The 72,089-nt window shown below is 37.4% G+C and overlaps 2 long non-coding RNA genes across 2 annotated transcripts; one reads left to right on the forward strand and one right to left on the reverse strand.

Annotated features, from left to right (window-relative positions):
* Positions 1 to 13,569: 13,569 nt before the first annotated feature.
* LOC129529454 (uncharacterized) lies at positions 13,570 to 16,871 on the reverse strand. Its single transcript, XR_008674959.2, has 2 exons — positions 16,788 to 16,871; positions 13,570 to 13,915 (listed from the first exon to the last, which is right to left on the reverse strand). It is a non-coding gene; the product is annotated as an uncharacterized lncRNA (long non-coding RNA).
* Positions 16,845 to 24,272, forward strand: LOC101138263 (uncharacterized). The gene is made up of 2 exons (XR_173634.4): positions 16,845 to 17,054; positions 24,007 to 24,272. It is a non-coding gene; the product is annotated as an uncharacterized lncRNA (long non-coding RNA).
* The last annotated feature ends 47,817 nt before the right edge of the window (positions 24,273 to 72,089 follow it).

The following is a 72,089-nucleotide window of genomic DNA, read 5'->3' on the forward strand; positions in this document are numbered from 1 at the left end:
TAGCATGTACTCTTAGGCATTTCAGTATTTTGGGTTGCTACTGTAAATAGCATATCTTCTCTTATTCTATCCATAAGCTATTAATTTATTTGTATTAATTTCTTCTCATTAATTACCAAATTTTTTCATTGTAATGTTTTTTCAACTAATTCCCTTGGGAATTCCAGGTAAAACCTCACATTATCTACAAATAATATTAATTTTATTCCCTCCTTTTCACGTATCTGCTTTGGCTCATACTTAAATAATGTAAAATAATATAAGTGATAATGGACATCCTTAACATTTTTTTTCCCTTTAAAAGGAATGTCTCTATTGTGTGCCATTAAGCTTGATTCTGGCTTTTCTACTGAGCCCTATGATATTAAGGAAAATTCATCTATTCCTATTTTATTAAATACATAGATATTAATAACTGCTTTTTTAGACTATAATTTAGATCCCTTAGCATTGTGGCAGATCTAAAACATGGTCACAAATTATTTGACAAATTATTTGTCCCCTAGAGAAGTAAGATCTTTGCCACCTCTCCTGAATCTCTGCCAGCCTGTGACTACTTCAACCAAGAGAGCACAGGTACAGTGATGCTATGTGATTCTGAGGCTAGGTCTGGTCTGAATGTTTTTGTCCCCTTTAAATTTATATGTTAAAATCCTAGCCCCCAAAGTGATGATATTAGGAGATGGGGCCTCTGGAAGATAATTAGGTCATGAGGACAGAGCCCTCAGGAATGGAACTAGTAACCTTTTAAAAGAGGCCCTAGAAAGCTAGCTAGCCCCTTCCACCATATGAGAACACAGTAGGAAAGTGCCATCTCAGAAACAGAAAGTAGGCCCTCATCCGACATCAAATCTGCCAGCACCTTGATCTGGGACTTCCCAGCCTTCAGAACTGTAAGAAGTCAATTTCTGTTGTTTATGGCCAGCCAGTTTACGTATTGTGTTATAGTAACCTGAATATACCAAGACTGAAATTTGGCATTGAGAAAATGGATATGGGGCACTGCAACAAGTAACTAAAATATAGAAGTGGCTTGGGAGGCCATGGAGGGCGGATCATGAGGTCAAGAGATCGAGACAATCCTGGCCAACATTGTGAAACCCCGTCTCTACTAAAAATACAAAAATTAGCCTGATGTGGTGGCGCATGCCAGTAGTCCCAGCTACTCAGGAGGCTGAGGCAGGAGAATCACTTGAACCCCGGAGGCGGAGGTTGCAGTGAGGCAGGATCATGCCACTGCACTCCAGCCTGGGCAACAGAGTAAGACTGTATCAAAAAAAAAAAAAAAAAAAAAGAAGTGGCTTTGAAACTGGGTAAAGGGTAGAGGCTGGAAACATTTTGAGGTGCATGCAAGAAAACGCCTCATTGCCATGAACAGACTATTAGTGGCAATTCTATGAGGGCCCAGAAAGCAACGAGGAGAGCTGTAGAGAAAGCCTCAGTCTTCTTAGGGAACACTTGAGTAACCCTGAACAGAATGTTGCTGGAAACATAAACGGTAAGATCCTTCTGATAAGGTCTCAGCTGGAAATGAGGAACATGTTTTTGGACAATGAAGGAAAGGTCACCCTTGTTATAAAGTGGTAAAGAACTTGACTGAATTGTGTTCATGTCCTAGTGTTTTCTGAAGGTAGAACTTGTGAGACTAATCTCCTTATCAGATGATTGTTTGGTCACACCTTTGGTGTTCTCGCTCACCATTCTATCTTATTCTTTACAATATGATAGGCTGAGAATACTTCAAATCTTTAGCTTTTTGCTTCCCTTTTGATTAATGTTAGGATGGCAGTCTTATGTGTAGTCTTTTGACCCCCACTTGGCCACACAAGAATGGGTATGGAAACTGAAACACTTCCTAACCAAGAGGTAAAGGGCTCACACAGCCTTTGTCAGGCTCATCACATTGTGTGGAAACATATTTTCCTGTTTCATACTCAGTAAGTATTCTTTTGTTCTGTTTCAGCATGTGTGTCCATGGTATGCAGGCCTATCCTCAGCTTTCACTATTTCAGGCTCCACAGAGGAGAGGTCTGTCCTCTGTGGCATAAGAGGGTGTGTTTAGGCAAATGGCCCTGCACTGGCTGCCAGAAGAGACTCACTGACCCTGGGGTATCAATGCACACTATTGAAGCTGACCTTGCTCTATATCTTGTCTATGTAAGTAAAGCATTGCTACATCCAGTGCTTGACTGCACTGTGCTTTCCTTAGCAATTCCTATAGCAAGATGCAAGGGGCAGAAGTGTTTACAGTCCTCCTCTAGGATGCACAGTGTTCTAACATGTACAGTGTTCTTCTCCCCTGGAATTGATAACCCGTACGCAGTGTTCTGTACAGAGTGTTCTGCCCAGTGATTGACAATTCCATCTTTAAATCATTTCTCTCATCTAAAATTTTACTAGAAACAGTCAAGAAGAACCAGGCTATTCCTTCAGCATTTTGATTAAATATTTTCTCAGCCAAATATTCAATCTTCCAGTGCCTTGATCTTGGACTTCCCAGTCTCTAGAACTATAAGTAATAAGTTTCTTTCCTTTATAAACTACTCCATTTATGGCATTTTGTTATAGCCACACAAATCAACTAAGACTGTGTATTTGTCTGTTCTCACGCTGATAGAAAAAACTGCCCAAGACTGGGTAACTTATGAAGGAAAGAGGTTTAATTGACTCACAGTTCCACATGGCTGGGGAGGCCTCAGGAAACTTATAATCATGGTGGAAGGCACTACTTCACAGGGCATCAGGAGAGAGAATGAGTGCCAGCTGGGGAAATGCCAGATGCTTATAAAACCATCAGATCTTGGCAGGGCACGGTGGCTTACGCCTGCAATCCCAGCGCTTTGGGAGGCTGACGTGGGCAGATCATGAAGTCAGGAGATCAAGACCATCTTGGCCAACATGGTGAAACCCCATCTCTACCAAAAATACAAAAATTAGCCAGGCGTGGTTGCGGGTGCCCATAATCCCAGCTACTCGGGAGGCTGAGGCATGAGAATTGCTTGAACCCAGGAGGTGGAGATTGCAGTGAGCCAAGATGGTGCCACTGCACTCCAGCCTGGGCGACAGAGAGAGACTTCGTCTCAAAAAAAAAAAAAAAGAAAAAATCAGATCTCATGAGACTCACTGACTATCAAGAGAACAGCATGGGGGAAACTGCCCTCATGATCTGATTATCTCCACCTGTCCCTGCCCTTGATAAGTGGGGGTTATGGGGATTAAAATTCAAGATGAGATTTTGGGTGGGGACACAGCCAAACCATATCCAACAATTATAAAAGGCCATGAAGCTTCCTCCTTGTTCCCTGTGGACATTTGCTGTTGGATTGCCAATGTAAGAAGTCTGGCTGGGCACAGCAGCTCACGCCTGTAATCCCAGCACTTTGGGAGAGCAAGGTGGGTGGATCACTTGAGGCCAGCAGTTCAAGACCAGCTTGCCAACATGGCAAAACCCAATCTCTACTAAAAATACAGAAGCTGGGCATGATGGCACATACCTGTAATCCTAGCTACTTAGGTGGCTGAAGCAGAAGAACCGCTTGAGCCCAGGAGGCAGAGGTTGCAGTGAGCCAAGATCCACGCCACTGCACTCCAACCTGGGTGACAGCGTGAGACTCTGTCTCAAAACATAAAAATTAAAAAAAAAAAAAGTCTGACAATCCTGAAGCCAACATGCTGTGAGGAAGCCCAAGCCACATGAAGAAATCGTGCTCAGGGGCTCTGGTTGACACTCCCAGACGAACCAAGGCTTCAGTCGTCCTAGCCCGTGCACCAGCCATGTGAGTGAAGCATCTACAAGATGTTTCTAGTCCTCATCTATTTGTATCTTCCCAAAAGAGGTCTCAGATATTGTGCAGCAGAGACAAGTCATCTCTGCTATACCCTGCCTGAATTCCCACAGAATCTGATAATTTGATAAAATGGTTGTTATTTGCCACTAAGTTTACAACAGTTAGTTTTGAAGCAATTGAAAATCAGAACACATGTAATAAAATGCTTTATTCGTCTCATTTAATGATTTTTGACCTGAATTCTACTTTGTCTGATATTTAGATTGCAATCCTTAATTTCTTTTGTTTGAATTTGCCTCGTTTGCCTTTTACAACTTTCCTAAATCATTTTGTTTTAAGTCTTTCTTTGGAATATGGCTGTTAGGTGTTTGTTTAGAATCTAATCTGAAGGTCTTTCTCATGTAATAGTTGAGTCGGGCTCATTCATAATTTTTAATGTGATGGATATATTTTGTTTCAGTTCACTTGCATTATTTTATATTTTTTCTTAAGTTTAGTTTGGTCAACTTTGAGAAGGAAAAAAAGAGAGGGAGGGATGGTGTGTCTTTTTGTGTGTACAGTCATTCTGCTCTTTGAGGAAGTTTGTATTTTTATTCTATTGGTTGCATTTATAGTTTTAACTTTTTAAAAAATCCTCAGGTTTTTAAAATTTTTAGATAACATCTATTGGTTTCTTACTCTCTCTCTCCTCTCTTTCCTCATCATCTCTCTCTTTCCCCTATACCACTCAATGACGTATTATCTTTGTCCTTTGAAATAAGCATTTCACTTTTATTACTTCACTTATCAGTAAAATAGTTTGATTGTCAGCTTTGCCAATGAGGACTCGGCAAACTTAATCTACCTCCCAACTTCTTTGTCTTTTTCTTTTTTTCATTGTAGTTAGTTGTTCATGTAGGAATGTCATTCCTTGTCGTTTATATAAGATTTGTATTCTGTTCTGTTACCTTAACTTCCACAGTTGTCTTCGTCTTGGCTGTACTTTCAAATACAGTTAGCTTCATGGTCATAAAAGAATAAAGTTGGATTCGTATCTTATATCACATGGAAAAAATAACTTAAAACAGATCAAAGACCTGAGTGTGAGAGCTGAAACAATAAAACTCTTAGTTAAAAACACAGGGGGAAAGTATCATGACGTTGGCTTGGCAATGATTTTTTGTACGTGGCATCAAAAGCACAAACAACAAAAGACAAAATAGATAAATTGGACTACATTAAAATTAAAAATTTCTGGGCATGAAAGAGAACGATCAACAGAGTGAAAAGATAGCCCACAGAATAGGAGAAAATATTTGCAAATCATATATGTGATAAGAGGCTAATATCCAGAATATATAAAGAACTCCTACAACTCAACAACAGCAGAAAAAAAGAAACCCAAATTTAAAATTGGCAAAGGATTTGAATAGACATTTCTTCTAAAAAGATATATAAATAGCCAATACACACATGAAAAGATATTCAACATCACTAATCATTAGGGAAATGCAAATCAAAACCACAATGAGATACCCCCTGGCACCCATTAAGATGGCTACTATCAAAAAAATAAATAAATAAATAAAAAACAAAAAATAACAAGGGCTAGCATAGCAAGAATGTAGAGAAATTGGAATCCTTCTGCATTTGTTGGTGGAAATGCAAAGTTTTGCAATTGCTGTGGAAAAAAAGCCAGTATGGTGATTCCTAAAAAAATTAAAAATAGAACTACCATATGATCCAGCAATTCCACTTCTGGGTATATGCTTGAGTCTTCAAGACATATTTGTACATCCATGTTTATAGCAGCATTACTCACAGCAGTTGAAAGGTAGAAGGAACCCAAGTGCCCATCGGTGGATAAATGGATAAGCAAAATTGTGGCATATACATACAATCGAATATCATTCAGCCTTAAAAAGGAAAGACATTCTGACACATGCTACAACATGGATAAATCTTGAGAACATTATGCTAAGTAAAATAACCAAGTCACAAGATGATTCTACTTATACGATGTACCTAGAGTAGTTAAATGTATAGCGGCTGAAAGTAGAATGGTGGTTTCCAGGGGATAGAGAAAGGGGGATGAGGAATTACTGTTTAATATAATCGAGTTTTAATTTTGAAAGATGAAGAGCCCAGGAGATTGGTTGCACAACTACATAAACATACTTAACACTACTGACCTGTACACTTAAAGATGATTAAGATCATAAATTTTTTGTTATGTGTTGCTATGGTTTGACTGTGTCCCACAAAGTTCATATGTTGGGAACTTAATTCCCAGTGCAACAGCATTGAGAAGTGGGATATTTAAGAGATGAGTAGGTCATGATGGCTCCACCCTCATGAATAAATCATTGTTCTTATCACCGGAGTGGGTTCATGATCACAGGGGTGTGTTATGAAAGTGAGTTTGGCTTCATCTTAGGGAGAGGAACTCACAAGTGTTCTCTCTCTACGTGATACCTTCTGCCATGTGAAGATGCAGCAAGAAGGCCCTAATCAGGTGCAGCCCCTCAGTCTCGGACTGCCCAGCTTCCAGACAGTGAACCAAATAAATTTCTGTTCATTATCAATTACCCAGTCTGCGGTATTCTGCTATAGCAAAACAAAATAGACTAAAACATGTATATTTTACAATTAAAAATAAAATTTAAAAAGAGGAAAAAACATATACACTTAAAGAAACTCAAAGACGTAATCAGTTGCAACGTATGGCCTTTATTTGTAGATCTATTTAAACAAATTAACTATTTTTTATTATTTTTAAAAATTATTTAAAAAATTTTTTTAATTGTGAGGCAATCACAGAAATACAACCACTAACTGGCTATTTTATGGTATTAAAGAATTGCTATCATTTATTTTTAGGTGTGATAATGGTATTGGCATTGTGTTTTAAAAAATATTTTTCTGTAATAGAAATACATACTAAAATGGTTATGGAAGAAATAAAACGAGGTATTATTATCCACTGGAGGATGGGGAGAGAATGACGAGATACAGATGAATCAAGATTGGCCATGCAAACTGTTGAAGCTGTATAATGGGTACTTGAGATTTTATTATACTGTTTTCTCTACTTTTGTATATTTTCATTTTTCTCCTGATAAAAATTCCAGTTCCAGAAAGAAAAATAAAAAGCTCACTGCCAGTTCTTTTGCCACAGTTATACTTGATGGCAGAACTTCTCCCTTGAGTTGCTTATTCACAAAAGGATCCTAGCAACAGAGTTCCCTGAAATCTTCTGTGCACATGGGTGGATATAACATCCTTGACTCACACTTTCTTTCTCTGAGAATTTGAAAGGTACCACTTTTCCACCCTCTAGTGTTGAATATGGCCATGGATATGAAGATGAATTCAGCTGATTGTTTTCCCTTTCCAAGTTACTTCATCCTTTTACTGCCCAAAGAATTCTTCCTTCATTTCTTAGAGTTCAATAATTTCACTAGGGTATTTCTTGTTGATGATGATCTGGGTCACTTTTCCCTGGGACACACAGTGCCTTTTCAGTGTGTAGAGTCACATACTTTATTATCAGAAGTTTTTCCTGAATCATATCTTTAAACATTTGGGTTTTGTTTCATTGATTGTGTTTCTCATCTACAACTTCAATTGCATGTATCTGGGATCTCCTTTTCTTTTCTCTTATGTTCATTATTTCCATCACTGTGTTTTTATCACATCTCTCTTCTTCATGCTTCTTTCAGTTGTGTCATCATTCTGGAATTACATATTTCCTGAATTTCAGCACATGTTTCATATTTTTCATCGACTACTCACTTCTCCTCTGTGTTCTTGTGTTTCTGCTTTGGGGTCTTCCTTCAAAAGTAATTGCTCAATTATGACCATTCTTGCAGGAGTAAGATGGTATTGCATTGTGGTTTTGATTTGCATTTCCTCCATCATTAGTGATGCTCAGCATTTTTTATAATAGATGTTGGCATGGATGCAGTGAAAAGGGAACATTTCTACACTGCTGGTGGGAATGTAAAGTAGCACAAGCACTATGGAAAACAGTGTGGAGATTTTTTAAAGAACTAAACAGTAGATCTACCATTTGATCCAGCAATCCCACTACTGGGTATCTACCCAGAGGAAAATAAGTCATTCTACAAAAAAGATACTTGCACATGTATGTTTATAGCAGCACAGTTTGCAATTGCAAAAATATGGAACCAGCCCAAATGCCATATATACATATATATATATATATATATATGATGGAATACTACTTAGCCATAAAAAGAAATGAATTAATGACATTCACAGTAACCTGGATGGAACTGGAGACCAGTATTCTAAGTAAAGTAACTCAGGAATGGAAAACCAAGCATCATATGTTCTCACTCCTAAATGGGAGCTAAGCTATGAGGATGCAAAGGCAAAAGAATGATACAATGGACTTTGGGGACTTGGGGGAAAGCGTAGGAGAGGGTTGAGGGATAAAAGACTACAAATTGGGTTCAGGGTATACTGCACGGGTGATGCGTACACCAAAATCTCACAAGTCACCACTAAAGAATATACTAATGCAACCAAATACCACCTGTTCCCCAAAAACCTATGGAAATAAAAAATTAAAAATAAATAAACAATGATGTCTCTAAAGTCTTATAAAGCACAGCACAGAGTGGATGATCAATAAATGAATACACTTTTTAAAAAGGAATTGCTCAAGGTAATTGTCTCATTGCATATGTTTTTATTTTAATTCATGGCAAATAGTTAGGACACAATTTTCATCCATTTATGAATGTCCTCCATCTGCTGGTGATTTCGCCACTCTTTTCCACCATTTTTCACATAGGATCTTTTTATCAATGCCCTTTTTTAAAAGCTTTTCACCACTGAATGAGTTACATTTTCCCAAACAAACTATTTTCAAGAAGTTTTTACTGGGGAGGGGCCAGGTGGCCTTTCAGGCTTCATTCCCCTTCCTGTTGCCGCAGAAATAAACTGCTTCCTTCAAATACAGCTCATCTTTGGTTTCTTTGCTGAGCCCTCTCCTGTATTTCTCAGAGCCAAACCAGGATAGGAACACTTTTGCACCGACCCTGCAAACCTCAATTCCAGAACAACTATGTTAACGTTAGCACTTCAGGTGAGTCCTGCCCCTTCAGGATGAGTATTTTTGCTGGCACTTCCTCCAATTGCCACCCCTGGGCTCTCTTGCTGTTGCCTCCTTCTGTTTCCTCCTTGGCGGCCACCGCACAATTTCAGTGTCTCCTGGCAGCCTTTACAGATGTTGCACAGTCTATGGTTTATATTTGCCTTTGAGCTTTTCGTTTTCAGTTTGTTTTTTGGTTTTTCTTTTGCATAATTTCTAGGACAGGAATGGGGAAATGCTGCCATGCATGGCCTGGTTTATATCAGAAGTCTGACATTTTTAGCAATATACTCTTGAGAAGCTTTCTGTTTCCCATTTTATCATGGTTGACTTTAGTTTTGTTACTCTGATTTTAATGAATTTACCCTCTGTAAAAATAGTTCGCTTTTTTCTCATATTATGTGTGTATAAAATTTGCTTTGTCCATTGGAGGCTTTCTTAGCAAGAGTAAAGCATCTCATCTGGGAAAGCATAAAAATAATGTAAAGGGAATGATAAGCCCAGATGCAATAGAATTCTTCCACTCAGTCAATCCTGAAACGGGGGCAGGATTATTGCAAACCAACTTATGATGCCTTACCAGCTGCTGAATTGGATCTCGCTTTAACTCTGCAAGATGACAGGATGAACTTGTTTTCTTTCATGTAATGAAACCAGGATCTTTCATGGTCAGTAAGACTAGGGAAGCATCTGGATTCATTGACTGCAACAGACCTTAATAGTGTGTAACTCGCTGGGGGAAAATTGTGTGTATCATATTGTCATTTTGCATCTGTTACTCTGATTAGGATCACTGTAATACATTCAAATTCATTAATGGCGGCTACTTCGGATCCCTAAATAATTAATGGCATCATAGGTGTCTCTCTAAGCAACAACCGGATGGCACTGTGTATTAGGCAGCACTGTGAGCTCAGAATAAACAGCTCTGACACAGCGACATCTGTTTTGTCAGGCACCTCCTCTTGCACCAGCTTTCCTTAGCTGAGCTTGGGAAAATGGGCAGAAGCAAGAGTAGAAATCAAAGGAGAGAATCAAGTAGACTCTGTGCAGTGGTTTAATGTGAAATGCAGGATGCCAGGTCCCAACTTATCCCATGAATTAGAATCCCTGGATGGTGCAACCTGGGAATCAGCCTTTTAATAGACACCCCAACGATTCTTATGTGCCCTATAGTCTGAGAAGCTCTGGATAGAGACCTCTCTCCCAAAGGAAAAAAAGACAGCAAGATAGGGAAAATGTTATGTTGTGGATCCTAGCCCACTGAGGTACTATAATATAGTGTGTGAATTTTTCTTACCCTATATGCTTAGTATGGTTCTAAAGCTTGAAGGAAAGAATTTCTCCTACTTCTGAAATATAAATAAAACATCCCCATGCCCACACAATTTTGTTGATTTCTGCATGTACTCTGAGGATGAGCAGATGTCCCCATGTGAAGCAAAAATGTTAATATTCTGAGACTTCTCCCAGAGTAACTTAAAGAAATAAAAAGCCAATTTATTAGACTATGATTAAAAATGCACACACAATTAACTGTGGAAGTGCTTGTTTCCCAATATCCTGCGGACAACAATTTTTGGCAGATTTTTCAACTTATCTGCATTTCATCAAAGTAGGAGATTATACAAATAAATGGCAGTGGCATATCCTAGGGCACTAAAGAGGTCATGAAAAGATCTATAATCCACACAAATTGCAAGTGTTAATAAAGATAATGTCCTAGTCAGGAACTGTGAAGTTAATGTGTATTTGTAAATATCTAAAGAGTAGATGGAGAGAAGAGAAAGAGAGGGAGAAAAGAAAGCAGAAACTGAAGGTTGTAGAGGGGACCAGGAGAAAAGATGGAAGAACTCTGATGCAATTTACATCCCAGAAATCGCTCTGCTGTGGTTGCAGAAAGCCAGCCCGGGTTGTCTTTCTTCCTGGCTGCTCCACAGAATGCCCTCCAGAAAATAGCCATAAATGAGCTCAGTAGCCTCTCACTACCACAATTAGAAAATCAAACTATCAGCAGCATTTCAAAGTAAATGAAGGGAACCAGAGGATGAGTGCAAATTCCAGGTGTCTAAGTTTGTACTCACACAGTAAAATAATGCCATGGACACAGTGGGGCTAATACAGGGCAAGCAAGAGACATCACTTGCCAATGAAAGTGGGTATTAAAAGAGGAACAAATTTTAGCACAATGTTATTAATAGCCACCATTTGTCATGGCTTACTAGGTGTCAGCATTTATTTATTTAAATTTAATCCTCACTGCAGTCTTTACAGATTGCACTCAATTTACTAACGAGAAAACTGCAATTGTAATAAGGATGCTCATCTAGTGAGCAGCGGAGCCAGGATATGACTCCTGCATGTCTAACTCTGACTTCCATGCTTTTAACCACAATTTTACTGTGGAAGATAACGTATCTCTTCAGTGATACAGGGTTGCCCTCCTGGTAAGATATGCAGGAGAGTCTGCATCTATGAGTGTACACTCAGTTTGGCTAAATGAGAGATGCCAAAACATACAGGACAACTAATCTGGCTTTGGACTTATGGGCAGCACACTCTTTGGATGAGGGCTGAGACCAGAAGTCAAGAATTTCTGGTTCCATTAAACCATAAGTTACATGTAGACAATAAATATTCATTAAATACATGATTTAATTTTGCTTTTGTCTATCTGTGTTCCCAGTGTTAAACATAATATTGCCTGGTACATAGTAAGTGACCCCAAAAATCCATGATTAATGAGTCAATAAATACATGAACTAGTGAATAAATCAATCAGTGTACAGAGAAATGTGCATTCCCATATTCATCTGTAGGAAATTATTGCACAGAGAGCAATACACCAACCCTAGATCATCAATCTTTTCTTGCCATACGTGGGTCCCAAAATTTTTTCACAAGTAAAGGGAATATGGCATTGTCATAGTTACTTGTATAACAGAATGTGTGCTAACAGCAGTAATGAACAAAGCCCGGGCCATGAGCAGTCCCAGGCTGATGACTCATACACCACCAGAGCCTTTTGTCCCCAGCCATTATTTTCTAGCATTTTCTTGCACTGCCCTTTTGCTACAAGAATCAATCTGGACTTAATCATTTGCTCTTTGACCTGAAGCATACAGATTTATAGCACACTTTTTAGGGCTATGGGATCTTTGTTCTGGATTTTCTATAGTTTAAAGATCAATTTTGACTAATCAGAGCTAATTAGAGATCAACAAACCCTTCCAATCTCTATCCAGGGCCTGGGCAAGTGTTAAAAACCTACATGATTTCTAAGTCAAAAGTCATTCCACAGGCAAATATAGGAAGAAACCATGTTTGGCAAATATAATTTCTAGTCGTGCAGCTTTCAATTGACAAATGCTTTAATGATGGAAAAAACAAAGGACAGAAACTAGACCTCCTAGGTTTCCAAAATGTTGTTATCACTATTAGATGTGTGACCTTAAACAAATCACTAAGCCACACTAAGTCTCAGTTTGCCCAACTGAGTAATGAATTGTTGAACTCTCTGTTAGGTGTATAAACACACACATGTCATTTTATTACAGTCCATCTTATTCCATAAGTTTGCCTTGTTTATCAACAAGCTTGTGAATTACTTGAGGGTGTGTCTTAAACTTTCTTTTTTTGTCTCTTCCATTGCTTCTAGAACGCTGTTAAATACAAAAAGCTGATCAGCAGTGAACTAGATTGAAGTAAATCAAGGTTCCTTGTGTTTCCCTACCAAGAATATGAAAACCTTCCCAAATTTATGTAAAGAAAACTCTTCAGGAATCAGAACAATATGCTGCATTTCTATAGGGTTTTTCTTTTTTGTTTTATTTCTCAGATATGTGTGATCCCTTAAATACTGTGTGTGTGCATGTATTTAAAACAATCTGTGCTTCTTTCACTCTTGGTTAAAAATTTTATTGGTTTTGTACATAAAATTCCCAAAGTAAAATTTTCATTGAAAATGGAAAATACTCAATTTCTGTTTGCACTAAGTGGCTGACAATTAACAAATGAGTCACATGTATTCCCTTCCTGTAACTAATGCACTGCAAGCCGAATTCATCAATTACGGCAAGGACACAATATTCACTTTACCAAACATCCAAGTTTCTTAGCTGTTGACCTTTTTGTGTATGTGTTTGCTTTCTCATTCTCTTTCTATGTGTTCTATTCATAAATTGTGTCCAGCAAATTGTGGCAAAGGTGTCTCCCTTCTCTATTGCCACTTTGCAATCTATACTTAACTGCAGGGTAACAACAATGGAAGCCATCACTAACAGAGCCAACTGTAGCCCTCTAAATCTGCAACTACAGCTTGGGAAAAATCTTGTATCAGGGTGTTACATGCTAGATTTACTGTGAATGTTGTAGTCTGAGATGAAAATTATTTGTACAGCTGGAATATAACATTTGCATAAGTTACAATTAAAAGGGAAAATATAATTACAAATTTTCAACTTAATTTGAATGGTTTTTAAAATGCTCATTTGGCATAGGCAACAGCTTGCAGGCAAACAGAACACACTCTCAGAGTTGCATCCCTTTGTCTGGGTAGCAGTAGTGAGCTCATTTTGAAGTGCTTGCTTTAACCCCTGAATCCCAACAGCAACCAGCATTGAGAACCTAAAGTACAAGGCAATGTTTGTTTTCAAAATAGGATTACAACATACACAGTGATTCATAAATATTTGCATCTTTTAATTGTTTCTAAAAATGAAGTGGCAAGTGGCATCGCACAGGAATGTTATTTCTCCCGTGGAGCGAATGAGCAGTGGAATTTTAACTAGTTTCATTCCCTTTCAGTTCTCAGATCTGAGATCTTCGGTCACATCTCCTGTACAATGTTTTCCTCATATCACAGTCTCTTTAATGGCTCCAGTTTCTGATTTTTTTTCCTCCTTAATTACATCTCCTTTTCTTGTAGCTACTTCATGCTGAAGGCATGTCATTCTTCTCAGAGACAGTCTTGGCTAGGTGTCCGTGGACCGAGTCCATTTGTTCATTTGTTTTTAGGATTTCTTTTCTAAGACGCAAAGGAATCCTTTTATTATCCTCAAACACAAAAATTGAAATTTTCATAAAATACTTTGTACAGCATGTTTACTTGAAACCCTGCTTCCCCAAAGTCATGATATCTGTGATTATCATGTAACATGCATTGTGTTGCATCAATGGGTTTTGCAAAAGAGAGGAAAAACAGAAAATTATTCCATTCTGTCTTTCCCAGTAAAAAAGCATCCAAAAAGACATATAAATAAAATAATTACTATGACTGTGAATTACACAATGAACTGTGCCTTTCTATTTTCCCGATCTTTCTTTTCACAGCTATCTCCAAATAATGAGATACCAGAAGATACTCTTGTAAAAAAAAATAAATTATAAAAACTGATCCTTTGTTCTAGTTACCCTGGAATCTGAAAAGGAAACTCCATGCCAAAGAGAAAAACATAAAGTAATAATACAACCCAATTTTATATTTTTCCTGAGAAACTACAAAGGTACTCAGTTAATCGAGAGTATTATTAAGTAGTGTGATTTTTTTAAATCGCAGAAATCTTTCTTATTTTAGGAAGAACAAATACATAGCAATGAGAAGACCACCACACCACCTTCAGGAAAATGCTCCTTACAATGACTTGCTGAAACCAAGGACAAAACCACATCGTGCCCTTGTGGATAATCATCTTTTGGGCAATGGACTTAGAATAACTTCATCACTCTTAACTGGAATGTAAATGTAATACATACATATAATAAGTGCATATAAATGTAATTTATCTTGAAAAGAATTCCAAGGTTTTAATAAATATTATGCTGGGTTCTACAGCTTCTTTCCTAGTCCCTCAGCTTTCCCATTTCTTTCCTGTTTGATGCATAGTGGACAATTGTATCAGCCCCTAGGTTTGTATGCAAAGTCATAAGCCAGTAGCAGGCCATTTCCTCGAATGATATTTCCCAAATGGTGAAGATTTGTCACTGGCGAGATCATTTTAGTTGCCCATACCCCAGTATTTATCTGTTTTTTAAAAAATATAACACACTTGTGATTTCACCAATTTTATCAAATAATAAGAATTTATCCAAGAATAAGGCTAAAGTATTCCATTTTAAATTGATAGAAAGAAAATATTGAGAAAAAAACCCAGACGGTATGCAGATAGAACAAAGGTCAAGAAAGAGGTATGTAGATGACTAAAGTTTAGGAAACTGTCCTAGAAAAATCACTTCTCCATCAAGAGCTGAGTTCTTAAGGAAAAAAAAAAAAAGAAAGAAAGGAAAAAAAGTACTCAAAAAATTTTTGGAAAAAAATTAAAGCCCCAGAAAAGAACCAAATATTTCTCATTTTTACTTTTCCCTTTGATTCATGAAAAACATTTTTCAAAAAGACCAAAAGCACCACAGCACAAGGACTTCCCTTGAACGCAAAGAGCAGATCTGGAGAAGGTACTCTAGGGAAGATGTAGACATTTTTTGACAAGGCTCCTCCCAAGAAGCCAAGATGTCAAGGAACGCCTCAGGCGAGTTGAGATGGCGAGGGTTGCCGCTAGCAGCTCCACAGGTCACACTAGGGCAGGACTGGAGTGATGCTGAGCACCAGGCGAGGATCGCCCACAAATGAGGGACACAACCAAGGGTGCGGGGGTGCGGGAACAGCCAGCCACTCTGTCTCCCAAGCTCCCGCCACTCCACATCTCAGGTTCCCTCTGCCTTCCCTTCCCTTCACTCCCTCCCTTCCTTTCTTTTCTCCTCAACTGTGTTTCACCAACTGAACTGATTATAACTGTGTAAAGTATATTTTTATTATTGAATTTCTTTCTGTAAAGTTCTTTGTTTTCTCTTCTGAGTTTTAAATATATGGGTGACTTCAAAATTTTATATTCCCAGTTCCCCAAAAAGGTTAGAATTCACCTAAAAATGGTGATATGTTGGCTTTTACTTGTATATGGTTGTGAAATAGATATTTTGTGTGATTTGGTGTCCACTCCCACCCCCACCATTGAAAATAGAGCAAAAATTGGAGCTGAGAAGGAGAATCATTTTCCCTATTTGGTGGGAAGAGTATTGCATGCAATACATTACGAGAGTAATTTTGAGAGTGAAAAAGACAAGGAATATTCTTGAGAAGGATATTTCTGAGAACCTTTGTGTTTTGGTGTTCTTTCTACTATCCTAAAGAAGTCACACCATTTCCAGTGGTAACCAAGGGAAATCTAGAGTTATTCACCATTAAGACAAAATAGGTCATTCTTAAAATGTTCCTTTACATCCTTTTTTATATAAGCTGCACCTCCCAGAGTGAATGTCAGAATCAATGTGGAACAGAAGTTTCCGCCCTCATTTCCCCAGAGCCCTACCTTTGATGGGGGGCGGAGGTATTAAAGGATGAGGGAAAGGGGCGCTAGGAGGAACGATACCCAGGCTCCACCACCTCCTTCAACCACCACAGCCCCACTTTTGTCTGTTTAATAGAGCAATCATTGAAAATTTCCTTTGAAAAAAAAGGGTCTCATGTTTTAAAAACTTGGAACATAATGGGAATAGAAAAACTGATGTGCCTGTATTAACCCTGGAAAAACAGGATACAAGTTATAAGAATGATGAATGTTTCTTCAGACTAATTGTTTCTTTCTAATTCCTCACAAGGCTCATGAAACTATATGCTGTTCTCCTGTGGGATCCACTAACCTTGCACCTTGTGAATCACTCTCCACTCCCCTCACTTTCTAGTCCTCAAGCTGGGGTGGTCAAGGGGTAGGGGAGAAGCAGGTGAAGTGGGGAGGGCACATAAAACAGATGGATTGGGCTGCTCTCCCCTACAGTTTTATATATACTTGCCAAAGAAGTAAGACCTCTGTACGGATAAGAGTAAGATAAGTCTAAATGTTTCTTACAGACAAAGTTGACAAGATTCAAAAGTGGTTTGGGTAAAAGAGACTCAATCCTAGAGGGGCATTTGATTCCAAAAGGCAAGAAGACGTACTTCATCTGGAACATCGTGAAGTCACAGAAGAACTTCTCGAGTGTTCCGATTGGAAGGGAGCCCTTTGAGTAAGTGAAATGAAGCGTGAATAACTGCCTAATTAGTGGACATGAAACCTGGACAGTCTCCAAAGTCATCAGAGATGACCACGCTTGCCAGGCAACTTACTAGACTAAGGGTGAGTCCATTCGTAATCATCCCAGCTGGGAGGTGGCTGGGAGATTTGACATAGGGCTCAGAAGACTGGCTAACCTGGATAAAGCCATTCAAGACAATCAGGCGTGACATCATCTCCATGGCTGAGGTCTTCTGGAGCAGTAGTTCTAGAACTTCTTGGGGCCACTCCAATATAACAACACTCAGGAATCACCTCCCACTACTGCTGGGGCAGGCGGTGGGAACAGATGTAGAGAGGGTAAACTTTATTACAAGGAATGAGGAAAATGGAACTGATTTTGATAAGGGCCATTGTCAATCATTAGTTCACATGACAGCCATGAAGGTAGAGTCCTGTCCCAATCAATATTATAAGAGGGGAGTCCACAGACCACCCAGAGACCAAGGAGACATCAAGTAGCCTTTGAACCATAGATTCAAAACCTCCACTCAACAAGAATATCAGGGAGCTCTTTGATATCTAGCTTTCACGTGTCAAAGCTGTTACTAGATGCCTCTCCTTCCCACTCCTATTCTTGCCTAGCTAATGAAGTCCAAATTCCTTAGCATCAAGGCTCCTCAAATTCCAGCCCATTCTACTTTCTCAGCCTTCTCTCTTGCCATGCCTTGGCCTGTTCTCTGTCTTGTAAGGAATATAGGTTGCACTAGCCCCTTGGTCTGGTTATGTCCATTTCTAAAGTCTCTGGCAAAAACACTGTCATCTTTCAGGATGCAGTTCAAATTTCACTTCCTTCCCTACATAGTTCATGACTCCTTTGTGTTAAAGACACAGTTCAAGCGTCTACCTTAGCACCTTACTCGAAGAAGAGTCTAGGGAGAACAGTCCTTGCTTCAGCCTCAGTTCAGATGTAATTACACAGATCTAGCAAGCCAGTGGTGTGCACCCAGGAATCACATGGCACTGAGACACTTAACTGACTAAGCTTGTTACCCCCAGGGTAACTGTGAAATAGGGCTTTGGAGTGTGGTATCAGTTTCTTGCATCTATCCCAAGCCTAGCCCCATAGACACATGTCTAGGTCCTTGTAGATGGGTGATTAATAGCATGCATCTAAAGCCGGTTGCCTGGATTCAGATCTAAGTTCTGTTGCTTGCTGGTTGCCTTGAGTGAGTCAGTTAACCCCTCTGGCCTCAGTGGAGATGAAAATAATATGGGTCTGTTGTGAGCATTACACAAGTTAATGTACGTAAAGCTCTCCCCACACTGCCAGGCACACAATGAGACTCATGTAAGCATCAGGTACTACATTTAGGAAGAGAGATGGTGGTAAGTAAAAGTTTAAAATTATTCAATTTGGGAGCACAAGCCACACTAATTCAGAATCACTAATTTGAGAGAAAATTTAAAGAGGGTGATCATCTAACTCTACCATCCATTAGAAGCAGCTTAGCTCATTGAAGTCGTGGCATCGTGGTGGCGCTGGAAGCAAGGGTCGTCCCAGCAGAAGGCTTGGGCACATAAAAGAGGCAGTGGTGCTCAGATAGAGGTGGCAGCAGGGGCAATGGCATCACCAGGTGGTCTCTGTGACACCCACAGGTGGTATCTCAAGACATTCAAGGTGCTCAGTGAGTGCAGACTATGCAGGAGAAGTGACACAGAAGCCTGATGGAGGTGATGATACCCAGTGGCCATGGGACTTTGTCAGCAAAGGCAGTGATAAACAGCATGAGAGGTCAATACTCCGGGACACCATGGGGCAGACATCAGCCTTATTCACATGCCCATGGGAGAAATTCCCTGGGGTCGACCAGAAGTGCGTGGAGGTGAAGCTTTGCCAGGTCCTCATGAATCCAGTGTGACAAATTCCTCAAATTACCATTGGTGTGAGCTCATTCTTCCAGAAGAGGAATATTGGGAAATCATAGAAAGCACAAGCTTTAGAGTTAGTCAGGCTTGTTCTCCATTCGACTGAACACACTTCCTGAGCACCTTTTTCATGCCATAGGCTCAGCTCTAGTTGGTAGAAACACCACAGTGAGCGAGGCAAAAAGTGTCCTCCTCACAGGATGTTCACCTTACAGAGGGAGACACAATTGATAAACAAGTAAGCAAATACATTAATGAGAGGTTTCATGTGATAAAGGCTGTGAAGACAATAAAGTAGGTAATGATGCAGGAGATGAGTAGAGCAAACTACTTAAATAGAGGAGCCGGGTTAATCTCTCATTCACAGTGAGGATGCAGTGGCCAGAAGAGACAGCCCAGGGAAGATCTAAGGTGAACCCTCTGGTTGGAAAGGCTTGGCAAATTGGAGGAACAAAAAGAAAAAATAGTAAATCTACAACAAGGATCAGCAAACTCCAGTCTACAGGCCAAATCCAGCCTGCTGCCTGTTTATGTCAATAAAGTTTTATTGGAACATAGCCACACTCGTCTGCTTATTTATTATCTATGGGTGCTTTCATGCTAGAATAGCAGGGCTGAGTAGCTGCAAGGGAGACTGCATGGCCTGCAGAGCCTAAAATATTTACCTGGCCCTGTGCTGAAAAGTGTGCTGATCCCGGTCTAAAGCACTGTAAACAAGCTAGGGGGAGAACAGTAGGAGATGAAGTTTAAGGGTTCAGGGAAAGGTGGCAAATTCTGCAGGGCCTTGTAAGCCATGGAAAAGGACTGGGATTCTGTTCTGCATGTAATGGGAAGTCACTGGAAAAGTCCAAGCAGGGAGCACGTGATCTGACTTATGTTCTTACAAGGCCACCCTGGGAGCTAAAGAAGAGTAGATTTCCAGTCTTTGGAAGATGGACCACAGGGCTAAAAGGCAGCCAGAAAGTCTATCAGGTGGCTACTGCAGAGCCCAGTGAGAGACAAAGGTGCCAGGGATGGGGATGGTAGCAGTGCCAATGCAACAAGTGGCCAAGGTGTATTATTTTAGGTAATATTTTAGGTTTAACAGGCATGAGAACCCTTACTCCACTGTGTAACCTTAGGCAAGTTATTCAAACGCTGTAAGCCCAGTTTCTTGTCAAAAAAACCCTCAGAGCACTATTGTGTGGATTGAATTACAAAATACATCTGAGGCGCCTGTCAAAAAGTTAAGTGTTCAATAAATGTCAACTATGATTACTGTTTGTTGTTGTTGTTGTTGTTGTTGACTGATGAGACCTGTGGAAAGATCAGGTTGCAGCATACAGCTCATTGTGTCAGTTAATGGTGCTCTTCTCTGCCTGATTAAATTTCTGAGTTCCCTGGAGACAGGGAAGCTCCGTTATTCATCTTTATGTCCCCAAAAGTGTGCCTGGCACATGGTAGATGTTTAATAAATGCTTATTGATTAAACTATTATTTTTTAAGAAAGGAGGAGTATTATCAATTCTGCCATTTTTCACCAGAAGTGTTTTGTTTTCAGGATTGATATAGCACATTTTTGTGACACAGAACCATTCCAAAGATACAGAGGTAGCTGTCTCTAGGGAAAGCTGGTACCCAGCAAAGGAAAACTCAGATGCTATTCTTTGGAAAACCTCTAACCTGATAAAATATGTCAGTGTTTGCAATAATATATTGAATCCGGGATAAAAATTCACCATGCACAAGAAATCCAATCTTAACAGATACATATAAAAAATCTCTGCCATAGAGTGGATGAGAACAATGAGTCCAAAAATCATTGCTCTAATGTGTCAAGCTGTTTTCAGACTAATTTCAAAGCAGTTGGATATTCTGATCCCTTGCTCAGCCATATTGAAGCGTCCTCCATTTTGCATTATTACCTCCTTCCTTTTATTCATTCATTATTCTGCCTTTAAAACTAAAAGGAGTTGGATTAAAATTGAGACTTCAGAATTATTTGTCAACTTTCTTATTCTTTGGCGTTAGCACTTACCAAAAAAGACTGGAAATCTATACTTCTTTAGAAGTTAAATTTTGTCATTATATGATAGTTTCAAATGAAATTAAATATGACACAAATTTTAAAATAAAAAATGACACCTATAAAATACATACTCCTAGGTGACATTTTTATTTTTAAAAAGTGGTTAAATACCACAGTGGTCATACAATACAAAATTGTAAAATCTTCAAAGGGCCACAAAATAAAATGTTACCAGTTGCATTTACCTGTTGCATTCAGAATAACTAAATGTATTCTTAACACATACATGTTGCTATATCTGAAAGAGGAACTCTAATTTCTTAAAAATTAACAAATTAACACTAGGTGAGAAATCTCTTCGAGGCAGTCACCGAATCATAGCAGTACTACACAAACTTACCAATAGCTAACAAACCCTAAAAGAATGAGAAAATAAAAATAAGGAAAATACTTAAAATAACAGGACACTAAAAAAGAGGATCCCTTGTTATAGTAAAGAAAAGGCTGAAATCCTTGAAACACCAGGGAGCAGCCATGAGGAGGGATTTTTTTTTTTTTAACACGAAGCCTGGCATCTCACAAATAACGTATGTTCTATATTATGTGGCAGTTGCTATGGTAACAACCTTTATTTTCTGAAACAGTACACAGATGTGTACAACATACTAACTTACTGGTTATAAATTACAGCTTTTCCCATAGTTCAATAACTTAAGAATTCTACGTTTTTGAAATCTCAGAAGTTCTGTTGTTATTACATTCTTTTATGAGATAATTTTCCTTGTACTTTCAAAATGAGAGTGCTCCCAAACATACCAAAAGAAAGGAGCAATGAGAAAATGGGGTATCTCAGAGAGTAGCAGTGCACTGAGTACTGCCTATAGAGTCTGTAGGAAACCCACTGAAAGAAGGAGAAAATTACTTTAATGAATTAGGTATCATGAACAATAGTCATGAGAAACAAGTTGCCAGCAAAATGATGTCATAGATAAGGTTATGAATTGATTTCCTATTATAAGGTGCCATATTTGCAGTTTTAAAATAAATGAAGATTATTTCTTAGAAGTGTTACAAACATTAATATAATTTTATAAGGTACAATAGTGTGGTTGCATGAATTAACCTGGTTTTTTGACTTCAGATGAAATCTTCTGAGTCTTGAAAAGACCAGAATCTGGGGGAACACTTATATTACTATATTTAATATGGGATTAGTATCCCTTTGTCAGGTTAAAAAGCAAAAGGCAGATTTTTACTAATTGGGATATTTTTATATTCCAACTTTAATCAACAAATACTTGAAAAGTGCCTTCTACATGCAGGGAGCTGGCTGTCCATGCTTAGATGCATATTGACATGAGTGGAAACATAAGTTATAGGGAAGTTCAGTTCTATAGATGATTTTTTCCTACTCTAAAAATTTCTATTATATTTTCCATGTGGATCTGAATATTTTCTTTGAATAGGTAGTTCACATTGTAGATTTTTTAGAGTTATCAGAAAAAATCATCTCTGCAGCATTTATGAGGTGAGAGTTCATTACCTGGGAAACATTTGAAAAATAAGCTTGTATAGCTAGCATTTACAGTTAAAAACCATCTATCTTAAACAAGAAAAAAGATTTCTAATTATAAGAAAATTGTAAGTACCCTTACATAAAAAGTAACAAAGCACCCCTGATTTAGAAAGTCCAGAAACTGCACTGCTAATGGCTTTTCCTAACAAACATCAAACACTGGGAACTGCTATTTCAAGTCACAATACGGTTACATTCAAATTCAAAATTGTCTTATAGCAGCAATGACAATGAGAAACAATTGAATACTGTGCAGATAAGACCAAATCATTTTGAAAAGCCTGCACCATTAAGTGGTTGTTAAAATTTTTGCTAATGATTTTCACAAATACTCCTTTCTATATCTTTTAGAGATATATTAAAAACGGGACCATGACTAATCCATTCAAATCCTTACGCTATCAGAGAGAGAGAGAGTGAGAGAAAGAGAGAGAGTTAAGTTATCACCTAATGGGGGCTTAGTGGCTAGAACTCAGAACCCAATAGAAAAAGAGTACTTCACTGCTAGGTGCATTTTAAAAGTATTACTTAAATTACATTTAAGTCATCAGATAATTATGAACTTTCTTCTCTTTTATATTTATATGGCATATTTATTGAATTGCACAGTATGCTTTTACAATAAAGTGCTTTTTACGTTGCCGCCTTTGTTCATCCAAAATAAAACTGACAGTTATCCTTTTATAAGCTATTCTGAGAACATTTTCTCTTCTTTGAAGCTGATTGATGCACTACTTTAAATGTTCCTGCAAATATCTTTTCAATTCAAGTTTTTGCATAATGTAATAAGAAGATAAAAGAATTCTATACTTCAACAAGAGACATTACAAAGCAAGTAGAGACATTATCAAGGGCATTAACATGCTCCTAATAGCAATAAAACCTTTTAACTGTCTGATGTAGAACATGCTCCCACCAAACCACCACATATTATGGTAATTGGCTCCAATTTCTGAATCTTACATTGTAAAGTTACAAAGAGTTAGGCAGAACTGAAAAACAAATCTCTAATACTCATCTTGTTACTGTTCCCATTATAAGATGTTTACTTTTTACCTCTAAGGAGGACTGGTCTGCTCTGTTGTGCTGCTCTTTACTGTGCTATCATATTTTTGCATCCTGTCTCATTTTTATTTCTACTCACTGATATCAAGACATTTTTTTTCCCAAAAAACTCTTTTCTAACTCCAAAACATCACAGTAACACAAATAGCATTTTCCTGAGAATTTCAGTGTAACAAATGGGTTCTCTGTGCATGCCTGTGTCACGTCTCATTCACTTTATGTGTTCTCTCATCACTGGCAGATACGACAGGGAAAAACAGTCCATGAGGACGCTTTGATTTTCCTTTACAACGCGTTACTAAATGACATGAGTAGCCTTTCCATCCTGGCCAAGAGGAAATATAATTTCAAACTAAAGTTGAGTTCAGATTCTGTTAAATTAAATAGCAAAGAAACAGTCACTCTTGGTTTTATTCCTCTTAGACAGGAAGCAGGGCAGTGGGGAATTGACATGAGCCATTCCTCGGTGATTAACCTGCAGTTTATGTTGTTTCTAGGTGACGTGCCCATCATGCAGGAAGCTTCTCCGAGGCTGGCGAGAGCAACTTGTCTGCTTTGAGAAATGCAGATCTATCAGGATCCAGAATCGGACTCTGAAAAAGCTGTCATTTCATGTCTCTAAAACAGCCTTTGATTTAATGTACAAGATGTCAAGAAGTAAAGGACAATAAAATAAAAACCAAAAAAGGAAAACTATTTCAATTAAGAAGCATTTCTATATCAATTCTTGGAAATCACATAAAATAAAAGCTGTCAGAATCAATCTCTGTTTAAAAGGCTGATTTTTTTTGTGGTGCTTACATACAACATGCAAGACCGGAAAAAAATACAAATTACTAGCGCAGAGCAGCCAAACTTAAAAAATCCTTTCTCATTAGAGAGATATCTGGTTATTAAATTTTCCCAATGGATCTAGGAAAAGTGTTTTTATGGCTGGGGCTGAGGACTGAGGAGAGAAGGAAAGAAATAAACCCCCATACAGAAAAAAAGTCACAGATGCAATCTTCAGTTCTATATGAAGGAGTTTCATGCATTTCCAAAAATTTCATCTTTAATTGACAATAATTAAAAGCCTCATATAACATTCTCGGAATCTACCTTTTATTGCTATGGGTTTTCAATGATGTTTGAATGCCTTTTTCAGAGAAAGATAAATATTTCTTGAAAGATTGCCCTATCACCCTAGTAATCAAATATCCTAAAGGCGAATTGAGAAAAAAATCTTTATAAAATCTGAGGCAACCTTTCAGTTAAGAGTATAATAATATTAAATAAAGATATAAGCATTGCCAAAAACAAATAAATAAAGCTCTTCTAAATGTGACTTCTTATTATGGAAGACATCACTTTCATTTTCATTTAGGTTTTTTTGTTTTGTTTTGTTTGGGGTTTTTTTCTGAAATTTATTTATTTTTTAAATTGACAGATAAAATTGTATGTATTTACTGCATACAACATGATGTTTTGAAGTCTATATACACATTGTGGAATGGTTAAAGCTAGCTTATTAACATATGTTCATTTGTTGTTAAAATACACTGTTTAAGAAACATGTGTTACACTTCCAACTTTACTCCTGTCCTTAAAATTTTTATTATGCATTTTATTCCACATCTTTTATTGAAAAGGCTAATGGGCAGGGAAAGAAAAGATAAATTCATTTGCTGTCCCCCAAAAGGTTTTTATACATCAGGGGTATACCCCTTTCAGTGGCCTATTTCTGGCACCTTTATTTTTTAAAAATCAAGTTTTTCTGAAGGGGACTATTTAAAGAAGAAAATCCACTCCTTCATCATCAAATCAAGAACTTTTCTTAAAGTAAGCCTTCCACAAGCAGTAAGAGAAACAGCCTAAGAACTTCCTCCAATCAAAAGAAGAAAAATAACAAAATCAGCTCACCCGTGATTTCCTTAATATACTTAAAAGAGATAAAATCCCACTGATGCCTCTAAAAATAAAAATGAGGAAAGGGCAACTTTATTGATTCCCTGCAAACCAACGAACGTGTAGCTTATTGATAACACTAAACACCATCTAAGCCTTTAGTGATTTTCAACCAAAAGTCTGTCTCTGAATGATGGTTTAAATCATCGTATTAATATATTAGGGGAAAATTACCATGGGAGACACTTGGAAATTAATTAAAAACCCTGCACTCAGTTTGTTTGTGAGAGAAGATAAATATCACACATGGGAAAAGATGCCTGACAACCGCCATAGTTTTCAGATCCAAATTAGACCCTGACAGCTATGTCTTTGTATGACTCTCCTTGGGGTATGATAAGCAGAAATACAGAATATGAAGATTTCTGATAGAAGTATTTATTACTGACACTTCCGAAACATTCCATGTGTGGCATCAGCAAAGCATGCTTCACCTCAGACAGAAATGTCAGGTTTTCTTCCAAGATTTGTTTTTTTCTGTTCCTCTTCCCCCATTCCCATCCCTCCCTCCCCATCCGCCACTACCCCCCTTCTCCTCCAAAAGATGATCTTTTTTTAGAAGTTCAACAGCAGCCCCTGGTGGAACTCAGCAGTTGTTTCAGCCTGAGCACAGTTGTTAAAGCAATTCCATTCATCTTGTCAATAAAAAGAAAAGTCTGTACATGTGTATATTACCCCCTCAGTGTGCTGTTCCTGCAGGTCAGGGATCAGAATACGACCCTGAATGTACAAAGGCAGTGCTTTATGATGGTAATTTCAGCCAATTTCAGTAGCTGGAGTTTTGAAAAAATATATATATGTAACAAACAATAAACATCTGTCTCCAATGTCACATTCATTTTATGCATGAAGACCGATAATGAACTGCTCGTGAATAACGCTTACCACAGAGTGCATCAAAGTGAAGAGGCTCCACACATGTGAGGGGGTGATCGCTATTTTGTTTGGCTCATGTTGTGACAGATTCAGCTTTGTCACTTAGCAAAATGAGCTACACAAAGTGACAAAGAAGGGATTCCTCTGGGTCAGAGCTCAGAAAGCACCACAGTATGCTACTGCTCCATCAGAATGGCAAGCTAGGCTTAACAAGAAAGCCCACTAACATGCTCTTCAGAGAGACCATCTCTACTCCTTTAGGGCTTGGTTGGCAGCCCCAGATTACCATGTGGGGCAAGAGGGAGATGTGTGGCTCTTTGTTTGCATTAGGCAGGGTCAGTCTCTGCACTTCACAAAGGTGACTGGCAGAGGGGCTCAAAGCCAACTCTACTCCCTCTGGAGCCATCTCCCTAGAGAACAGTCACTTTTTTCTTAGCACAAAGGCAATGTCCTATTTCTAAGCCCCATGCCTTTGGGGTTGCATCACACCAAAGGAGTTGCCTTCCCAATTCACACAGAGGTGCCATATAGGCTCCTGGTGGCTCGGATGCTAGGCAAGGAGAAGGAGACTTGCATAGTGAAGAGGATGGCTCTCTTGCCAGAGTCTCATGTGCGCCGGGGTTGAGGTACATAGCAGGCATTCACCCTCCAGGAGGCTCATGTTAGGACAGAGGTAAAATGAGAAATGTACTCAAAGACTCAAAAGTCTACTTGAGTAAATTTATTCAATGTGTATTTCACTCGTGTATTTTGACTTTTCTCTTCTTAAATGATGAGTTTATTAAGAGGAAAAGCAAACAGTACTTTCAAAGCTTAAAATAGCTTCATGATAAATGCTAGGATCGAAGAAATATTATTTTAAGTGAAAACATGGTTTTTAAATTTTGAAAGTATTGTATTTCATATTAGCCCTTCGCATGACCTTGAAGCCACTTAAATCTCTGGACTGATTTCATGTGAAGCTAAATCAGGGAGCTGATGTTTTGAGACCAGAGAGAATCCCACGATAGGCCACTTACTGAGTGCCTAGTGGATGTCATGCACTGGGGAGGAAGAGGGATAGAAAGAAACAAGGCTTAGTCACTAATGAATTACAATCTAGTAGAAGAGACACATGTACCCAAATAATTTTAATATAGTGTGGGAGCAATGTGCAGAGTCCTAAGAAATATATGGATGCCCTTAGCTCAGCCAAGGGGTCAGCAAAGGCTTTTCACAGGGAAGACACTTGCACTGACTTAAAGAAAGATTAGAAATTAGCTACAGAAAAAAGGGGGAGAAGACATTAGAGGGCAAAATAGAAGAAAAATTACTATGTCCCCAGGAGTGAAGGTGTAAAACTACATGGTACATCCAAAGAACTCCAGGCAGCTTGATATTGCCAGAGCATGAAGTATGGTATGAGAAAGATGGGAGTGAGGCAGGAAAGACTAGGAAAACCTTCTCTGCCCTCCCAGAGAGATGGGATCTGTCCCATGGGTCACGGAGAACAATTAAAAGAGTTTATGTAAAGGAATGACCATATAGGGAAGGAAGGAGACTGAAGGTCTGTAGACTGACCAGGAGTTTGTTGTGAAAGAAGATAAGGATCAAGAGAAAGAGGATAAGGACCTGAATTCTGGTGGTGAAGATGGGGCTGGAGACGAAATGGTAAGTATAAGAAATATTCAAAGGTCAACACTGAAAGAAGATAGTGTTTTATTGGATATGGACCCTGAGGGATGGGTCTTAGATAACTCCTAGGTTTCCAGCATAGGAGACAACATAGACTGTGGTGCCATCAACAGGGTTAGAGACTGCAGGGGTCGGAATAGGTTTGATGGGAGAAGATGACACTCTAAAGAAGTACTTCTCAAAATACGTCCTCAAAAACCCTCCACTGGCCTCCAGACAGCTCCTTGTAACACTGATTATTAGCACTCCCCTTGAATGTCACAGCTGGAGAGTGACCTAACAGATCATTAAGCCTGGTCACTTTACAGCTGTGTGCCATCAACTTGAGGGGTGCTAGGGCAGGTAGGACTCCATAATGCCTCCCCAGATGCAACCCAGGAGGGTCTACTTTTACCTAGTGTGTATAATATAATTCTTCATAAGACTTAGATCACAAAAAGAAAATCACAGTTTGAAAACCACTGACAACCTCTTCTTTTACAGAGAGGAAACTGAGACCCATGGAGGTGAAATAATTTGTCCACAGATACAAGTCTATAGCAGAGGCTGAGCTAGATCCGTGACACAGAGTTCATCACGTGTCAATTCCAAGTGTCCTCCATGCTGTGGTTTCCTCCATGAAGCCACTGCTTTTGCTGTGTTTTTTGGAGCTAGCTTCAAAAACCTCCTTTTTAAAGAAACTCAGTTATCAGCTTCTTCAGTTGTATTTATTTAATAAATATTCATCGAACATCTTCTGCATGCCAAGCCTTCTTTTTTCAAGAACACCTGAGCATCTCTGTTTGGATTCCCAGTTGTAACTTTTGATTCTTTGGGAGTTCTGACAGGGTCTTCAACTAGTGTTCCACTATAACTGGTTGTGGTTATGACCCAAGAGGGGTTTTAGTCCCTAGTAAACAGGGTTAATATCAAAGGCATGGGTTTCCTAATTCACTGGAAGATTACAGCTAATTTACATGTTTAAGGTAATTTTTGAAAATATGTTTTTAAAAATCTATAAATTTCCTAAGGTATTTTAAGACTCTATTCATAATTTTTTAAATACTTTTCAGATGTTACATTAATTTTTTCATATATACATATAAGAACTCGCTGGAAATAATGCCCCAAAACTCAATAAACCTAACTTTACAAAACTTAGAACTGGCATCTGAAATAATTACAGGATAGATTGTTTTCCAAAAAATGAGAATTCAAATAAAATAAAATAAATTTGATAACCCCTTCCTCCCCATCATACTAATTCAACAGCTGCTTGTACTGACAGGGTAATTCCTAAAACAAGGAAAAGCAAATCCTTGCTCAATCTAGAAAAATAGAGACAAATGTAGCTAAGGGGTTACAACAATCTGTTGACCTCTTTCCAGTCTTGAGAATCTTGTCTCAGGACTCCCAGAAGGGAGCAGCGGCTTGCTTCGTTGTAAAGTGTGTGAGTCAGGGTAGAAACAGGAGTCAGCCAGAGAAAGTCCTCCTGCTCATGGACTGCCAGAGATGAGATTCGCACAGGCCTTTTCAGGAACACTATATAACATCTCGCTGCAGGAAGGAAAACCACTGCTCAGTCTCTCCTGTTGGGGAATTCATTCTTCATCTTATGAAGCTCTTTAAAATACAGGGCCAAGGAATCAGTCTTTCTTCCACTGCCTCTTTATACTTCACCACCCAGCCCCATCCCGTTTTCTTTCTGTACTCGTTCCATCTGCAAATGGTTTTTAAAATCAGAAATTCTGTGTATATCAACAAGTATAAAACCCAGCTAGCAGGGGTGGGTTGCAAGAACAAAGAAGGGGGGAAAAAGGAGAAAATCCAAGATTATGGTACAAATCGATTTCAAGGCTCACTCATTACAGCCTTTTTCTTTTTTTTTTTCTTTTTTTTTTTTTTTTTTTTTTTTGAGACAGGGTCTCACTCACTCTAATCATGCAGGCTGGAGTGCAGTGGCATAATCATGGCTCACTGCAGGCTTAACTTCCCAGACTTAGCTGATCCTCCCACCTCAGTCTCCTGAGTAGCTGGGATCACAGGTGCGCACCACCACACCTGGCTAATTTTTTAGTAGAGACATGGTTTTACCATGTTGCCCAGGCTGGTCTTGAACTCCTGGGCTCTAGAAATCACCTGCCTCGGCCTCCAAAAGTGCTGAGATCGCAGGTATGAGCCACCACACCCAGCCTAACCCATTTCTTTATAGGTGAGAAATCAAAGTGACTCTTCTAAGATTACCCCACCCACTGTTCTCACATAGTGGTATTATTGAGTATAGGAGACAAATAAGCAAACAGGAAAGTTTTAAAGATCAGGCAAAAGCTTTACTGGCTCCACAGGCCTGCATTTCCATCAGTTTCGTTTACACAGGAAAGCATATTAGTGAATGGTCACAGTGAATCTTAGAGGGAGCAAGCATATGGTTAGTGCTTATCCCCATTAACTCTCGAAGTCCAAGGAAATTCAGAGTTAATGTTCTTTTGAGATGATCATGTTTTGGATATTTTGATCTGGTGTCCTGGAAAATCTCACTTAACAGCAGTTTTGTTGATTCACTCAACAAATGTTAACTAGAAGCTTACTTTACACCAGCCCTCCAAAGTCGTGAGCAAGACAGCCCAGGTCTTTTACTCTCTTGCTTATCTGTCTTAACCTTGTCACTGCATGGTCATGGTGCTGGAGCCATATTTCTTTCCCAAACTCAATAAATGGACCTATCAGCTTTTTCTTACAAAGTAGTTGAAAATGGCTTAAAAATCTCTTGAAGCTCATGTTCTGTGTCAGAAATAACAATATTGGTTTATCATCTCTGTATGCCTCCTTCGGGTGTTCTGGCTTCCTTCTTTCTGAGAATTCTTCTGCCATGTGGACTGGCCTTGTCTAAATGCAATGACACTGAGTTACACATTAATGGAACTCCACGTAGCACATGAAGCCTCAATGGGAGCATTTAACAAAATGAAATGCTTTGGTGAGCTCTTCAAATTCATTAGAGTCCAATGATCAAAGATGTCCTGGAACAGATAACTAAATGTGGATTGGAAATAGGAGGTAGATAGGTCACAGAGTCTTCTGGCAAGTCCTTGGAAACATCAGATCAAATGCCAAAGGTCTAAAACCTTTAGTATGACTATGAAATTAGAATAGGCCCACATCCCTAGGAGTGAAAAAACTTACACTGGGTCTAAAACATAGTCGATTGCCTATGAAAAAGCAAATTGTCAAATAAAAAAATGGAAAATGTGACCCAGCTCTGGGAGGCAATGGTCCTAGAGATTAAAAATGTGGCTCATCTGGTCCCAAATTCATAGAGACAGAAAGTAGAACGGGGGTTTCTGGGGCTGGGAGGAAAGGGGACTGGGGAGTTATGGTTTGATGGGTATAGAGATTCAGTTTAGAAAGATGAAAAAGTTTCTGTAAATGGGTGGTGGTGATGGTTGCACAACAATGGAAGTGTATTTAATACCACTGAACTGTAAACTTAAAACATAATTAAAATGGGAAGTTTTATGTTATATATATTTTAACACAATTTAAAAAGTGGAAGCTGGGCAGGAAAGAAGAGTATAATGGATTGTCCATATTAGTTCATTCTGCCTAGTTCCTAAACCAGAATTTACCCACATGAACATTTTGAGCTTTGGCTTCTTCATATATAAATGTTAATCATGGTGCCAAATTCACAGTTGCTTGAAAGGATCAAATTAATTTTTGAATGTGAAGGGGTAAAGAAGCATGTGGCCCACCTAAGTATTCAACAAATATTACCTCTTATTACTGTATCTCTTCTGGATATTTCAACTTGCTGTTTATTACTATGAATAAAAATATTATACAATGTCTTCAATAAGTTTGTGAAAATTTCCTTTAATTACCACATTAGATATAACTTTTTTGCATATAATGCACCATATGGGAAAAAAAGTGGTTTTGAAATATTGTTCTTGCTTTCTCTACTTTTATTTTATTAAATTTAGTTAGGATAGGGTTAAAAGTCAAAGCAAACATCCTATCAGCTAGCAGTAGTCTACTGACACCAAAAAAGTCCCATTGGTATGAGAAACTGATTGCAAGTAGAATGGTCTAAGGATTCCTTGAAACAAATCTTATAACAACCCATGTCTTTCTCAATTACCAGAATGCTCTGTAATACCGGATAAGTATTTGTCAAGACAATATACATCAGTAAATTTAATTACACATTTATTGAGCTTATATTTTATACAAAATATTGTGCATGGTGCTCTAGGAAAAGTTACGATGTAACATACATGTCCCTGTTCTCAAGGAGCTGCTGTCATGAAGAAAAGTCGATTTCCTCAGCAAGTCTTGATTACATACTTCTCCCAAGACAATTCTAAATAAAGGTAAGAAAAACTGAAAATTTTTTCCAAACTGTAAGAAACCTTTGATTGAATCACTGTGTCTTATACCATAGCTTAGAGGATATATTTTCCTTTATGCATTCCGATATTTGAGAATAATGAATTCAAAAATTACTGGAAAAAGAAGATCTGTAATTGACTGCCTAAGGAAACTATAAAAATCCTTTCAAAATTCCCACCAGGAGTAGAAGCGAAGTGGATTCAGATACAGTCTGAAATCTTCCCGAGCTTTCTCCACTGGAATTCTAATTAGTGAGACCCCTTTAAGCAGTTTTAAAGCTGCTTAATTTAAATACAGGAAGTGTTTCCTTAGGCCCCTAATACTTTGGCAGAGCTGATCCTATTTCCTGAGATTAAATAGAAGAAAATTCTTTCCTCAGGAGATTGAACCACACACAATAAGATCATTCATTAGAATGTTCATATAAATTCAAAATATACCAGGGGAAGACCAAATGTCTTCTTCATAAAGGGTAACAGCCTAGAAATGCTAAGTGGAGCCATGACTGGTTTTACTCTTGAGTTTTGGCCTTTGCGGAATATACATTCCCCGGGAAGAATTATTGAAGTGACAACTCATTTTCACAATGAAACCAAGTACAAGACAGCTAAGATAAATAAATTAATTAATTATTAAATATTTTATTCTAAATAAAAACCATCTGTCAATATTGTTTGTTTTTTAACAATATTTATTCATGAAAATAAAGCTGTACCTTCTATAATGTGATTCTTACTCTACTTTGCACCACTTAAGACTTAGCAATAGGAAAATCTCATAAACTTTAGGAAGTCTGCATTTTGATCTGTCAGGGAAAGGGAAAGCTTAATACCAAAACCTGCTACTCAAATGCCTGATTGGTAAGCGGAGTGCAAAAGGATACCTCTAAAACTTTTGTATTGTTCCATAAAAGAAAGGGGAACACTTTGCCATCTCTTGCCATCCTTCTGTAAATTTACATCACCTCACTAAATTTGATAGCTAAATAGTGTTCTGATGGTTGTCGAGACTTGTGTGTCAGATTTAAAAACGTTATTGTTGAGGCTTACTTTGATGGTAAGATTTTAGAGGCCTATTTCCCTGCTAAACGAATGTATTATAGAGTGATGGATAACAGAGATTCTAAGGATTACAATGAGAGATCAAGGAGTTCACCTGCAATATCTATTGCATTGACAGCCGACTTTATTGAAGTTTCACAATATTGACTGCCTCTCTGTGGACTGGCTTAACCAGGTAGGTGATTATCAATTTATCACCAGTCAAAACACAGATTGCTTCACGTACAGTATCTGTGGCATAATCATGTACCTTGAATCTCATCAAACTCGAATGATCCTACCAGGATGATTCTTACAAGACTGAGAAAGAAACATCGGTTGGGAACTTCTCTAATGAAATTGTGTCTAATTCTCAGTTTGATAGAACATCATTCCTGGAGTCTTGATTAAGAATTCACCATTCCAAAAGGGGGTAAAGAAAGCCTGAGAGATAGAATGGAGAGAGAACTACGGTTATTCACTTCTTCTTCTTGAGCCTTGCTTCCTTTAACAATTCCTCATTCCCACTCCAGGGACAGAAGGCAAGCAATTGAAGAGTCCTCAAAATCCACTCCAGAGGGGAAGAATTGTGCCCTGAAACTCCATCTAGCAGTATACAAACTGACTGAATTGCATATAGGAAATTATCTGGGATAACCATGGACCAGCACCAAGATGCCTGCATGACCTATTTGGCCCTATTTTCAATACAGCAAGAGCTTTTAAGTTTTATAATTCCACTCTATTTTCTGAGTCTATCTTTTAACAAAATCTGACCTTTCTCCACACATTGAATTCCATTAGCTGCTATCCCAATTAATATTTGTTAAAGGCAGGCAATGAGAGAGATTTTGGCCTTAAGTTTTTGTCTGATCAGGGCACAAATAAATAGCTACACTAGGCAGGGAACAGTATAGCCTGTAATCCTAGCACTTTGGGAGGCCAAGGCAAGAGGATCACTTGAGGCTGGCCAGGAGTTTGAGATCAGCCTGAGCAACAAAACAAGACACCATCTCTACAAAAAAATTTAAAAATTAGCCTGTTGTAGTGGCACACCTGTGGTCCCAACTATTTGGGAGGCTAAAGTGGGAGAATCACTTGAGCCCAGGAGGTCGAGGTTGCAGTGAGCTGTGATTGTGCCACTGCACTCCAGCCTGGGCAACAGAGCAAGATCCTGTCTCAAAAAAAAAAAAAAATACACTAGCAAACACTAATTGACCACTATATTGACCAGGCACTATTCTAAGTACTTTTTCTATATTAATTTGTTTAATCTTCTAACCCTATGAGGAAAGTACTATTATTTTTCCTGTGTGATTCTTGAGAAATTTGATGAATAGAAATATTAAGTAACTTGCCCAAGATTACCCAGCCTGCAGATTGAGCCCTGGTGGATGACCCTAGAGCCTTATAAATTCTAAAACCGAATCTCTTTTCAGTCATACACTGATTAGATTGAGATTGAGTTTCTTTGCCCTTATTCTAGCTGCCTACCATTGTATAAAGTAGAACCTCTAGAGGAGTCATCTACAGCTTCTACAGTTTTTCATACAAAATGTCTGGCACTCAACTTTAAAAATGCCAAACGTACCAAGAAACAGGACAAAAAGTAAAAAGACAATAGAAACAGGGCCAGAGATGATGCAAAAATAGAGTTATCAAATTTGGATTCAAATGTTCAAAAAATAGAGGACAAGAAAGCTTCGCCAAATGGAATCTTTAAAAAATCAGGTGAAAATGCTAGAACTGAAAAAAATATAATAAAGCTAACAATTCAATAGATGAGTTTAATAGTAGACGAAACACAGGTGAAAAGATTAGTACTGTAAGATATCTCAGAAGAAAATACTCAGACCAGAGCATGAAGAGAAAAAATAAAAATATAGAGAAGAGTACAAGAGATACACGGGAGATGGCAGAATCCTAACATAAGTGTTCTTGAGGCCCCAGAAGAGAATTAGAGAGGAAATGGTGGCAAAACAAATATTTAAAGAGAAAATGTCTGCGAATTTTCCAAAACAGATAAAAGATGTTAAACCTCAGCAGGATAAATACATTACTAGTCACTTCACAGTGAAATTGCCAAACGACAAAAACAAATAATAAACCATAAGAACAGCCAGATAAAAAAGCAAATTGCCTTCAAAGGAACTACAATGACAACTAAGTTCTCAACAGAAACCATGGAAGCCAGAAGAAAATAGAATAACATCTTGAAGTGCTGAAAGAAATTATTGGCAACTCAGCAATCTATATCCAGTGAATACCTTTCCAATTTAATACAAGATTTTGTAGATAATACAGATTTTTGTCAGCAGATCCACACTAAAAGAAATACTGATGGGAGTTCTTTAGACAGAAAGGAAATGATCCCAGCTGGAAAGACAAAATTGCAGAGAGGAATGAGGAGCAACAGAGAGGTAAATATGAGTATAAATATAAATGGCTATTGACTACAAAGTAATAATAATATTTTATGGAGTTTAAAATACATGTATCATTAAAATGTATGACAGCAATAACTCAAACAGACAAAGGAAATAAATGAAGTTAATATGTTCTTCAATCCTAGCATTGTCTGAGAAGTGATAAAACTATTAATTTATATTAGACTCTATTAAGTAAAGAATGCATGTTGTTATAGCCAATAAATATAATTCCAAATATATCAGTAATTACATTAAATGTAATGGACTAAATGCTTCAATTGAAAGACAAAGTTTATCCAACTCAAAGAAAAAATAAAAATTCAACCATATGTTGCCTAAATAAGCATATCTTAAGTATAAGGACACAGAAAGGTTGACAGTAAAAGAATGGAAGGAGAGATATGTAAACACTACTATCAAAAATAAAAAAGGAGATTTGATAACGGTGTTTAAAAATTAATCTACCAGAAAGATAAGATAATTTCAGATTTGTATTCTCCCAAAAAATGTGCAGCAAATATTGACATCTAAAAGTACGAAGAGATAAATCCACAATGATAGTGGATACTTTAACACATTTTTCTCAGTTACTTATTAAATGATCAACTAGAAGGTATCATTAATAAACTTGACTTAGTTAATATATAAAAAATTATGCATCTAATAAGGGAACATGGGACACTTGTCAGGACTGACCATATGCTGGGCTATAAAACAAGTCCCCAAGTTCAAACAAATTTCAAAATATTGAAACCATTAATGTATTCTCTGACCTCAGTAGAATTAAGCTAGAAACCAGTAACAAAAATGATAACTAGAACATCCCACAAATATTTGGAAATTGGTCAAAGAAGAAATCACAATGGAAATTAGAAAATATTTTGAACTGAATGATAATAACATAACATATCAAAACTTGTGGATATAGGCCACGTTGTCTTAGTGGGAAAAGCCAGTGGCAGTGGTGACTTGGGAAAAGAGGGATGATGACCAGGAGGCAGCACAGGCAGGGCAGCTTGGGAGCTGGCAATGTTCTATGTCTTGCAGGAGGAGGTGATTACATGAATGTTTTACCTTTATGAAAAATTCCCGGAGGAGCCAAGATGGCCGAATAGGAACAGCTCCGGTCTAGAGCTCCCAGCGTGAGCGACGCAGAAGACGGGTGATTTCTGCATTTCCATCTGAGGTACTGGGTTCATCTCACTAGAGAGTGCCAGACAGTGGGCGCAGGTCAGTGGGTGCGCGCACCGTGCGCGAGCCGAAGCAGGAGAGGCATTGCCTCACTCAGGAAGCGCAAGGGGTCAGGGAGTTCCCTTTCCTAGTCAAAGAAAGGGGTGACAGACGGCACCTGGAAAATCGGGTCACTCCCACCCTAATACTGCGCTTTTCTGACAAAATGGCGCACCATGAGATTATATCCCACACCTGGCTCGGAGGGTCCTACGCCCACGGAGTCTCGCTGATTGCTAGCACAGCAGTCTGAGATCTAACTGCAAGGTGACAGCGAGGCTGGGGGAGGGGCATCCGCCATTGCCCAGGCTTGCTTAGGTAAACAAAGCAGCCGGGAAGCTCGAACTGGGTGGAGCCTACCACAGCTCAAGGAGGCCTGCCTGCCTCTGTAAGCTCCACCTCTGGGGGCAGGGCACAGACAAACAAAAAGACAGCAGTAACCTCTGCAGACTTAAATGTCCCTGTCTGACAGCTTTGAAGAGAGCAGTGATTCTCCCAGCATGCAGCTGGAGATCTGAGAATGGGCAGACTGCCTCCTCAAGTGCGTCCCTGACCCGTGACCCCCGAGCAGCCTAACTGGGAGGCACCCCCCAGCAGGGGCACACTGACACCTCACACGGCAGGGTAGTCCAACAGACCTGCAGCTGAGGGTCCTGTCTGTTAGAAGGAAAACTAACAAACAGAAAGGACATCCACACCAAAAACCCATCTGTACATCACCATCATCAAAGACCAAAAGTAGTTAAAACCACAAAGATGGGGAAAAAACAGAACAGAAAAACTGGAAACTCTAAAAAGCAGAGTGCCTCTCCTCCTCCAAAGGAACACAGTTCCTCACCAGCAATGGAACAAAGCTGGATGGAGAACGACTTTGACGAGCTGAGAAAAGAAGGCTTCAGACGATCAAATTACTCTGAGCTACGGGAGGACATTCAACCCAAAGGCAAAGAAGTTGAAAACTTTAAAAAAAATTTAGAAGAATGTATAACTAGAATAACCAATACAGAGAAGTGCTTAAAGGAGCTGATAGAGCTGAAAACCAAGGCTCGAGAACTACGTGAAGAATGCAGAAGCCTCAGGAGCTGATGCGATCAACTGGAAGAAAGGGTATCAGCGATGGAAGATGAAATGAATGAAATGAAGCAAGAAAGGAAGTTTAGAGAAAAAAGAATAAAAAGAAATGAGCAAAGCCTCCAAGAAATATGGGACTATGTGAAAAGACCAAATCTACGTCTGATTGGTGTACCTGCACGTGACAGGGAGAATGGAACCAAGTTGGAAAACACTCTGCAGGATATTATCCAGGAGAACTTCCCCAATCTAGCAAGGCAGGCCAACGTTCAGATTCAGGAAATACAGAGAACACCACAAAGATACTCCTCGAGAAGAGCAACTCCAAGACGCATAATTGTCAGATTCACCAAAGTTGAAATGAAGGAAAAAATGTTAAAGGCAGCCAGAGAGAAAGGTCAGGTTACCCTCAAAGGGAAGCCCATCAGACTAACAGCGGATCTCTCGGCAGAAACTCTACAAGCCAGAAGAGAGTGGGGGCCAATATTCAACATTCTTAAAGAAAAGAATTTTCAGCCCAGAATTTCATATCCAGCCAAACTAAGCTTCATAAGAGAAGGAGAAATAAAATACTTTACAGACAAGCAAATGCTGAGAGATTTTGTCACCACCAGGCCTGCCCTAAAAGAGCTCCTGAAGGAAGCACTAAACATGGAAAGGAACAACCGGTACCAGCTGCTGCAAAATCATGCCAAAATGTAAAGACCATGGAGACTAGGAAGAAACTGCATCAACTAACGAGCAAAATAACCAGCTAACATCATCATGACAGGATCAAATTCACACATAACAATATTAACTTTAAATGTAAATGGACTAAATGCTCTAATTAAAAGACACAGACTGGCAAATTGGGTAAAGAGTCAAGACCCATCACTGTGCTGTATTCAGGAAACCCATCTCACGTGCAGAGACACACATAGGCTCAAAATAAAAGGATGGAGGAAGATCTACCAAGCAAATGGAAAACAAAAAAAGGCAGGGGTTGCAATCCTAGTCTCTGATGAAACAGACTTTAAACCAATAAAGATCAAAAGAGACAAAGAAGGCCATTACATAATGGTAAGGGATCAATTCAACAAGAAGAGCTAACTATCCTAAATATATACGCACCCAATACAGGAGCACCCAGATTCATAAAGCAAGTCCTGAGTGACCTACAAAGAGACTTAGACTCCCACACAATAATAATGGGAGACTTTAACACCGCACTGTCAACATTAGACAGATCAACAAGACAGAAACTCAACAAGGATACCCAGGAATTGAACTCAGCTCTGCACCAAGCAGACCTAATAGACATCTACAGAACTCTCCACCCCAAAGCAACAGAATATACATTATTTTCAGCACCACACCACACCTATTCCAAAATTGACCACATACTTGGAAGTAAAGCTCTCCTCAGCAAATGTAAAAGAACAGAAATTATAACAAACTATCTCTCAGACCACAGTGCAATCAAACTAGAACTCAGGATTAAGAATCTCACTCAAAACTGCTCAACTACATGGAAACTGAACAACCTGCTCCTGAATGACTACTGGATACATAACAAAATGAAGGCAGAAATAAAGATGTTCTTTGAAACCAACGAGAACAAAGACACAACATACCAGAATCTCTGGGACACATTCAAAGCAGTGTGTAGAGGGAAATTTATAGCACTAAATGGCCACAAGAGAAAGCAGGAAAGATCCAAAATTGACACCCTAACATCACAATTAAAAGAACTAGAAAAGCAAGAGCAAACACATTCAAAAGCTAGCAGAAGGCAAGAAATAACTAAAATCAGAGCAGAACTGAAGGAAATAGAGACATAAAAAACCCTTCAAAAAATTAATGAATCCAGGAGCTGGTTTTTTGAAAGGATCAACAAAATAGATAGACCACTAGCAAGACTAATAAAGAAAAAAAGAGAGAAGAATCAAATAGACGCAATAAAAAATGATAAAGGGGATATCACCACCGATCCCACAGAAATACAAACTACCATCAGAGAATACTACAAACACCTCTATGCAAATAAACTAGAAAATCTAGAAGAAATGGATAAATTCCTCGACACATACACTCTCCCAAGACTAAACCAGGAAGAAGTTGAATCTCTGAATAGACCAATAACAGGATCTGAAATTGTGGCAATAATGAATAGCTTACCAACCAAAAAGAGTCCAGGACCAGATGGATTCACAGCCGAATTCTACCAGAGGTACAAGGAGGAACTGGTACCATTCCTTCTGAAACTATTCCAATCAATAGAAAAAGAGGGAATCCTCCCTAACTCATTTTATGAGGCCAGCATCATTCTAATACCAAAGCCTGGCAGAGATACAACCAAAAAAGAGAATTTTAGACCAATATCTAAATGATGGACATTGATGCAAAAATCCTCAATAAAATACTGGCAAAACGAATCCAGCAGCACATCAAAAAGCTTATCCACCATGATCAAGTGGGCTTCATCCCTGGGATGCAAGGCTGGTTCAATATACTCAAATCAATAAATGTAATCTAGCATATAAACAGAGCCAAAGACAAAAACCACATGATTATCTCAATAGATGCAGAAAAGGCCTTTGACAAAATTCAACAACGCTTCATGCTAAAAACTCTCAATAAATTAGGTATTGATGGGACGTATTTCAAAATAATAAGAGCTATCTATGACAAACCCACAGCCAATATCATACTGAATGGGCAAAAACTGAAAGCATTCCCTTTGAAAACTGGCACAAGACAGGGATGCCCTCTCTCACCACTCCTATTCAATATAGTGTTGGAAGTTCTGGCCAGGGCAATTAGGCAGGAGAAGGAAATGAAGGGTATTCAATTAGGAAAACAGGAAGTCAAATTGTCCCTGTTTGCAGACGACATGATTGTGTATCTAGAAAACCCCATTGTCTCAGCCCAAAATCTCCTTAAGCTGATAAGCAACTTCAGCAAAGTCTCAGGATACAAAATCAATGTACAAAAATCACAAGCATTCTTATACACCAACAACAGACAAACAGAGAGCCAAATCATGAGTGAACTCCCATTCACAATTGCTTCAAAGAGAATAAAATACCTAGGAATCCAACTTACAAGGGATGTGAAGGACCTCTTCAAGGAGAACTACAAACCACTGCTCAATGAAATAAAAGAGGATACAAACAAATGGAAGAACATTCCATGCTCATGGGTAGGAAGAATCAATATCGTGAAAATGGCCATACTGCCCAAGGTAATTTATAGATTCAATGCCATCCCCATCAAGCTACCAATGACTTTCTTCACAGAATTGGAAAAAACTACTTGAAAGTTCATATGGAACCAAAAAAGAGCCCGCATTGCCAAGTCAATCCTAAGCCAAAAGAACAAAGCTGGAGGCATCACACTACCTGACTTCAAACTATACTACAAGGCTACAGTAACCAAAACAGCATGGTACTGGTACCAAAACAGAGATATAGATCAGTGGAACAGAAGAGAGCCCTCAGAAATAATGCCACATATCTACAATATCTGATCTTTGACAAACCTGAGAAAAACAAGAAATGGGGAAAGGATTCCCTATTTAATAAATGGTGCTGGGAAAACTGGCTAGCCATATGTAGAAAGCTGAAACTGGATCCCTTCCTGACACCTTATACAAAAATAAATTCAAGATGGATTAAAGACTTAAACATTAGACCTAAAACCATAAAAACCCTGAAGAAAACCTAGGCAATACCATTCAGGACATAGGCACGGGCAAGGACTTCATGTCTAAAACACCAAAAGCAATGGCAACAAAAGACAAAATTGACAAATGGGATCTAATTAAACTAAAGAGCTTCTGTACAGCAAAAGAAACTACCATCAGAGTGAACAGGCAACCTACAAAATGGGAGAAAATTTTTGCAACCTACTCATCTGACAAAGAGCTAATATCCAGAATCTACAATGAACTCAAACAAATTTACAAGAAAAAAACAAACAACCCCATCAAAAAGTGGGCAAAGGACATGAACAGACACTTCTCAAAAGAAGACATTTATGCAGCCAAAAAACACATGAAAAAATGCTCATCATCACTGGCCATCAGAGAAATGCAAATCAAAACCACAATGAGATACCATCTCACACCAGTTAGAATGGCAATCATTAAAAAGTCAGGAAACAACAGGTGCTGGAGAGGATGTGGAGAAATAGGAACACTTTTACACTGTTGGTGGGACTGTAAACTAGTTCAACCATTGTGGAAGTCAGTGTGGCGATTCCTCAGGGATCTAGAACTAGAAATACCATTTGACCCAGCCATCCCATTACTGGGTATATACCCAAAGGACTATAAATCATGCTGCTATAAAGACACATGCACACATATGTTTATTGCGGCACTATTCACAACAGCAAAGACTTTTAACTAACCCAAATATCCAACAATGATAGACTGGATTAAGAAAATGTGGCACATATATACCATGGAATACTATGCAGCCATAAAAAATGATGAGTTCATGTCCTTTGTAGGGACATGGATGAAATTGGAAATCATCATTCTCAGTAAACTATCGCAAGAACAAAAAACCAAACACCGCATATTCTCACTCATAGGTGGGAATTGAACAATGAGATCACATGGACACAGGAAGAGGAACATCACACTCTGGGGACTGTTGTGGGGTGGGGGGAGGGGGGAGGGATAGCATTGGGAGATATACCTGATGCTAGATGACGAGTTACTGGGTGCAGCGCACCAGCGTGGCACATGTATACATATGTAACTAACCTGCACAATGTGCACATGTACCCTAAAACTTAAAGTATAATAATAAAAGAAAAATTCCCCAAGCTACATATTTATGCTTTGGGCATTTTTCTGCATGCATGCTATATTTGAAGAAAAAGTTTACTTAAAAACAAACTATAAATTATTCCTGACTCCTGTTTTTCTCACATCCCACATTCAGTTCATCAACATTTCCTGTTGGCTTTAATTCAAAGTACATCCAGAATCTGGCCATTTCTTGCTACCTCCTCAGCTACTGATCTTGTCTGAACCAACAGCATCTCTCTGTCTTCATTTCAGTTTCATGACTGCTCTCCCTGCTTCGGCCCTTGTTTCCTATAGTCTTTGGTCAACACAGTGACCAGGTGAACTGTTAATGCTGAATCAGATCCAGATCAAGTCACCAATCTCCATCCACCAAATTGTCCAATTGGATTCTTATTTTGTGCACAATAAAATCCAAAGGATTCTTATGATCTTTGTGCTACATAATTTGAAACACCATCCCCTCTCCTATACCACCTCCTACCACTACCTTGTGTTTGCTCTGCTCTAGCCCTACTGCCTCATCACTCTTCCCAGGCAGGCCAGGCACATTCCTGCCCCATGACATTTGCACTCACCATTCCCTCTCCCTGTTTCTTCCCCTAGATTCACAAAGCAGGTTCTCTCCAATATCACCTTCTTCTGTGACCATTATCTATCATTTTAATTCCCTCCACCCCAAACAACCTCCAATCCCTCTTCAGTTTAATTCACCAAATATTAATCCAGCACCTGTATGAGGCAAGTACTGTCCTAGGTGCTCAGGACAAAACAGCAAACCAAACAAGATTCCTGCATTGATGAGGCTTGCAGTCTAGCATGGGGAAACAAACAAATAATAAACATAAATGCATTAATAATTATACAGTGTGTTAGACGTATATAAATGCTATGCATAGAAGACTAGAACAGGGTAAGGGATATTAGTGACACTGTTCAGAGGGGATGAGAAAAGAGTTGTAATTGGAAATAGCATGTTCAGGGCAAGCTTTAGTGAGAATAACATCAGAACAAAATTTTGAAGGTAGTAAGGAAATTAGCCATGCAGATGCAAGGGGAAGAGCTTTCCAAACGGGCAGAACAAATGCCAAGGCCAAAGGTAGGAGTGAGTGTGTCTGACATGCCTGAGGATCAGTAAAAAGGCATCCATGGCTACAGTGGTTTGTAGGGTGAGCAACTGTCCAAGTTTGCCAGGGACTCAGGGGTGTCCTTAGATGTGTGACTTTCAGTGGTAAAGCAGGAGCATCCATGGCAAACCAAGATAGTTACTTGGTCATCTTAGATCGATATAGTTTTTGGAGGAGAGGTCAGAGAAGTAACAGAAGGAGGACGGGGAATAGGGGTTGGAATAAGGATTCTCATGAAGAAACATGATAACTATTTTAAGGACCTTGTCTTTTAGAATGAAAAAAGTGGGGACCCACAGGAGAGTTTTAAAGAGAAAAATGGTATGATCTGACTTACATTTTAAAAGACTTGGTCTGATTGCAGTGTTGAAAATGGGATATAAAAGGACAAGAGCAGAAGAAAAGCCACCGTCTTGAATACTATTGCAATAACCCAGGCAAGAGATGATGCTGGCTTGGAACAAGGAGCTACCAGCAGAGGTAGTGATGAGTGGTCAGATTCTGGATATATTTTGAAGGTTAAAAAAAATTTCCTGACAGGTTGGATGAGGGATAGAAGAGAAAGAGGAAGGATGACTTCCAGAGTTTTGATCCAAGCAACTGGAAAAATAGAATTGCCATCAGCTGAGATGAGAACAAATGAACACAGAGCAAGTTTGAAGAGAAAAAAAATTAGTTCCATATTATGTCCTTTTTTCTCCTTTATTTTCCTCCATACCTCTTACCAACATTGACATACTATATATTTTACTTACTTATTTATCATCTGTATTCACCCACTAGAATGTAATCTCCAAGATGGCAAAGACTTTTGTTTTCATTCACTGCTATATCACCAGCATCTAGAATAAATTTATTCATTCCATAAACATTTATGGAGTACTTCCTAGATGATTAGAACTGTGCTAGGCTCCAGGAATACAATAAGCACAATATATGTTCGTAGGATTGCCAGATAAAATATAGAATAACCAGTTAAATTTGAATGGCATAATGAATAATTTTTAGTATAAGTATTTTCTATACTCAAATATTCAAATATGTATGTTCCATATTCAAATATCCAATTATGGGACTACTTATACTAAAAATTATTTGTTGTTTGTCTGGAAAATACATTTAGGAGTCCTGTATTTTTATTTGCTAAATCTGACAACCCTATGTGCTTTCTGCCTTCAAGGAACTTAGAGTATGATAGGATATATAGACAAAGAAACAATCTGTATATAATAACCTAGGAATCCAGGATGCCTTCAGAGCACACAGGAGGAATAACAAATAAAGATTCTAAAGGGGCATCCAAGAAGCTTCCTGAAAGAAGTGATATGGCAACTGAGAGTAGCATTATCTACTGGAAAAAGAGAAGAAAGAGCATGCCAGGAAGATGGAACAACATGAGCCAAGCTTGAAGGGAGGAGAGACTATGGGGCACCCAGGAAGCTGAAACTTGACCTGGTATCCTGAATGTACCTAGAGAACATGGCGGTGTGAGATGGGAGTTGAAGGAGTTATATCACCACAAAATATTGCTGCAATACACACTTGGCTGAGCAATTACTTTACCAGGTATCTAGACCTAGGCCAGAAAACATAAGCACCTACAGCCAAGAGCAAAAGCAGCAATAGTGACTGTCTTCCCCACCCCACCAGGCAGTTGTGGCAGCAACCACAGAGTGTTCTGAGATTCACTGCCCACCAGCGGCACTTTGTCAGCTTGAACCATCATGACCAAGGGCAAAATGGAGGACAGCTTTTGTACAGCTCATTCTGAACAGTAATGTTGTGTTCCCAGCTCCCAGGCAGACAGAACAAAGACTGATTTCTTAAAAACAGATAAACACCATGAGGAGTTTGGGGAGGGAGGAAATCCCATGGAAAAGACTAGAATTTACTTAGCAAAATGGGCAAAGTTTGGAGCCCTTTGTGATCCTATTTTGAATCCACAGGACAGGGAAACTCTTGTGACATTTGGGTTCTACTGGAGCACATGTTCTCAACAAGGGTGATCTCACCCAAAGGAGGAGAAATTCGTTCTTGAGGGGGAAAAAATCTTCGATATTATAATGGTTTGTTGCCTTCCAAAAGGTCACAATGCATAAAAAGATATACAAGTCTATCTGCGGTATTAAAATTTCACTAGAGAATGGAGTAAGGGGAAAAGTGAGGAGAATTAAGGTGGAAAAATGTCTAAAAAGGCTATCTGGGGGAAATAATGAGAAAAACTGAGAAACATTAAACTAAAACAAAGTTCTACTTGAGGGCTGGAGACCAGGACAGATTAAAAGATGTGTTGTCCTGGGAGAAGAGTAGGGGGCAAGGATAGGAAGGAGTGGAATGGATGGCATTCTGAGTGGCAGAAAGAGCGTATGCACAGACTTAGAGAAGGTAAACAACATAAAATGCAATAGCATGGTCAAATAAGATAAGGTCTGAGAAAGGTTTATTGGATTTAGCAATTAGGAGGTCACTGGCCATTTAACCTCCTTGTGCTTCAGTTTCAATACTTGTTAAATTAAATTGAAAAATAATCTCTAAGGCAACTTACAGCTCTAAAGACTCTTTCGCCAGGTTGGATCTCTTTACACACAGAGACACACAAACATATCCACACACTTACACGCACTCCCAACACACATGCTCATCTTTTTTCTTAATTTGATTTTCCTAACTCTCTAAAACTATATATGTCTTTGGAGAATTCCAGTTCTCTTCGTTTAATTATAACAATGCTTTGAAAAAAAATCAGTTATGAGAATCTACAGTGTCCTGATAAAGTGAATTGCTGAACAATAAACTGGTGAATATTATTTCCTATAAACATTTCTAATGCCTTGTAAATACCTTTTATAATGTAATAAGCTCTTTAGAATGTGGATACCAAATTTTATTTCATTTAAAAAAACGATTTTAAAACTCAGATTTACTCAAACAAGGCAAAAAAATACTTTCTCTTAAAGCTATCACTCTTTTATTAAATATTTACGAAGTGCCTAGTATGTGTCAAATAAGATATGAGTTGGGGAAATACCAGTGAGTAAAACAAACAGTTCATAGCTTCCAGAGCTTAGGAGGAGGAAAGTGAGGAGGACAGTAATTGAAAAGTTGATGATGTTTGCACAACTTAGTCATTGCTATCATGGCCGCATTGGTAACATATCTGAAGCTTGCATGTTCCTGAAAATAGAGCCCTGAGGAACAGGTAAAGTATCACTAAGGGGCAGCACAGACAACAGTCACTCAGAAAAGGGCATTCTTAACCATTTTGGAGCCATAAACCCCTTCTTGGATTCCTGGTTTTGATATCTAAAATAAAATTACAAATGAAACCAATTATATTGAATACAGTCATTTTTTTAAAAATGAACAAGATAGTAAAATATGTACTTCTTTATTACATTAAATAACAAGTCAGGCAGCTGTCCTCATACTTACTATAATTCTGAGGTAGTGACAAGCCCAAATGACATAGTGAGGTACTTGCATCTCTATAACATGTTCTGGAAATATTTGTGATTTCTAGAGATGACAAAGTCACAGATACGGCTAAGAATACTATGGTTGTCACCTACATTCATAATTGAACAATGTTAAATTTCAGTTGGAGATTAATTAAAGATTTTTTTCCTATTGAAATTCACAGATTCCCCTGAATTCCATCCAGAGACCTGTGGAGTTGGAGGTCTGCGGCCCCCTGTTCTAGGGCATTAAGCTAAATCAGGATTTTTTTCTTTCAATAACGTAGCTCCATGGTCACTTCTAGAGCTACAGCTCTATCATTGGGACTGCTCAAATGTGTAACTTGTTCATTACTTGGGACACACTGCCATCCCATGGCTCCTCTTGAAGAGTTGAGCATTAATAACCAGCAACAAAGCAGCCTTTTAGGGCATTAGACCAAACCTGCAAATTAATGCACCAGTTCATCACAATTCATTAATCAAACTCAGACTGGGTTTAACAACAGATTATTAAAGACTCAAAATTATATCCACAGGAAAAAAAAAAACAGCAGCTCCCAGAGGGTCAAATGTAATGTGAATGGCTTTGCATAAAACCATAAACCTGCTATTAAATTAAAAACAGAAAAAATCATGTCCATTCCTTATCTCCAGGCATTTTTTTTTTAAAGGAATGCTACACTAATTTATTTCTTCGCTGTTCCTGGTTACACGGTAAAAGACTAAAAGGTTAAAATGCAATGGTTCTTTGATGTTTGGTTGAGCAACTTTCACTAACATGTTCTGATTGAGGTGAAGAAATTAATAAAATTATTTCCATAATTCATTACTAATGGGAAGCTGTCGATGCTTTCAGCTGACAGTTCACACAAATTCTCCTCAGACACTGAGACACCTCATGGTGACTGGCTGCTGGACTCACTCCTTCCAACTGTGTTCAGCAAAGCAGAGCCTGGCTCCCTGGGCCCGCCGTTTCCTGATCTCTCACCTCTGTGTGTTTGTTCTTGACAAACAAGTCTGTTCTCTCTGTGAACAAAAGCAGAAGGGGAAAACAATGATTTTAATTTTTCTTTCCCTTCAGAGAATTTAGGTAGCCCCTCTGGGGAACCTCGATGACTTGTAAACATTCAGAATGCTATAATTTGGCAGATCTCAGTGCTGCAACCAAATGTGCAATGAATTTTCTTAAAAGGTTAATATTTTAGTGCAGTAATCATAGATAAAGAGCATAACAATAATAAGATGTGTGGAACAAACAAATTTCAAGAACTGTATGGTTTTGCAACTTCTTTGCTCTTTTCCCATTAGAATTGAATCATTAGTTCTTTCTGGTTTTGCAGAAACAGATGCAAAAATTACTAGCACACACGTTGATTAAGGTAGGTAAGTGACATTTCTGGAAACACAAAAATTTTTATTCAAATTATGTACCTGTTTGATATTTATAGGGTGTTTTTGTCTTAGAACTGCGTGTTTTAAACTCCAAACTCCTAAAGAGCAAAGACTACATCTCTGTTATGTATCTGAAGATAATTAATACCTTCTCTTTGAAGATAAGCTCCTATACATTGGTCATACCAAGACAGCATCAAATAATATTATGGATGAGGCAAAATATACCAGAAATCACATAATATTTGATTAACATATTATTCTATTATATGTGTGTGTGTATTTACATAAACATAAAATAGAATAGAAACAACCTAAAATCAACATCTTCAAAGCACTTTATAAAAACAGTGAGATTCTAATACAACATGACTCAGGTTGAGATTTGGGCTATATTGTTGTGGTTACATCATGAACAGCAAATGTAGAGTTCAATTTTGTCACCTCCTCTCCCAACCCCCCGCACTCTTTCCTGCTGGCTCAGAATCATAATCCATTTTAACACAACGTAACAGACAGCCTTGCCTAATTGCTTAGTGATCACTTAAAATGAAATGTATTCACTCTATCCAGATACAGAACCTGGAAGATAGTAGATACTCCATAAAGATTTATTGAAATGAAAAATGAAACTCCCTCCCCTCTTTCCAAATGAAAACATACTATGTTACCATTATTCTTCCAAAATTAATTTAATCACTACTGATTCCCACAAACCGTTATCATAGAGATTAACTGCAAGTAAGTTCTTCATTAAAATATTTTGGATTAATGCACTGAGCCCTGAATTTCATGCAGATGTTTATGACTCTATCATGAGGGAGAATGTATATACCAGAAGAGAAAAATTATACTTACTTGAAAACACGACTATAAAACTCATATCATAGAAACTAGGGACATTGCAGGCCACCAAGATATCAAAAATGAAGTAAACCTTAACTTTTGAACGATGACACTCTGTGCAAAAGAGTACTATTGAGATTCCTTACCTCTCTAAGGTGACATAAGTGGACAAATAATAGTAATAGCTACAGTGTATAAAGCTCTTACTCTGGAACAGAAATCTGCTACATATGTGACATGAAACAGAAGCCCATGATGCAGATGGTGTGGGTATTAGCGTGACCCTTCACAGAGCAGGAACTTCAGAGAGCTCAGCAGCTCACCTAAGGTCATACAAGAGAGTTGCGGAGCCAACACGCAGTTACATCTGGCTGACTCCAATTACTCCCTTCTCCTCTCCGATCTTTTCCCATACATGTCCTTCACTAGAGCTACCTCAAATGGAAAAAATAAATACTGAAGGAAAGATCTGGGCCCCATACATATCTTTGTGTCAGTTTTCCTTAGCCTACAAAATGGAAGTGCCAAAATAGCAAAGTGCTCAACAGCTTGGGCCATGGCATCAGATTGTCTGGATCAGCTTCCCAGTTCCAGGACTTCCTTGTGCAGACGATTTTCTTATCTTCTTTATGCCTCAGTTTCCTCATAAGTAAAATGGTTATGGTAATAATAGCAACACTGTGGGATTGTAGTGATAATTAAATGAATTAATAAAGAGCAAGTGCTCAGTCCTGGACACACAGAAAGTGCTGAGTAAGTGTTTAAGTGTTGGGTGCTATTTTTAGCTCTTATGGCTATATTAGAAGACAGATTTGGTCACCCACAAGTCAGCTTGTTAGTTGATCAGCTTCCAATCATCAAGTTTTACTGAGCATCTAAAATATTGCAATATAAACAACAAAATAGCCTGAAAGTAGTCCTAATCTAAGATATCGGGTCATAAATTCTTTGACATAACAGACAATTTGGCAATTCCTCACTAAGTAACAAAGAAGGGGTCATTAATGACCTTGGAAAAGAATTTCTTTTAAATATGGTTGGGAAAAGAATAGCTTATTACGGGGGTAAGAAAACAGAATAATAAGGAAATTGAAATAGCAGTATAGGTGATTCTTCTTGGCATTTTGGTAGTGAGTGTAAGGAGGGATTTTACTCAAGGGCTTGAAAGTACACAGCAAACAAGAAAGTAACTTCAACATGAGGGATATGTGACAGTTGTAAGAGAGAGTAAGGAGTTGGGGATTATGGCAAAACTTGATGCATTCCCATGACTGAGTGACCCAGATGAGTTGATCTTTGCTACCCATTTTTATTTTTTAATTAATTAGGGTTTTATCCCAAATCAACCATTTTATCTTTCTGGGCTTTAGTTTTTCAAGTCTTAAATAATAATGAGGGGTAAGGGTGAGTGAATAGTTAACAAAAACACAATAGGGAAGGAACAGTTGCTATACATTTTGTCCATGAAATCACTAGAGCTTCCAAATTAATATATTATTTGATAGTGTAGGAAAGAAGGAACCAAGATTTACCCTTGCAATGTGATTTCCAATGCTCAAATGTAGAAATTAAGGCCCAAGATCACCCAGCCAGGAATCACAATATTGAGATTTGAACCCACAATGGAGTGAGTCTCTTCAGAAGTCTGTTATTTCCACAACTTCAACTTGCCCTTCTAATAATAGGAGAATTCAAATAACATTTTATTACTAATATCTCTTAGATGTAACTAGTTTTTATACATTACAACTATTAGACACTTTTAGCCAATTATATATAAGAATAGTAAATATGTTGATAACATTTCTTATTTGTAAAAACAGCGTGAAATAACACCTTCTATACTGGCTCCAACATATGATAAAACTAAGTATCTGAATATTTTAGCATTGTTATTAGAACGGATGCAACACTTAATTAAAAATGACCACATATAGAGCACCCACACCCATATAACCTGAATTAGTTCTTTGAAACATCACTCTCATTGAGTGAATATTAAACGTTTGCACTCCCTGCTGTGGGGAATCTTTTAAACTACTACAAGCAAGGGGAGCCAATGAACTCTCTAGATACTGGGGGCAAACACTTTCTAGACCTTTTCCTCTTGGTTGGAAAGGCAAAGGGATTTTGTTAGTTTATGGGAGAAGATAATGAGAAGAAAGAACACACAGAAGTCTAAGGTAAGCCGAACAAGGTATAAATTCCTTCTTTGTAGGAAAGGAATCTTGCCCTTCATACCCTACCTAAGTTACTCCCAGGTAAAGATGTCTAAGTGACAGAGGTCTTCACCACAAGTCAAATCTACATGACCACAGGTAAACAGCTGTTGAGCCTTATTTCTAAGCTATATTTCATAAAATCATTCTCTCTGGATCAATAAAATGCAAATGCTAAAATTATCCTGTTAACCATCAAAATAAAAAGGACCTTGAGAATAAAGTTGTCATTCTTAATTAAAATGCTCTCTTTAATTCCTTTACTCTAACTAACTAAAGTAGATACTAATACTGTAAACACTTAATTGACTAAAGAAAGATTCTATCCATACCCCCAGTTAGAGAACACTTAATTTATATATGATGCAGCTCATAACTATTTAGCAGTATGGTTGAGATAAGTCTCTTTGGCCTACTTTTTAAATGATTAAATACTCTCCATCCAACTGAATGGATGTCTTCCAAGTTGCATTTTGCATGCTAAAACATTCTTTAAATACATAGGCCATCACTCAGATTTAAGAGGAAAAAAACCTTAGTGACAGTACATTCGTTATGTCTTTATTAACTCAGGACTTTTCCATAGGGTTATGTGCAGCTGAAAATGAGGTTCAGTTTAATAACAAAGCAAGCATTCCTAGCACTACAGAAATTATAAAATTTTAATGTTTAATGTGTTGCTTAATTGTAGAAAACTCTGGAAAGAATAATATCCTTGAAATTTACTATGCAAATACTCTTACTTTATGACAAATAGCTCCTCAAAACATAAGTATTAAATCTCTATTAGATTTGTTGAGGTAATGTACTAATATGCATCACTAAGGTCTTAAATTTCTAAGTAGCAATGCTGCTTGTTAGATGCAAATAAGGATTACCTTAATTAAAATAAACTATCCACAGCCTCTCAGCAGATTTAGCTCAGCCTTTATATAGGACAGGTTCATTATCTACCTCAAGTTAATAAAAGTATGACCTACTGTGGTTATTTCTTTTAAAATTTAATTTTAATTACTATTTTGTTAATGGAAATAAAGCACGAAAGAATTGTATGATCCAAAAGCAATTTTGAAAACTCAATTAAAATACCTCTTGAAAGCTTCAAAAGGAATTTAGCACTTACATGGTTTGATAACTGATGGCCTTACAAATACAGCGTTAGATACCAACTCTCTAAAAAAATGTTGAATGAAGCTTACTTTAGAACTATAGAGCTTCCTTAGTCTGCATCTTGAACTAATGGTCCAACTAAATAGGTGTAAACATAAAACTTTTAATTCAAAATTTCAACATTAGACAAAGGCTCTTAACAAAGAAATGAAATGAATAACCATTACACAATGTCTTTACAATACATAAACCTTAAGTGCATTCAGAGTTTTTACATAAAACTATAATCGTTTAATCCAGAAAATCGCAGATGTGTTCAGTTTGTCTTCTAGTCCTTCGGGACCTGAATATAAAATTAAAAGACTGGTATATGTTGTATAAAATTCAGTACCAGAGTTTTATTAGGCAGCTTCCACTTCCATCTAAATTTCAAAGGTTTACACATATATTATTGATCTTATCTGTGAACATATTAGTTCAGTTAGGAGCCTTTAAACATAACACAATCCATAGATTTTATTGAGATTCACTACTCCTCATGAAAAAGATAAGAATATGAGACGGAGGGTATAACAAAGAGCATGCTCCAGGCAAGAAATACAGTCTTTGTGATATTCAAAATATATTTAGCAGTTCTTATATTACAAACCTAGCAATGTTATGGTTCATACTGCAATGTGTATTTTTGTATCAGACTACTTGACTACTTCCAGTAAGCAAAATCCCTGAATTCATTAGCAATAATAAATTTTTCTTTTTATGATTATTTAATGGAAAAGGCATTTTGCCAGACACCACTCCCAACCATGTCCAAAAGAAAAACAAATCCAGTATGCCTTTCTATTTAGCATAGAGTCATGAATCTAATCTTTAAAACATCGGAATCCTAACTTCAGAAATAAAAGAAATTGAATTTAAAATGAAAAATGAGAACATATGACTAAAATAATGAGGTATCAATTAAGTTGAGATGCTACTGAATTTCTGTAATTCTATATTAAGCTAGAAATGTGATTTAAATTCACACCCACAAATTTGACCTAATCTAACTAAAGAAAGTCTGTAAATATAGAAGAGTATATCTTTTGGTATTTCTTTTTATTCACCACACAGAAAATTGCCAATTTATAAGTGAGTTGTTTTCTCAGAGTTTATTTACATGTCATATTTTTGAAACTTAAGATGAATATTACCCTAGAAGTAATAAATGAAGATTAGGTTTATCCTGAAAAAAAGAATCTATAAAAGCTCAATTTAGGTTTATAGCATATCTGAAATATTTGCAATGAAATACAGCAGGAAGCAAGACTGTTTCATCCTAGTAATTAAAGAAAATGGAAAGTCAAATAGAATAAAAAGAATAATAGTTTATTTTCTTAAATGCTCTAGGAACAATAGATTTAATTGGATGACAAAATAACATGACAGGAGATGTTTGTGAGCATTCTGAAAAGGACTTCTGAGCTTTTTCAAGGTCTTTGGAAGTGGTTACCACCAGTTCTCTATTAGGGCCTAATTTCACATGACTGCATAACAACATGTATTAGCCATACGGTTATGGTAAATTTTAAAACTACTGTCTTTCCCTTCCCTTATTACTGGTGTTCCCTAATATTAATGTTGTTTCCATCAATAACGATATAATGATAAGAATAATTTTTAACTTATAGTTGGGGTGGAAAATGAGCAATAACAGAAAGATTGTTCTGGAGATAATTAAGCATGCATTGGAAGAGAGGAAAGGGGGAAGGAAGAAATAATGGAAAGGAAAAGAAGGGAGAAGGGGATTAAGAAGAAAGTGTGTACATGTGAGAAAATAGTAACTTGAGGTCCATTGGTGTATGGAGTTTTTTGTTTGGCTTTTATGTTTTTGTTTGGGGGGTGTGTGTGTGTGTGTGTGTGTGTGCTGTGTGTGTAAAACAGAGAAGAAAAGGAAGGAGCAAGAATAGTATGGTTTCCTAACACTATCCTTATGGTTTCCTAACACTATCCTTCCATTTAAGTTAGTTTTTTCATTTCAATTGTTTCTTTTGAAGGCAAACATGCCGAAATAGTGAATGATCCATCTGATCCCTTAAATACAAAATATAGTGACTTATGTTTCTAGAATAAAAAGCATTGAGAAGGGGCATAATAAATAAACCTTAGAATAATTCAGCAGAATTTTTGCATAAAACCACAGTGGTTTAGCTATATTATTGCAAAACATTTTGTTTGTATTTTGGCCCTCCAGGACCCATGCAAATTATTGAGCTGATAATGTACTGCATAAAATTCATTACCAGAGCTATATTAGGCAAGGACAGAAAAAAGTCTCGGAGCCTTTAATATGCTTATGTGCATTGAGACTCCTTAAGAGTGTGAAGTGCTTCTGCACGAGTCTGAACTTCTCTCAAGGGGTTAACTCTCTGTGGTAGTATTCTGTGAAACACATTCTGGGAAGAGCTGAGTTACAGTCAAGAATGAGACAAAGATTCCCACTAGCACCCCTATTGCCCAATGATCCCCACTAACACCCCTACTGCCCGGTGATTCCCACTAACACTCCTATTGCCCAGTGATTCCCATTAACACCACTATTGTCCAACAGTGTTTTGGAGGATCTAGCCAATGCAGTAAAACGAGATAAAGAAATGTGGCATAAATTGCAAGGAAGAGACAGTATTATCATTCTTTGCAAATGATATTAGAAAATCCAAGAAAATCAACTAAAAACTATTAAAACTTATAAAAGAGTTCAGAAAAATACAGAAAAACACAAAATCAATAATTTTCACTTATGCTAACAGCAATCAGTTGGAAAACATAATAGAAAAAATTTTCCACTCATAATAGGAATTTAAAAGAGAGAGAGAGATCACCCAAAAGAAAAATGGGCAAAGAATATTAATAAGCAATTAACAAGAATATGCAAATAGCCAATTAACATATGAACAGATGTTCAAACTCAATAATAATCAAAAAAATATAAATTATAACAAGATGCCATTTTCCCCTTATGAGAACTGAAATGATTTAAAACGTGGGTAATACCATATCTTGACATGAAATGTGGAGGGAAAAGATATTCATACGAGTAGTATTACTCAGAGTCCAGACAGGAAACAAAGATCACATTAAAATAGGGTAATTTGAAGAGCGTTTAACAAAAGGATTATTAATATGTGTGTGGGTAGGGTGGAGAGAACCTATAAAGGACCGTGCAGTCCCCAGGGCTACAAGCAGAAGGACAAAGCTGAGCAGACAGGCTCAACTACCAGGAACTGTGACACTGGGTCAAGGGAGGCAGCCACCGCTCATCAACCCTGCAGAGAAAGCCAGGAGAAGCAACACCTCAACTTAACTCTCCTCTTTCCTTCTCATCTCCTGCCAGTATCTCTCATTAATCCAGCACTACCATAAAGCAGAAGCCAAGGGACCTTTACTCCCAGGCCAGCCTCCCAGAGCACAAAACAGGCTGGAGCTGGTAAGGATGGAAAGGAATATGGGGTGCACCTGGAGAGGCAACAGAAGATATACAGTGTGACAGTGTTGGGGCAAGCATAAATTTAAATTAGTGACAAATGTAAATATTCATGTATACCACAATATTTGCATAGTCATTTTAAAAACCAAAAGTCAGTCATGAGAAAAATATCAAACCACTAGCAGTGGTTGTCTCTGAAGAGGAAACGGAGAGAAGCTCAAGGCTCTAGGGTCAGCCATATATGGGCTTACATACTGATTCTAGCTGCTCAGTCCATAATCTTGACTGAAAACATACACACACACACAGGAAAAACAAAATAAAACCAACCCAAGGAAAAAGTTTTGGTCAAGGCTTGCACCATCAAGCCATAGGGAATCCAGGGGCAGATCTGCCTTCAGAAATGCCTGGATCTGGGGAGTCAAACGTCATCAGGTTTTTTCTCTCTCCCTTCCCAGAGCCTACCAGCACTGCTTCCTCATACTGGCTTCATTCTCCCAGGCCAGCTGTTCCCACAAGTTCAATCCATGGCTTCAGGTAATACTAAACTTATGTTCTCCAAGACTCGTGGCTAAAGAGAAAAGAGGTTCCCTGGTGCTTCAATTAAAATTACTTCAGGAAATGCTGCTGATTGGGCATGCCTGGATCACATGGTCAACGGTGGACAAATAATACAGCAGGCCAGGGCAGCAGGGCATGGGGTTAGACCCTTTCCGACACACATGTCTACCCTGTAGCCACAGGGGGTGAGAATCTGATTGACCCCCCACCACAGCCACATTTGGGATGGAAAAAGCACAATTCCCCCAAGAGAGACATTTTTTTCTGGGCAGGAAAAAGTGAATAAACATTATATAAATGGTAACCTTAGGCAATACCTAACATCTCTGAGACTCAGTCTCCTTATATATGAAATCTATATACTAGGGTTGTTATGGGATTGGGTTAATCTTATTCTTATCATCTTATTATTCTTCTTTTTTAACCTCTGCCTCCCGGGTTCAAGCGATTCTCCTGCCTCAGCCTCCCGAGTAGCTGGGATTACAGGCGCCTGCCACCACGCCTGGCTAATTTTGTATTTTTAGTAGAGATGGGTTTTCTCCATGTTGGTCAGGCTGGTCTCAAACTCCTGACCTCAGGTGATCTGCCCGCCTTGGCTTCCCAAAGTGCTGGGATTACAAGCGTGAGCCACCGTGCCTGGCTATCGTCTTATTATTCTTATCCTTCTATTTCATATTATTTTTAAAAGAATATATATTATTTTAAACATGAATAAGAAAGATGTTTCCATTTGAGAAAAAAGAAGTTAACAGCATTAATTGAGGAAGAGTCATCAAGTAAGTTAATCATTTATGATTCAAACTATTGCCCTTATATTTGCTATTTACAAATTACTTACTATTAACAATTACTGCAGTATGTGTTTTACATACATTATCTAATTTAATCCTTACAAATACTTCATACACAAATTCCGATTTTACTGACAAAACTGAAACTCAGAAAAGTAAACTAATGTACCCAAGAACATAAAGCCAATAATTAATGGAGCTGCTATGTAAAGCTAGGTCTGTCTAAAGCAAGGAGGGATCTGCAAACTACAACCCACATGCCAAATGCCACTCACCATTTTTCCACAGCCTGTGAGCTAAGAATGACTTTTACCTTTTTTTTTTTTTTTTTTTTTTTTTTTTGAGACAGGGTTTCACTCTGTCACCTAGGCTGAAGTGCAGTGGTGTGATCTCAGCTCACTGCAACTTCTGCCCCCAGGTTCAAGTGATTCTCCTGCCTCAGCCTCCCAAGTAGCTGTGATTACAGGCGCCCACCACCACACCCGGCTAATTTTTGTTTTTTTAGTGGAGATGGGATTTCACCATGTTGGCCAGGCTGGTCTCCAACTCCTGACCTCTAGTGATCCACCCGCCTCGGCCTCCCGAAGTGCTGGAATTACAGGCGTGGGCCACCGGGCGCCCAGCTGACTGTTACATTTTTTAGTTGTTGAAAAAACTAAAAAAAAATACTTTGTGACACATGAAAATTATATGAAATTCAAGTTTCAGTGTTCATAAATAGCATTTATTGGAACACAGTCATGCTTAGTTGTTTAAATATTTTTTTATACCTGCTTTAATGCTGCAGTCGCAGAGTGAAGTAGTTGTGACAGAGATCATATGGACCACAGTAACTAAAATATTTACTACCTGGTCTTTTGCAGAAAGTTTGCCAACACCTGGTCTAAATAAAAAACACATCATCTTTCAAATACATCTCACTGTCTCTCCAGGTACTGCCTAAAAATCATACATCGGATGCTACCACTGAGAGATCTCTGGGGGCCCTAGCAAGAGTATTTCAGTGCAAAAAAGATAAAAGGGTTGAGCAAATTCAACTTGTAAGAATGAAGAGACTTAGATGATAATGTCTGCTCAGGACAAGGTAGAAGGAAACAGGGTTATTGGTTCTTACATGACATATGGACTGACCATTCAGTTACATTAAATGTTATCAAGTTGAATACCTGAACTCAGTATCACACAACATTCACAAAACCCAATGAGTCAGGAAAACTTTTTTAAGAAAAGAAAGTTTAAAAGTAAACCCTACCTTACATTCTAAATTTATTCAATTCAAAAGCCACAAATAAAAGAGATAGAAGTAATGGCTTATGCAAATTCTTATAATGGAAAAAAGAAATTTGAATTGGTTTGTAAATTTTAGAAATAGTCTGCGTTTTCACTATACACAAAAAATATGAACTTCCAGATTCAAAGCAATCCTAGAGGTTTTTTTAATGTATCCCCTGTTTTATTATACCATTACTACCTTAAAACATCCTTGGAAATTATCTACTATTGTCTCAAAAATCTCTTTAAGACTGAACAATCAAATGTGTTCACACAATCTTTTCTTATAACCTTAATACCTAAGCAATGTTTTTGATATAATCAAAACATTAAGAACAATTTTTCATCAGACAGACTAGTAAATTCATGACTTCCTTTTATTTTATTACCGATTTATTGTGTAGCTTAGATGTATATGGATTTTAGTAGGTTTTAATTGACACATAACGTATTTATGGGGTACATAGTGATGTTTTGATACATACAATTAGAGTGATCGATTTAGGGTAATTAGTGTATCTATCATCTCAAACATTTATTATTTCTTTATGTTGGGAACATTCAATATTCTCCTTCTAGCTATTTGAAACTATACATCATTATTAATAATAGTTATTCTACAGTGGTATAGAATACTAGAACTTATTCCTCCTATCTAGCTATAATTTTGTATCCTTTAATACATCTCTCCCTATTCCTCCCTTTCCCCTCCCCTTCCAAACCACTAGTATCTTTCATTCTACTTTTTACTTCTATGAGAGCTACTTTTTTTTTTTATCTCCTACATATGTGTGAAGGCATGCAGTGTTGAATGTTCTGTTTCTGGCTTATTTCACTTAACAAAATGTCCTCCAGTTCCATCCATGTTTCCATGAATGACAGGATTTTATTTTTTTATGGCCGAATAGTATTTCATTGTGTATATATACCACATTTTCTTTACCCATTCATGGACACCTAGGTTGATTCCATATCTTGGCTATTATAAATAGTGCTGCAATAAACATGGGGGTGCAGATGTCTCTTCAATATACTGATTTCCTTTCCTTTGAATAAATGCCCAGTAGCAGGATTGCTGGATCATATGGTACTTCTGTTTGTGTTTTTTTGAGGAACCCCCATACTGTTCTCCATAGTAGCTTCCCTAGTTTACATTCCCACCAACAGTGTGTAAGAGTTCCCTTTCTCTGTATCCTCACCAGCATTTAATTTTTGTTTTTTTGATAATAGACATCCAAACCATGGTGAGATATCTTACTGTTGTTTTTTATTGGCATGTCCCTGATTATTAGTGATGTTGACCATCTTTTTATACCTTTGTTGTCTGTTCGTATTTCTTCTTTTGAGAAATGTCTGTTCAGATCCTTTGCCCACTTTTTAATCAGATTTTTTTGCCTTTTTGCTATTGAGATGTTTGAGTTCCTTGTATATTCTAGATATAAATCTCCTGTCAGATGAACAGTTTGCAAATATTTTCTCCCATTCTGTAGGTTGTCTTTTCACTCTATTGGTTGTTTCCTTTGCTGTGCAAAAGCTTTTTGATTTGACGTAATCCCATTTGCTTATTTTTGCTTTTGCTCTCTGTGCTTTTGAGGTCTCATTCATAATAAGTCTCTTCCCAAGCCAATGTCCTGAAGTGTTTCCCCTATGTTTTCTTCTAGTAATTTTATAGTTTTGGGTCTTACATTTAGATCTTTGCCCCTTTTACAGTTGATTTTTGTATATAATGAGAGGTAGGGTCTAGTTTCCTTCTTCTGTATATGGATATCCAGTTTCCCTAGCATCATTTATTAAAGAGATTGCTCTTTCCACAATAAGTGTTCTTGGCATCTTTGTCAAAAATCAGTTGACTGTAAATACGTGGATTAGTTTATGGGTTCTCTATTTTGTTCCATTGGTCTATGTGTCTGTTATTGTGCCAGTACCATGCTGTTTTTGTTACTACAGCATTGTATTATATTTCAAAGCCTGGTAATGTGATGTCTTTAGCTTTGTTTTTTTTGCTTAGGATTGTTTTGGCTCTTTGGGATTTTTTGTGTGTGTGTGTGGTTCTGCACACATTTTAGGTTTTATTTTTCTATGTCTGTGAAGAATGCCATTGGTATTTTGATAGGGATTGCATTGAATCTGCATATTGCTTTGATTGGTATGGTCTTTTTAACAATATTTTTAATTCTTCTGATACGTGATCATAGGATGTCTTCCATTTGTTTATACCCTCTTCAATTTCTTTCACCCATGTTTTGTAGTTTTCCTTGTAGACGTCTTTCACCTCCTTGGTTAAATTTATTCCTAAGAATTTTATTTCATTTGCAGCTACTGTAAATAGGATTAATTTCTTGGTTTCTTTTTCAGATTGTTCACTCCTGGCATATAGAAATATTACTAATTTTTGTATGTTGATTTTGTATCTGGCAACTTTACTGAATTTGTTTATTAGTTCAAAAATTGCATGGTACAATCTTTAGGTTTTTCTATATATAAGATCACATCATCTGCAAATAGGGACAATTTGACTTCCTCTTTTGCAAACTGGATGCCTTTTATTTCTTTCTCTTGCCTAATTGCCCAAGGTAGAACTGCAGTACTGTATTGAATAAGAATGGTAGAGCAGGTATCTTTGTCTTATTCCAGTTCTTAGAGAAAAAGCTTTCAGCTTTTTTTCATTCAGTAAGATGTTAGCTGCAGGTTTCTCATACATGGCATTTATTATGTTGAGGTACTTTATACTTAATTTACTGAGAGTTTTAATCATGAAGGGAGGTTTAATTTTCTCAAATGCTTTTTCTTCAACACTTAAGACAATTATATAATTATATGGTCTTTTGACCTTCATTCTACTGTTGTGATCCATGACATTTTGTTGATTTGCCTGTGTTGCACTATCCTGGCATTCCTGGAATAAATTCCACTTGATCATAGTGTGTTATCTTCTTGATGTGTTGTTGGATTTGCTTTGCTAGTATTTTCTTGAGAATTATTGCATCTATATTCATCAGGGATGTTATTAGCCTGTAGTTCTCTCTCTGTCTCTCTCTCTCTCTCTCTCTCTGTTATGTCCATATATGACTTTTGCATCAGGGTTATGCTGGCCTCACAGAATGAGTTATCAAAAAGAATTCCCTTTGCTTTAATTTTTTTGAATAGTTTGAAAGAATTGTTATTCATTTTTCTTTAAAGGTTTGATAGAATATAGTAGTGAAGCCATTCAGTCCTGAACTTTTCTTTGTTAGGAGATTTTTATTATTGATTCACTCTTGTTATATGTTTTTAGTCTGTTCAGATTTTCTATTTCTTGATTCAATCTTTTTAGTTTGTCTGTGTCCAGTAATTTATTTATTTTCTTTGTGTTTTCAAATTTATTGGCATATAGTTGTTCATAGTACTCTCTAGTGATTTTTTTACTTATGCGGTATTCATTGTGATGTCTCCTTTTTCATCTATGATTTTATTTATTTGGGTCTTCTCTCTTGTTTTTCTTACTCTGTCAATTTTTTATCATTTTCAAAAAAGTATTTTTGTTCATTGATTTTTTTGTGTGTATTTTTAGTCTCAATTTCCTTTATTTGTGCTCTAATCTTTATTATTTCTTTCCATCTACTAATTTTGGGTTTAGTTTATTTTTGCTTTTCTAGTTCCTTCAGATGCATCATTAGGGTGTTTTAAATATATCTAGTTTTTATGTAGGCATTTATTACTATAAACTTGCCTCTTAATACTGCTTTTCTAAACTTGTACAAAGTTAATAATTTTTTTAAATACTGCTTTTGCTGTGTCTCAAATGTTTTGGTATGTTATACTTCTATTTTCATTTGTTTCAAGAAATTTTGTAGATTTTATTCTTAATTTCTTTCTTCACTCATTGGTTATTCAAGAGTATGTTGATTAATTGTCATGTATTTGTATATTTTCAACAGTTCTTCCTATTACTGATGTCTAGTATTATTCTGTCATGGTTCAAATAAGATACTTGATGTGATTTCAATTCTTAAAAAATTTTTGAGACTTGCTTTATGTCCTAACATATGGTCAGTCCTGGAGAATGTCCCACATGCTGATGAAAAAAATGTATATTCTGCACCAGTTGGGTGAAATGTTCTATAAATGTCTGTTAGGTCTATTTGGTCTGCGGCATGATTTAAATCCAAAGTTTCTTTGTTGATTTTCTGTCTAGATGATCTGTCCAATGCTGAGAGTGGGGTGTTGAAGTCCCCAGCTATTATTGTATTTCAGTCTGTCTCTTTCTTTGGATCTAATAATATTTGCTTTATATATCTGAGTGCTCTGATGTTTTGTGCGTATACATTTACAGTTGTAATATTCTCTTGCTGAATTAATCAGTTTATTATCATATAATGTCCATCTTTGACTGTATAGCTTTTGACTTGGAGTCTGTTTTGTCTGATATATATATATAGCTATTCCTGCTCATTTTTGGTTTCTAATTGCATGGAGTATCTTTTTCCATCCCTTCTCTTTTGGTGTATGTGTGTTTTTGCTGGTGAGATGAGTTTTTTGTAGGCAGCATATAGTTGGGTCTTAGGGGTTTTTTTTTAATCCATTTAGCCAATCTATATATTTTAAATAAGAAATTTAATCCATTTACATTCAAAGTTATGCTTAAGATGTACATAAATTTTATCTAAGCTTTACGTTATTTATTTATGAATCTAAGATAATATGGAATATTTTAAGATTTTGACTAGAAACTTTATAAATTCCCTTATGGTTTCTGACACACTTCAAGTAAATACAAGGCATTCTCCTCACGATGTCTGCTATGTACTGAATGTTTGTGTCTCTCCCAAATTCATGCTGAAACTTAATCTCCATTGTGTAGTCTAACAGGTGGGGTATTTTGGGGAGTGATTAAAGGTTTTGCCCTTATTAATGGTATTAATACTATTATAAAAGAGGCTTCAGAGAGCTGCCTTTTTTTTTCAATTTCTTCTACCATGTGAGGATACCGCATTTGTCCCTTCTAGAAAATGCAGCAACAAAGCACCATCTGTGAAACAGAAAGCAAGCCCTCACCAGGCACCAAATATGCCAGCCCCTTAATCTTGGGATTCCCAGCCTCCAAAACTGTAAGAAATAAACTTCTATTACTTATAAATTTCCTAGTTAAGATATTTTATTATAACATTAGGAACAAACTAAGATGGTATCACTGACTCTATTTCTCAAAGTTAAAAATATGAGGTCCCCCAAAAGAACTAAGGAGTGAGCCACTGGGCTACAGGAAAAGGTGTATTAGCTTGAAGACAGAATGTTAGCACTAAGCACCACTTGTTAGCTTCATCATCTTGAGCAAGTCACTTAATCTTTTAGCTTCTGCTTTCTCTATTATCTAAGCACTTGTGCATATCATGTGTATTAAAGCCCTCTGTAGATGGTGAAGTGTTATAAGAGATGTAAGTTTGTATTATTGTCCTCAATAATTTTCCTTAGAGGCTCAAAGGAAACTGATTTAGAAACACAATACATTGCATATATAGAGCCAGATCATTTTTCAGCAAGTTTCCAATAACTACCTACAGTTAAAAAATTATGGCATATATGTCACATGCAGCATTACAAGTAAGAATTAAATAGGAAAATGTTCATGGGTTGAGGGAAATAGAGTACATATTGCTCTAACTAATATTTTCTTTGTCTCATTGGGCTTGATAAAACCACTACTCTTGATTGGAGATTGCATATTACCTGGCAGGTTAACCTTTCCATACTACAGGATTTGAGTTCAAAAGCTGATGACAAAACCATCATGGGTCTAAAAACTCTTCTCAGTTTTACTTGGTAAGGCTGCTGAAGTTGCTATGCCTGTTAATTAACCCCTGAATCCCATCAAGGTAATTGAAGTATAAACTTAAGATGAAGACAGATAAAGTGAAGAATTTCAGAGCGTGCATCTTCCTGCCCTATGCCCTGTTCCTGTATTGGTTCAACAAAAAGCAGATTCCATAGCATTAGTCTAGATCCACTGAAACGAGTAAAGTATGCACTTTGAAATCAAACAAAAACATAACACCTCAGACAATATTGTCAATTATACATTTTACACATGTCTGATCTTACAGAAGTTTCTTGTTCTCCTTGTAAGTGTGTATTTTTCATATAGGAAAAGGATAAACAGAATTCACTGTTGTCTTTTCTTATTTGGTTAAATATTGTAGTATTAGACCAATGATAAGATATCAACTACTGTTATTTAGAAATTATTTTAGTTATAGACAATGATCTGTTTGGCTTTGTTGAAAATCAGTTCCAGGATCGTCCTTCTTATATTTCCATTAACTATGAAATTAAATAGAGGAGGCAATTTTTAAAAAGAGAAATATTGCTTTTAGCCTGAAACTCTAAGTGTTGAATTTCTGCCTGCAGTGAGTTTTTTCAATTAAATTATAAACCATGGGTAATAGAGATTTATAATAGGAGAGCTGATACAATCTTAACTACAGGGAAACCATCCGACACGCTCTATGCAGTATATGGATGGATTATTTGCATTAAATTATCTTTAGAAAATGCAAACAAAACAAAGAAATGTAAAGCTTGTCACATTATTTGCATAAAATTAAAGTCCTTGAATGCATAATTGTTCCATACCCAAAGCATTAATGGATTTTATTCTTAGAGTTCAAAGACCTCCTAATTAATATGCAAAATGGCCTCATTTTATAAGCAAAAATTTTCTTCTTACTCAGAAAAGAGCCAGTTCTTTGCTGGAGGAAAATACTATGAAGTTTAAAAAACACTAACTAATATTGATATAAAAGCCCACACATCATATTGCCAAAACAATAACCACTAGAAGCTATTAGAATATTTATAGCTCTTCAGCCTATTATGAGTATAAATTGTATGATTAGCCAAATAATACCTAGCTTAAGAACATTTAAGTTCACAAACTCTAAAAAGAAAACACAGTCTTTCTCTGGAAATGTTTACTTATTTGAATAATAATTTTTTAAACTATTAAAAGGAAAGTAAATTTAATAGAAAGGGAAATTCTGGACCTACTAGTATAAATTTAAATTACATGACTTCAAATCTAATTTTACAAAGCAATTACCCTCTAATTTACATTGCTCTAGTTGCCAAGATTTGTAACAGGAAAAAAAATTTAAATTGCACGATTTTTTTAAAAGTGTGCAAAAAAATGGATGATTCTCCAGAATTCTAATTTTCTCTTATATTTCTAAATAAATTTTAGAATACTATATCCTTAAAAGTGATTTACTAGGTTTTTCTTAAATTTCTTTCCAATGTAGCTAGTACTAAATGACTGATTTTATTCTGAGTATTTATGTATTTTTAAACAATTTATGCTTTTTAGAGTTGACACATTACAAATCAAACTACAACCACCACAATATTGTCATGTTTGAGAAAATACAGTAATTTCTTTCAACCAAGAAATAATGTTCCTCCAAAAGAGATATGAGGTCTTAAAATATAGTGCAGTCCCAAAATGTCTCACTCATTTGAACAATGGCACAGAAATCTATAGGACTCAATCTCCCATTGTAATTACAGGTTCACTGCCAAGACTAGGAATAATATTCCCCTAACATGTAATATTCATATGGCAAATATGAATATTAAGTAGTTAAGAATCTACTATGTGCCAGGGAGTGTGCTGGGTGCTCATCATTGTGATTATCCCATTGGGGCCACATATTTATATTTCACAATTTTATTTATGCACATTCATATTCACATTTGTATTTGCCAACTATAACCTGCTGTTAGAGTGTTAGAATCCTTAATCAGAATGTTCGCATACAAATATATGCCAAACACCTTAGAAAAAAGTTATTCTTTTAAAAAACTTTTCTAGAGTTAATAATGAAAGAAAAAATAACAATTTATTAATTTTTTCAAGTCCTTAACATGTAATCAATACTAAGTAAGCAATTGAGAATGAATGAATGGTTAGATGACAATATTAAACCATATTCAGGTAAGATTCCCATTCTACTCTAAATTAGCTAAAATCAGAGAAGTTTAAATTTACTTTAAAATTGAAGTAATATAGGTTACATATTTAAAACTACTTCACATGTAAAAGTGGTTCTACTTATTAAAAGGTCTTGTCAATAGAAGATTCTGCTATTACCTCATTAAATAAGTATGTACAGGTAAAAAAAAATGACATTTATCATTTGTTTCAAAAAATCATGTCCTAAAAAAGACTATAAAATTTGTTCAACTCAAGAAAGGGCCCAGTAACCCAGAATAATGGCTGAGATTTAAAGTGTTTTTCTACTTTTCCACAGGAAAAAAAAAAAAAAAAACTAGCCCTATGCAGACAACGGTTGAAATCAGCCTTGTGTAAAATGCTATAAAGAATGTGTAAAAAAATTACATTCTTTGATTATTTGTTGTATTTTAAAGTCTTAAGTGGGACATAAAAAATTATTTCATTTATAAAGCACTCTACAATTTACCAAGTGATTTCCTACAAGTCCCTTTCTTTTAAGAGTCTTAGTCTATCTCAAGGATGAGGCTCCCTTGAGAAATTGCTACCCACAGATCACTATCTGTGACAGTTATATTGTATTTCTGGCTAGTTAAACCATGTCTATAACATAGAATTCAATTCTGGATGCCGCATTTTAAGAGGGACATTGACCAATTAGAATGTAATGAAAGGCAAATGTCCAGGTGAGTGGGAGAAGCTATAATTTTTGATAAATTATTCAAGCAACTTGGGAGGTGAAGAATAAGAAAAGGCATAATAACTACTTTCAAATATTTGAAGAGCTGTCATACAGAGAAGAGTATACTAATTCTGTGTTGCTCCAGAGGCCAGAACTAGAATAAAAAGCCATAGGTTAAGAAATGTAGATTTTGATTAAATGCAAGAAATAACTTCTTGTCTACTGTGCTGTCCAGTAACAACAGCTGCTTCATGAGGGTGATACTAACCTCTGGAGTTTTTCAAGCGGGAAGTGGATGGCTATCACAGTTACAATTTTTAACAATTACTGCACTGGTTGGAAAGTTGAACCAGAAATCGCTAAGCTTCTTTCCAGGTTTCAAATTCTATTTGTCTATATAAAATGAAATGCATAAATGCAGCTCCAAAGGAGATTTTTATTATATGCTCATTTATCTGACAGCAAAATATTTAGTTTTTTTTAAGTAAATATAAGATTTTGTGACACATGGAATGCTTTCTCCCTAACAAAAAATCATCTGGTCATTTGAAACTCCTAATATGTATGAAACAAGAAGTATAGCAAGTTTCAGGCACCAGGTACTATATGTTCTATTCATACATAAATAATCGCAATGTTAAGAAAATAGCTTTTATTTGTGAAGAAACTCTATGAATTCACTGTGAGTATAAGTGTAAGGATAATTTTACAATTCAAGAATAAAGGAAATTGGCCTGGAGCAGTGGCTCATGCCTGTAATCCCAGCACTTTGGGAGGCTGAGGCAGGTGGATCACTTGAAGTCAGGAGTTCAAGACCATCCTGACCAACATGGTGAAACCCCGTCTACTAAAAATACAAAATTAGCTGGGCGTGGTGGTGCATGCTTGTAGTTCCAGCTACTCTGGAGGCTGAGGCATGAGAATCACTTGAACCTAGAAGGTGGAGGTTGCAGTGAGCCAAGATCACACCACAGCACTCCAGCCTGGGTGACAGAGGGAGACTCTGTCCCAAAAAAAAAAAAAAAAAGAATGAAGGAAATCATCTCACCTCTCTAAAGTGCCAGAACAGAATGGAGCAGATATTTTCCCTAAAAGGTTATAACTATTGGACGACAATTTTTCATTGGTTCCTTGAGTTCTCTTTGCATTATACATAGGACTAAAGAGCTAATATAATTATCTCCCAAGTATTGCTATCAGATATATGAGTGGCCTTGGGTAAGTAACTTACCCCAGTAGCCCCACTTTTTCAAAAAAGCAGATTAGATGATCTTTTTCGTTCTTTCTAGTTCTCAGGTCTATGACTTCTACACATACAACACCCCACTTATGCAGTCAAGCACTGTCAACCTTCAGGAGCAAACCAAGAACTTAAAACCAATTTCTAAAACCTGTAATTGTACCAAGGGAAATTTGTTGTGATCAGTTGTTGTACTGACTAAAAGAAGATCCACTCTGATTAATGATGATGGCTATAAAACTAACCCCTGCTACCATAAAATAAAACCATAAAATTTGGAAGAAGTGGCAAAAAAGGGAAAGAGAAGACAGCAAAGAAGAAAAAAGACAAAAAAGAGAGAAGAGGAAAGAAATCAGTAAGCAGCCAATGCCTACAATGGCAGAGATTAAAAGAAGCACCAAGAATGGCAAGTAGGGAAAAACAGAGAGAGAAATGAAACAGAGGTAGCAAAAGGAAAAGAGTGTCAAACACCTGCTGGAACCTGAAGGCAATAGGACCATTCAGAAAATGTGGAAGCTGAGGTTCCTCTCCCTCAATAGAACTGGAGAGAGCTTCCTCATATCACAACAGGATGGAATTGGGGCCGTTAGTGCCAACCCCCGGGTGCATTGCACTTAGTAAATTCAATCTACTCTGCTTATCAGATGACTGCAAAACATGGAAGCTGAGGTTCTTCTACTTCAGTAGAACTGCAGAGAGCTCCTTCATATCACAACAGGGTGTAATCAAAGCTGTTAGTACCAACCCCAGTTGTACCGTCCTTAGTATATTCAATCTACTTTGCTTATCAGATGAATGATATGGTTTGGCTCTGTGTCCCCACCCAAATCTCATGTCAAATTGTAATCCCAGTGTTGGAGTAGGGGCCTGGTGGGTGGTGATTGAATCATGGAGGGCGGACTCACTGCTTGCTGTTCTTGTGATAGTGAATAAATTCTCACGAGATCTGGTTGTTATAAAGAGCATAGAACTTTCTCTCTGTCTCTCTCTCTCTCTCTCTCTCTCTGTCTCTGTCTCTGTCTCTGTCTCTCATGCTGGCCATGTAAGACATGCCTGCTTCCTCTTCACCTTCCACTATGATTGTAAGTTTCCTGAGGCCTCCCAGAAGTAGAAGCCTATGTAGCCCACATAACTCAGAGCTGATTAAACCTCTTTTCTCTGTAAATTACCCAGTCTCAGGTGGTTCTTCATAGTAATGTGAGAACAGACTAATACACTTGACTAAAACATTTTAAAATATTTCATCTCCAAAATGTTTCCAAAAAGGCCTTGCTAATTAAGGAACTGACCTTTGGATCATGGGGAACCTCATTCATTCAAAGTTAACTGAGATGCTCCCTTGCACGTGGAGTTGGTTTATGAATATAGATACATAGATGATTTATAAGTAGATCTAAATAACTTCATACTTGAGGGCCTAGAACAAAGCTCTAACTTTAAAGAAATCAAATGTATTCTGCCCTTCTCTCTATTCTCTTTCTACTTGGATTTCTTGGGAATTCACATTTTTGTGGCCTGATAAGGTAAATCCAGCAGTGGGCCTAATGAAAACCAAGAAGTGACCATAAATTAAATTCACAGCAGATTTTTCTCCTTTTTGCCCCCTCTGTGTGTTATTTTCATAGGAATCTGTGTCTTCAGGAGAAATAAGAGCAAAAAGTTTAGCGCCATTCTGAGTATACTATCTTAACACCACGGAAATTATGAATAATTATTAGTAATAATTCTAGGAAACAGATTATAATAACAAAAAAGCATGCCAGATTGCCTTGTACTTTATTAGTAACATGGGAACATAAACTGAGAATGTGCTAAGGTGATATTTTGCTACAAATAGTCGAAGAAATACTTATTTAATATGATATGGGATGGTATTTTAAAATATTAACTTATTTGTCTTTTCCCCTTGTGTGTTTTTTTTTTTTTTTATCTTTTCTTCAGCCCAAACCATAAGGTCCATCTCACCTTCACTACAACAAAGAAGGGTTGTTAAAGCTGGACACAGGTAAAGAAAAATTAAATTCTTGGATATTATGTTTCAAAAGCTTACTTTAAGAAAATCTAGGTTTCTAAGAACTCTAGACAAAAAGTTTAAGCCACAAATAATAGATCTGGAATGACTCAGAGTTAGTCACATTTTATACTCTGTTACTTGTAGTAGGTTCCAAATTTCACATAGGTACATCAGGACTAGATTTGATGACATGTGATAGAAAACTTAAAATGTGGCTTAAAGCCGCAAAGTTATATTCTTTCACATAAAAAAAATTCAGAGGGTAATTTCTATTGTCGGCTCCACTTTCACCCTCAAGCTCACCTCATCATCCCAGATGCCTTTGGAATGTCTGGGACTGTGTCCACATGCCGGGGGCGGGGGAAGGGGCAGAGCAAAAGAGACGGCGCCCAGTGAGCCAGCACCTTCAAGAAGCCTTCCTGGAAGTCATGTTCAAGACCCAGAATTTGGTCTTATGGCCCTGCCTAGTTTAAAGGAAATCTAAAAAATATGGATTTTATTCTAAATGGCACTGTGCCTAGGTAGAAATTGGGGCTCATTACTATAAAGGAAGGTTAAAATGGAAACTATGTAAACACCTAGTGATCTCTACCACCACTAGCTTTTCTCCCACCAGAGAACATAATTTTCTCTGGGTTGTGGGTGAAGAGCCTTTAGAGGAATTGTTTTGAGAGGGTGAGACAGTAGAGCCTGAAGATAACGGGAACCAATCTGAAAGGACCAGGCGGACAAAGGCGAGGTGGTATTCATAGACCACCTAGAGTGAGTCCCAGGGAATGATCTAGGAAGAAAGTCAGTGCCCTGCCACTACCCAGGTTCCATTCAAGTGAGCACCTTATCTCACTGTGCGGAAGGCCTTCGTCAATCATCCTGACCGCTAGTTTCCGGAAAGGGACCCCCAAAAGCACAGTGGCCTGTTACTGCACCAGAAGTATTATAATATGTTCTGCTATGCTCTGAGACTTGGCATAGCCTGCATAGG

This window comes from Gorilla gorilla, chromosome 1, assembly GCF_029281585.2.
Source record: "Gorilla gorilla gorilla isolate KB3781 chromosome 1, NHGRI_mGorGor1-v2.1_pri, whole genome shotgun sequence".
NCBI lineage: Eukaryota > Metazoa > Chordata > Mammalia > Primates > Hominidae > Gorilla > Gorilla gorilla.